Here is a 72,089-nt window from a genome sequence, read left to right on the forward strand (position 1 = left end):
ATTGGTCACATACATATGTTCTCTTTTGAAGAACATATCAAGACTGTTTCAAGGACAGCTTTTTCCATCTACGTAACATTGCAAAAATCAGAAACTTTCTGTCCAAAAATGACGCAGAAAAATTAATCCATGCTTTTTGTTACTTCTAGGCTGGACTACTGCAATGCTCTACTTTCCGGCTACCCGGATAAAGCACTAAACAAACTTCAGTTAGTGCTAAATACGGCTGCTAGAATCCTGACTAGAACCCAAAAAAATGTATCATATTACTCCAGTGCTAGCCTCCCTACACTGGCTTCCTGTTAAGGCAAGGGCTGATTTCAAGGTTTTACTGCTAACCTACAAAGCATTACATGGGCTTGCTCCTACCTATCTTTCCGATTTGGTCCTGCCGTACATACCTACACGTACGCTACGGTCACAAGACGCAGGCCTCCTAATTGTCCCTAGAATTTCTAAGCAAACGGCTGGAGGTAGGGCTTTCTCCTATAGAGCTCCATTTTTATGGAATGGTCTGCCTACCAATGTGAGAGACGCAGACTCAGTCTCAACCTTTAAGTCTTTACTGAAGACTTATCTCTTCAGTAGGTCCTATGATTAAGTATAGTCTGGCCCAGGAGTGTGAAGGTGAACGGAAAGGCTGGAGCAACGAACTGCCCTTGCTGTCTCTGCCTTGCCGGTTCCCCTCTTTCCACTGGGATTCTCTGCCTCTAACCCTTTTACAGGGGCTGAGTCACTGGCTTACTGGTGTTCTTCCATGCCGTCCATGGGAGGGGTGCGTCACTTGAGTGGGTTGAGTCACTGATGTGGTCTTCCTGTCTGGGCTGGCGCCCCCCTTCGGGTTATGCCATGGCGGAGATCGTTGTGGGCTATACTCGGCCTTGTCTTAGGACGGTAAGTTGGTGGTTGGAGACATCCCTCTAGTGGTGTGGGGGGCTGTGCTTTGGCAAAGTGGGTGGGGTTATATCCTGCCTGTTTGGCCCTGTCCGGGGGTATCATCGGATGGGGCCACGGTGTCTTCTGATCCCTCCTGTCTCAGCCTCCAGTATTTATGCTGCAGTAGTTTATGTGTCGGGGGGCTGGGGTCAGTCTGTTACATCTGGAGTATTTCTCTTGTCTTATCCGGTGTCCTGTGTGAATTTAAATATGCTCTCTCTAATTCTCTCTTTCTCTCTTTCTGTCTTTCTCTCGGAGGACCTGAGCCCTAGGACCATGCCTCAGGACTACCTGGTACGATGACTCCTTGCTGTCCCCAGTCCACCTGGCCGTGCTGCTGCTCCAGTTTCAACTGTTCTGCCTGCGGCTATGGAACCCTGACCTGTTCACCGGACGTGCTTGTTGCACCCTCGACAACTACTATGATTATTATTATTTGACCATGCTGGTCATTTATGAACATTTTAACATCTTGACCATGTTCTGTTATAATATCCACCCTGAACAGCCAGAAGAGGACTGGCCACCCCTCATAGCCTGGTTCCTCTCTAGGTTTCTTCCTAGGTTTTGGGCCTTTCTAGGGAGTTTTTCCTAGGAGTTTTCCTAGCCACCGTGCTTCTTTCACATGCATTGCTTGCTGTTTGGGGTTTTAGGCTGGATTTCTGTACAGCACTTTGAGATATCAGCTGATGTACGAAGGGCTATATAAATAAATTTGATTTGATTTGATTTGATTTAGCAAATGTTATTGCGGGTGTAGCGAAATGCTTGTCGCAAAGTTTCCTAAGAACTAGGAGCGCGGCAGCCCTCTCGGTCGGGAGCCATTTTCATAATGTCAGAGCACTGTCTTAGCAGAGAAATGTTTTTAAAACAGACATTTCATTATATTTGAGGCTTGTTTTATTGAGATTTCACCTGAAATTGCAGTAACAACCTGTTAAATTCTGAAATTGTCACAATACCTTTAAGAAAACGGTGTCTTTCCCTCCTTGGCTGCTCTGAGCCACCGTCCAGGCAAGAAGCATGCAGCAAGAAGCTGATCAACTAACCAGGGGAATTATCTACATTTAAAGTCTCAATTTTGTGTTCACCTCATATAATGACTTCCATGTTGTTGGTCAAATGAATGTTAATGTTTGATAGGCTAGATTACTAGCTAGCTAGCTACAGTATGTTATTGTCTTGCAAGCTACATTTAGCTAATGTGTGTAAGAATGAGAAAATAAATCCTTTAATAGTCTGCACATCATTGTGAATTGTTGCATTATTAGGTAACAGTGTAATATGGTTTGGTTGAATTATTCAAGAATGTAGCTAATATGTTTAAGAGGAAAAGTTGCTTGCAATCATTGAATAGTTTGCAAGTTTACTGACTAGTCAGTGGCTACTGTGATACTGATAGGCCTATTTACGGTAGATTTGGATCTGCAGAGCAAGAATGCCATGTTGCCAGCCACAACAAAAGGTAAGGCAAGACTGTCATGTTGCCTAGCGACAACAAAAGGTAAGGCAAGACTGTCATGTTGCCAGCGACAACAAAAGGTAAGGCAAGACTGTCATGTTGCCAGCCCAACGAAAGGTAAGGCAAGACTGTCATGTTGCCAGCTGCAATGAAAGGAAGGCAAGACTGTCATGTTGCCAGCCACAACGAAAGGTAAGGCAAGACTGTCATGTTGCCAGCTACAATGAAAGGAAGGCAAGACTGTCATGTTGCCTGACACAACGAAAGGTAAGGCATGAATATCATGTTGCCAGCCACCACGAAAGGTAAGGCAAGAATGTTATGTAAATTGAAAAGTGTATGTACATATTATGTCAATGTACAAATTATGTAAATTCAAACCTCATTGCACTACCTCTCTTTAAATGTTTGTCAATGAGAATAGCCTCTGAGTTATTATGTGTCAGGTCATGAGGCAGACGGGAACTATTGTTTAAAGTTCTGGCTAGTCCAATGGTTAGTCCAATGGAATAGTAGGCAATAAGCTATTAGAACATTGAAGCTGGAGTTTTAATATGTTGTAGATTGTGAACTGTCAATTTGACCAGCTTCCAAGTCAAGCTGAAATAATGATACAACAATGTCAATGTTAACAAACCATCTGTCAATTCAAGTGAAAATGTTCCCAACTAAGCCACATTGTACGACAAACAATGAATACCAACTCTATGCAGCACCCATGGGATTCCTCCTACCCTTAAATCTATTACTGCAGACACAAGAGGAAGTGAGGCAGAGAGGGAGCGAGAGGTATGGAAAATAAGGGATTACACTCCCTCGCCTCTCTCTCACTCCTTCCTTCCATCCCTCTCCTCCCTCCCATCCCTCTGTTCCCTCCGGGATAGCCTTGCGTTTCCTTTAGGATAGCCTTGCCTTGGAATTTACAGTCCAACAGAACTCATAATAAAACACCTGTGGACATGAAGATGAATGGGAGGGAGGAAGGAGACAGGGAGGGAGAGACAGCCCCTGAGAAAACAGTCTCTTCTCTCTCTTCTCTCTCTAGTCTCTCTAGTCTCTACCCCAACAGCACATACATCAAAAGACCCCTAATGTTTCTTTTCCATTAATTAGTGATCCCTTAACATGCCATTCCCAATAGCGGGATAGATTTGACAACATCCGGTGAAATTGCAGAGCGCCAAATTTAAACTACAGAAATACCGATATTCAACATTCACGAAAATATAAGTGTAATACATCAAAATAAAGCTTAACTTGTTGTTAATCCAGCCGCTGTGTCAGATTTCAAAAAGGCTTTACGGCGAAAGCACACCATGCGATTATCTGAGGACAGCGCCCGCATGCAAACACATGAAAATAATTTTTCAACCAGGCAGGTGCGACACAAAAGTCAGAAATAACGATATAATAAATGCCTTACCTTTGAAGATCTTCTTCTTTTGCAATCCCAAATGTCTCAGTGACACAATGAATGGTCATTTTGTTCGATAAATTCTTTCTTTATATCCCCAAAATGTCTATTTATTTGGCGCATTTGATTCAGAAATACACCGGTTCCAACTCGCCCAACATGACTACAAAGTATCTAATAAATTACCTGTAAACTTGGTCCAAACATTTCAAACAACGTTCCTAATCCAACCTCAGGTATCCTAAAATGTAAATAATCAATCAAATTTAAGATGGGATAATCTGTTTCCAATACTAAAGAAAAATAACACGGAGTTCGCTCCTTTTCACGCGCACCAAAATACTAGAGACTTCAGAGTGACACGTACAAAGAACAGCCCTACTTTTTCATTTCTCAAAAGAAAAACATCGACCAATTTCTAAAGACTGTTGACATCTAGTGGAAGCCATAGGAACTGCAATCTGGGCCCTAATAAATCAGGGTTTCCCCATAAAAATGCATTGGAAAACACAATGACCTCAAAAAAGATTTTCCCTGGATGGATTGTGCTCGGGGTTTTGCCTGCCAAATCAGTTATGTTATACTCACAGACCTTATTCTAACAGTTTTAGAAACTTCAGAGTGTTTTCTATCCAAATCCACTAATTATATGCATATTCTAGGTTCTGGGCCTGAGTAACAGGCAGTTTACTTTGGGCACGCTTTTCATCCGGAAGTGAAAATACTGCCCCCTATCCCTAAAACGTTTTAAAAACCATAGAAAAGACCGTCATCTTGCAAGCTGATATTGTTGTTGGAATACTTTAGAAGCATGCTCTTGGGCAGGGTTTCCCAAACTGTGTCCTGGGGTTTCCACCCCAGGTGCAAGTTTTGTTTTTGTCCGAGCACTACACAGCTGATTCAAATAATCAAAGATTGATGATGAGTTGGTTATTAACTCCAACCCTGTTCCTGGAGAGCTACCGTGCTGTGGTTTTAACTCCAACCCTGTTCCTGGAGAACTACCGTGCTGTAGGTTTTAACTCCAACCCCTGTTCCTGGAGAGCTACCATGCTGTGGTTTTAACTCCAACCCTGTTCCTAAGCTACCGTGCTGTAGGTTTTAACTCCAACCCTGTTCCTGGAGAGCTACCATGCTGTGGTTTTCACTCCAACCTTGTTCCTGGAGAGCTACTGTCCTGTAGGTTTTCCTCCAACCCTGTTCCTGGAGAGATACCCTCCTGTAGGTTTTCACTCCAACACTAATCTAGCGCACCTGATTCTAATAATTAGCTGGTTGATAAGCTCTCCAGGAACAGAGTTTGAGTTAAAACATACAGCAGGGATGCTCTCCAGGAACAGAGTTGGAGTTAAAACATACACCTGGGATGATCACCAGGAACAGGGTTGGAGTTAAAACATACAGCAGGGATGATCTCCAGGAACAGAGTTGGAGTTAAAACATACAGCAGGGATGATCTCCAGGAACAGGGTTGGAGTTAAAACATACAGCAGGGATGATCTCCAGGAACAGGGTTGGAGTTAAAACATACAGCAGGGATGATCTCCAGGAACAGGGTTGGAGTTAAAACATACAGCAGGGATGATCTCCAGGAACAGGGTTGGAGTTAAAACATACAGCAGGGATGATCTCCAGGAACAGGGTTGGAGTTAAAACATACAGCAGGGATGATCTCCAGGAACAGGGGTTGGAGTTAAAACATACAGCAGGGATGCTCTCCAGGAACAGGGTTGGAGTTAAAACATACAGCAGGGATGCTCTCCAGGAACAGAGTTGGAGTTAAAACATACAGCAGGGATGCTCTCCAGGAACAGGTTTGGAGTTAAAACATACAGCAGGGATGCTCTCCAGGAACAGGGTTGGAGAGAACTGGTGTAGACTGTAATATAATCTATATAGGCCAAAGTTGATTTGGACCAAGTGTGTGGTTTGTGCGCTTTTAGCTTTGGCATGCTATTACATTTACATTACATTTAAGTCATTTAGCAGACGCTCTTATCCAGAGCGACTTACAAAATGGTGCATTCACCTTATGATATCCAGTGGAACAACCACTTTACAATAGTGCATCTAAATCTTTTAAGGGGGGGTTAGAAGGATTACTTTATCCTATCCTAGGTATTCCTTAAAGAGGTGGGGTTTCAGGTGTCTCCGGAAGGTGGTGATTGACTCCGCTGTCCTGGCGTCGTGAGGGAGCTTGTTCCACCATTGGGGTGCCAGAGCAGCGAACAGTTTTGACTGGGCTGAGCGGGAACTGTGCTTCCTCAGAGGTAGGGGGCCAGCAGGCCAGTGGTGGATGAACGCAGTGCCCTTGTTTGGGTGTAGGGCCTGATCAGAGCCTGAAGGTATGGAGGTGCCGTTCCCTTCACAGCTCCGTAGGCAATCACCATGGTCTTGTAGCGGATGCGAGCTTCAACTGGAAGCCAGTGGAGAGAGCGGAGGGAGCGGGGTGACGTGAGAGAACTTGGGAAGGTTGAACACCAGACGGGCTGCGGCATTCTGGATGAGTTGTAGGGGTTTAATGGCACAGGCAGGGAGCCCAGCCAACAGCGAGTTGCAGTAATCCAGACGGGAGATGACAAGTGCCTGGATTAGGACCTGTGCCGCTTCCTGTGTGAGGCAGGGTCGTACTCTGCGAATGTTGTAGAGCATGAACCTACAGGATCGGGTCACCGCCTTGATGTTAGTGGAGAACGACAGGGTGTTGTCCAGGATCACGCCAAGGTTCTTAGCACTCTGGGAGGAGGACACAAGGGAATTGTCAACCGTGATGGCGAGATCATGGAACGGGCAGTCCTTCCCGGGAGGAAGAGCAGCTCCGTCTTGCCGAGGTTCAGCTTGAGCTGGTGATCCGTCATCCACACTGATATGTCTGACAGACATGCAGAGATGCAATTCGCCGCCTGGTTATCAGAAGGGGAAAGGAGAAGATTAATTGTGTGTCGTCTGCATAGCAATGATAGGAGAGACCATGTGAGGATATGACAGAGCCAAGTGACTTGGTGTATAGCGAGAATAGGAGAGGGCCTAGAACAGAGCCCTGGGGGACACCAGTGGTGAGAGCGCATGGTGCGGAGACAGATTCTCGCCACGCCACCTGGTAGGAGCGACCTGTCAGGTAGGACGCAATCCAAGCGTGGGCCGCGCCGGAGATGCCCAACTCGGAGAGGGTGGAGAGGAGGATCTGATGGTTCACAGTATCAAAGGCAGCAGATAGGTCTAGAAGGATGAGAGCAGAGGAGAGAGTTAGCTTTAGCAGTGCAGAGAGCCTCCGTGACACAGAGAAGAGCAGTCTCAGTTGAATGCCCAGTCTTGAAACCTGACTGATTAGGATCAAGAAGGTCATTCTGAGAGAGATAGCAGGAGAGCTGGCCAAGGGACGGCACGTTCAAGAGTTTTGGAGAGAAAAGAAAGAAGGGATACTGGTCTGTAGTTGTTGACATCGGAGGGATCGAGTGTAGGTTTTTTTCAGAAGGGGTGCAACTCTCGCTCTCTTGAAGACGGAAGGGACGTAGCCAGCGGTCAAGGATGAGTTGATGAGCGAGGTGAGGAAGGGAGAAGGTCTCCGGAAATGGTCTGGAGAAGAGAGGAGGGGATAGGGTCAAGTGGGCGGGTTGTTGGGCGGCCGGCCGTCACAAGACGCGAGATTTCATCTGGAGAGAGAGGGGAGAAAGAGGTCAAAGCACAGGGTAGGGCAGTGTGAGCAGGACCAGCGGTGTCGTTTGACTTAGCAAACGAGGATCGGGATATCGTCAACCTTCTTTTCAAAATGGTTGGCGAAGTCATCCGCAGAGAGGGAGGGGGGGGGAGGGGAGGAGGATTCAGGAGGGGAGGAGAAGGTGGCAAAGAGCTTCCTAGGGTTAGAGGCAGATGCTTGGAATTTAGAGTGGTAGAAAGTGGCTTTAGCAGCAGAGACAGAAGAGGAGAATGTAGAGAGGAGTGAGTGAAAGGATGCCAGGTCCGCAGGGAGGCGAGTTTTCCTCCATTTCCGCTCGGCTGCCCGGAGCCTTGTTCTGTGAGCTCGTAGTGAGTCGTCGAGCCACGGAGCAGGAGGGGAGGACCGAGCCGGCCTGGAGGATAGGGGACAGAGAAAATCAAAGGATGCGGAAAGGGAGGAGAGGAGGGTTGAGGAGGCAGAATCAGGAGATAGGTTGGAGAAGGTTTGAGCAGAGGGAAGAGATGATAGGATGGAAGAGGAGAGAGTAGCGGGAGAGAGAGAGCGAAGGTTGGGACGGCGCAATACCATCCGAGTAGGGGCAGAGTGAGAAGTGTTGGCTGAGAGCAAGAGGGAAAAGGATACAAGGTAGTGGTCGGAGATTTGGAGGGGAGTTGCAATGAGATTAGTGGAAGAACAGCATCTAGTAAAGATGAGGTCAAGCGTATTGCCTGCCTTGTGAGTAGGGGGGGAAGGTGAGAGGGTGAGGTCAAAAGAGGAGAGGAGTGGAAAGAAGGAGGCAGAGAGGAATGAGTCAAAGGTAGGCGTGGGGAGGTTAAAGTCACCCCAGAACTGTGAGAGGTGAGCCATCCTCAGGAAAGGAACTTATCAAGGCGTCAAGCTCATTGATGAACTCTCCAAGGGAACCTGGAGGGCGATAAATGATAAGGATGTTAAGCTTGAAAGGGCTGGTAACTGTGACAGCATGGAATTCAAATGAGGAGATAGACAGATGGGTCAGGGGAGAAAGAGAGAATGTCCACTTGGGGAGATGAGGATTCCAGTGCCACCACCCCGCTGGCTCGATGCTCTAGGGGTATGAGAGAACACATGGGCAGACGAAAGAGAGCAGTAGGAGTAGCAGTGTTATCTGTGGTAATCCATGTTTCCGTCAGCGCCAGGAAGTCTAGGGACTGGAGGGTAGCATAGGCTGAGATGAACTCAGCCTTGTTGGCTGCAGACCGGCAGTTCCAGAGGCTGCCGGAGACCTGGAACTCCACGTGGGTCGTGCGCGCTGGGACCACCAGGTTGGAGTGGCAGCGGCCACGCGGTGTGAAGCGTTTGTATGGCCTGTGCAGAGAGGAGAGAACAGGGATAGACAGACACATAGTTGACAAGCTACAGAAGTGTTGTTTCTTGTATTATTGTCTCCTGTGTCTTTAGAGAACTGTTTCACTTTGATATCCTTTTTCTTCTGTCCTGATTTTCTCTTTCTTTTCTTCTGTTAAATAGATATTCTTTGTTGTTCTTCGTTAGCTAGCTAGCTTCTTCCAAAAGAGTCCCTAGCAACTGCTTAGCAACTGGTAAACAATTCAGCTAGCTAAGATAACTACAATTTTATGAAAAATAGTTATTTTTCAAAAGCCTATCTTCTTTGTTTGTTGCTTGTTTTTTCTCCTTTTTTCTCAGTCTTGCAGTTTTCTATGCTATAAAAGACGCTGTTGGTAATTCTGTACTGTCAAGTTGAAAACTATCTCAGAGTCCAATAATATTTTTCTTTATAGTGAATCGTGACTGGCTTCAATGTTGAAGAGAGGCTAAAATAAACCGTTTTTAGGGCATGGTTTAGAAAGTAGAGATTTCATGATTTTATCTCATGAGCTTTATCATCAACACTAACAATAGACTCAACATGGAACAGTCTTTAATGTGTCTATTGACTCAGCATGGAACAGTATTTAGTCTGTCTATTGACTCAGCATGGAGCAGTCTTTAATGTGTCCATTGACTCAGCATGGAACAGTATTTAGTCTGTCTATCGACTCAGCATGGAACAGTCTTTAATGTGTCTATTGACTCAGCATGGAACAGTCTTTAATGTGTCTATTGGCTCAGCATGGAACAGTCTTTAATGTGTCTATTGGCTCAGCATGGAACAGTCTTTAATGTGTCTTATTGACTCAGCATGGAACAGTCTTTAGTCTGTCCATTGACTCAGCATGGAACAGTCTTTAATGTGTCTATTGACTCAGCATGGAACAGTCTTTAATGTGTCTTTTGACTCAGAATGGAACAGTCTTTAATGTGTCTATTGACTCAGAATGGAACAGTCTTTAATGTGTCTATTGACTCAGCATGGAAAAATCTTTAATATCTCTATTGTATTAACACAGAGATAGCCTCACCCCAAAACAGATGTTGGTGAAATAAAAGGCTTTGTTCAGAGGAGTGACATTCTATATCATCCAACATTTTCAGAGCGGCTCGTTCAGGGATTACACTACAAATGGCCGACACATGTCCCTGATATCCATCTAGAGAGCATGAACCCAAACACTAACACCACACACACACACACACACACACACACACACACACACACACACACACACACACACGGTATGTCCTTAAGTCCAACCCAGCTTCTCCTTATTCTTTGAGACATATTATCTCCTTCTTCTGTTCTCTGTTGCAGACCAAACTAACAGCAAGCCAAACAGGCCAAAGGGACACATGCATGTTGTTGTGCAGCTTTGGCAGCAAGTCCACTCCTCATCATTATCATGGTCAGAAGAGAACACAAAGAGAAAAGCAAGCTCCTCATCATTATCATGGTCAGAAGAGAACACAAAGAGAAAAGCAAGCACCTCATCATTATCATGGTCAGAAGAGAACACAGAGAGAAAAGCAAGCTCCTCATCATTATCATGGTCAGAAGAGAACACAGAGAGAAAAGCAAGCTCCTCATCATTATCATGGTCAGAAGAGAACACAGAGAGAAAAGCAAGCTCCTCATCATTATCATGGTCAGAAGAGAACACAGAGAGAAAAGCAAGCTCCTCATCATTATCATGGCCAGAAGAGAACACAGAGAGAAAAGCAAGCTCCTCATCATTATCATGGTCAGAAGAGAACACAAAGAGAAAAGCAAGCTCCTCATCATTATCATGGTCAGAAGAGAACACAAAGAGAAAAGCAAGCTCCTCATCATTATCATGGTCAGAAGAGAACACAAAGAGAAAAGCAAGCTCCTCATCATTATCATGGTCAGAAGAGAACACAGAGAGAAAAGCAAGCTCCTCATCATTATCATGGTCAGAAGAGAACACAGAGAGAAAAGCAAGCTCCTCATCATTATCATGGTCAGAAGAGAACACAGAGAGAAAAGCAAGCTCCTCATCATTATCATGGTCAGAAGAGAACACAGAGAGAAAAGCAAGCTCCTCATCATTATCATGGTCAGAAGAGAACACAGAGAGAAAAGCAAGCTCCTCATCATTATCATGGTCAGAAGAGAACACAGAGAGAAAAGCAAGCTCCTCATCATTATCATGGTCAGAAGAGAACACAAAGAGAAAAGCAAGCTCCTCATCATTATCATGGTCAGAAGAGAACACAGAGAGAAAAGCAAGCTCCTCATCATTATCATGGTCAGAAGAGAACACAGAGAGAAAAGCAAGCTCCTCATCATTATCATGGTCAGAAGAGAACACAGAGAGAAAAGCAAGCTCCTCATCATTATCATGGTCAGAAGAGAACACAGAGAGAAAAGCAAGCTCCTCATCATTATCATGGTCAGAAGAGAACACAGAGAGAAAAGCAAGCTCCTCATCATTATCATGGTCAGAAGAGAACACAGAGAGAAAAGCAAGCTGGTCTTTTATTTAGTTTCTGTCTTTTTGCTTTTCTTCTTTTGTCTGTTTGACTTGATGTGATTCATTGTCCAGCTGTCGCTATATATGTCTGCAGGTCTGGCAGAACTGTGAGGGGGATTATCTCCTGCAATTAAATATTTACTACTCACGGGAGGCACAGAGCGTGCGTGTGCATTCTTGTGTGTGCTAGTGCATGAGATGTGTGTGTGTGTGTGTGTGTGTGTTAACGTTTTGGTCTGTGTGTGTGTGTTTGTGTTAACGTTTTGGTCTGTGTGTGTGTGTTTGTGTTAACGTTTTGGTCTGTGTGTGTGTAAAACCAGGTCTGAATAGAGGCTCTCTCTACAAAGTCCTGGGGTCCTCACAGTGTTTGTGAGGCTAAGTGGTTCTGAGCATAGAGTCTCCTAGCCTCTTAGTCAACAGAGACAGTCTGCTGCCACGGCTAATGCTGATACCATGGACAGTCTGCTGCCACGGCTAATGCTGATATCATGGACAGTCTGCTGCCACGGCTAATGCTGATACCATGGACAGTCTGCTGCCACGGCTAATGCTGATACCATGGACAGTCTGCTGCCACGGCTAATGCTGATACCATGGACAGTCTGCTGCCACGGCTAATGCTTATACCCTGGACAGTCTGCTGCCACGGCTAATGCTTATACCTTGGACAGTCTGCTGCCACGGCTAATGCTTATACCTTGGACAGTCTGCTGCCACGGCTAATGCTGATACCCTGGACAGTCTGCTGCCACGGCTAATGCTTATAACTTGGATAGTCTGCTGCCAGGGCTAATACTGATACCTTGGACAGTCTGCTGCCACGGCTTAATCCTGATACCCTGGACAGTCTGCTGCCACGGCTTAAACCTGATACCCTGGACAGTCTGCTGCCACGGCTAATGCTGATACCATGGACAGTCTGCTGCCACGGCTAATGCTGATACCCTGGACAGTCTGCTGCCACGGCTAATGCTTATACCTTGGACAGTCTGCTGCCACGGCTAATACTGATACCCTGGACAGTCTGCTGCCACGGCTAATGTTGATACCATGGACAGTCTGCTGCCACGGCTAATGCTGATACCACGGACAGTCTGCTGCCATGGCTAATGCTTATACCTTGGACAGTCTGCTGCCACGGCTAATGCTGATATCATGGACAGTCTGCTGCCACGGCTAATGCTGATACCATGGACAGTCTTCTGCCACGGCTAATACTGATACCTTGGACAGTCTGCTGCCACGGCTAATACTGATACCCTGGACAGTCTTCTGCCACGGCTAATGTTGATACCATGGACAGTCTGCTGCCACGGCTAATGCTGATACCACGGACAGTCTGCTGCCACGGCTAATGCTTATACCTTGGACAGTCTGCTGCCACGGCTAATGCTTATACCTTGGACAGTCTGCTGCCACGGCTAATGCTGATACCCTGGACAGTCTTCTGCCACGGCTAATGCTGATACCTTGGACAGTCTTCTGCCACGGCTAATGCTGATACCTTGGACAGTCTGCTGCCACGGCTTGTGCTTATACCTTGGACGGTCTGCTGCCATGGCTAATACTGATACCTTGGACAGTCTCCTGCCACGGCTAATACTGATACCTTGGACAGTCTGCTTCCACGGCTAATGCTTATACCTTGGACGGTCTTCTGCCACGGCTTAATCCTGATACCCTGGACGGTCTGCTGCCAAGGCTAACGCTGATACCATGGACAGTCTGCTGCCACGGCTAATGCTTATACCTTGTACAGTCTTCTGCCACGGCTAATACTGATACCTTGGACAGTCTGCTGCCACGGCTTGTGCTTATACCTTGGACAGTCTGCTGCCAAGGCTAATGCTGATACCTTGGACAGTCTGCTGCCACGGCTAATGCTGATACCATGGACAGTCTGTTGCCACGGCTAATGCTGATACCATGGACAGTCTGCTGCCACGGCTAATGCTGATACCATGGACAGTCTGCTGCCACGGCTAATGCTGATACCATGGACAGTCTGCTGCCACGGCTAATGCTGATACCATGGACAGTCTGCTGCCACGGCTAATGCTGATTCCCTGGACAGTCTGCTGCCACGGCTAATTTGATACTTTGGAGAATCAGTGAGGATTACGATGTATCAACCCTCTGGTCCCTTTAAAGAGAGTTCATCCCAAAGGCAAGTACGCTCTTAGAAAATAAGGTGCTATTTAGAACCTAAAAGGGCTCTTCGGCTGTCACCATAGGAGAACCATTTGAAGAACCCCTTTAGATTCCATGTAGAGCCCTTTCTACAGATAGTTTTACATGGAACCCAAAAAGGTTCTACTTGGAACCAAAAAGGGTTCTCCTGTGCGGACAGCAGCAGAACCCTTTTGAACCCTTTTTTTATAAGAGTGTAGGTCATCTGCCCTGGTCTTGGTGGGGTGTTGGACCTCAGCAGTGGATGAGAGGATGAGGAGTTGAGAGGATGAGGGGATGAAGGGATGAGAGGATGAAGGGATGAGAGGAAGAGAGAATGAGGATGAAGGAATCTATGGATGGATAAGACCTGTGAGATCTCTTTATGGAGATTAGCCCTTACTAAACACTGAAGCCTTAGTGAGCTATATACTGTACCCAAGCACATATACAGCAGTAGAAAGCACAAGGTCACATTCCTCACATTCTACAGAGTTGGTGGGATGGGAAAGGGGTGGGAGGCATGCTTTCTTCGGGAGGAGAGTTATCTTTGTATGCATTTATTTGATTGTTTCTGTACCTGTAACCCCTCTCTGAAAAGAAAAATGACAAACTGAATAAAAAGTTGGTCACCAAATAAAAGTCAATATATGCATACAATGATTCACTTGCATTCAGTCTTCAGTGAGCTATATCCAGCTCCTGTGTTCTACAGTGAGCTATATCCAGTTCCTGTGTTCTACAGTGAGCTATATCCAGTTCATGTGTTATTCAGTGAGCTATATCCAGCTCCTGTGTTCTACAGTGAGCTATATCCAGCTCCTGTGTTCTACAGTGAGCTATATCCAGTTCCTGTGTTCTACAGTGAGCTATATCCAGTTCATGTGTTATTCAGTGAGCTATATCCAGCTCCTGTGTTCTACAGTGACCTATATCCAGCTCCTGTGTTCTTCAGTGAGCTATATCCAGCTCCTGTGTTCTACAGTGAGCTATATCCAGTTCATGTGTTATTCAGTGAGCTATATCCAGCTCCTGTGTTATTCAGTGAGCTATATCCAGCTCCTGTGTTCTACAGTGAGCTATATCCAGTTCATGTGTTATTCAGTGAGCTATATCCAGCTCCTGTGTTCTACAGTGAGCTATATCCAGCTCCTGTGTTCTACAGTGAGCTATATCCAGCTCCTGTGTTCTACAGTGAGCTATATCCAGCTCCTGTGTTCTACAGTGAGCAATATCCAGCTCCTGTGTACTTCAGTGAGCTATATCCAGCTCTTGTGTTCTACAGTGAGCTATATCCAGCTCCTGTGTTCTACAGTGAGCTATATCCAGCTCCTGTGTTCTACAGTGAGCTATATCCAGCTCCTGTGTTCTTCAGTGAGCTATTTACAGCTCCTGTGTTATTCAGTGAGCTATATCCAGCTCCTGTGTTCTTCAGTGAGCTATATCCAGCTCCTGTGTTCTACAGTGAGCTATATCCAGCTCCTGTGTTCTACAGTGAGCTATATCCAGCTCCTGTGTTCTACAGTGAGCTATATCCAGCTCCTGTGTTCTACAGTGAGCTATACCCAGCTCCTGTGTTCTTCAGTGAGCTATATTCAGCTCCTGTGTTCTATAGTGAACTATATCCAGCTCCTGTGTTCTACAGTGAGCTATATCCAGCTCCTGTATTCTTCAGTGAGCTATATCCAGCTCCTGTGTTCTACAGTGAGCTATATCCAGCTCCTGTATTCTTCAGTGAGCAATATCCAGCTCCTGTGTTCTACAGTGAGCTATATCCAGCTCCTGTGTTCTACAGTGAGCTATATCCAGCTCCTGTGTTCTACAGTGAGCTATATCCAGCTCCTGTGTTCTTCAGTGAGCTATTTACAGCTCCTGTGTTCTACAGTGAGCTATATCCAGCTCCTGTGTTCTACAGTGAGCTATATCCAGCTCCTGTGTTCTTCAGTGAGCTATTTACAGCTCCTGTGTTATTCAGTGAGCTATATCCAGCTCCTGTGTTCTTCAGTGAGCTATATCCAGCTCCTGTGTTCTACAGTGAGCTATATCCAGCTCCTGTGTTCTACAGTGAGCTATATCCAGCTCCTGTGTTCTACAGTGAGCTATATCCAGCTCCTGTGTTCTACAGTGAGCTATACCCAGCTCCTGTGTTCTTCAGTGAGCTATATTCAGCTCCTGTGTTCTATAGTGAACTATATCCAGCTCCTGTGTTCTACAGTGAGCTATATCCAGCTCCTGTATTCTTCAGTGAGCTATATCCAGCTCCTGTGTTCTACAGTGAGCTATATCCAGCTCCTGTATTCTTCAGTGAGCAATATCCAGCTCCTGTGTTCTACAGTGAGCTATATCCAGCTCCTGTATTCTTCAGTGAGCTATATCCAGCTCCTGTGTTCTACAGTGAGCTATATCCAGCTCCTGTATTCTTCAGTGAGCTATATCCAGCTCCTGTATTCTACAGTGAGCTATATCCAGCTCCTGTGTTCTTCAGTGTTGACATTGACATTGATGTTGATCTGATGACCGGACTTGTCAGTTATGACAGTAACAGGGGTGCTGATGTCCCGTCCCCATCCATTCACCCTCAGGCCCAGCTCCTGTCTGTTAGCTAGCCAGACAGCGTCAGTCTTAGTAATCCTCCTAATGAAGACAGACAGACAGACAGACAGACAGACAGACAGACAGACAGACAGACAGACAGACAGACAGACAGACAGACAGACAGACAGACAGACAGACAGACAGACAGACAGACAGACAGACAGACAGACAGACAGACAGACAGACAGACAGACAGACAGACAGACAGACAGACAGACAGACAGACAGACAGACAGACAGACAGACATGATGCCTAATGACCCAGAGCATCTGGTTCACTATCATGACCACAGCTCTTTAACCTAATGTTATGTCCCCCTCCCCCTCCCTCAACCCCACATATACACCACATATGATGACCTCAAGTCCTCCTTAACCACAGATATACCATCAGATAACTCTATGCCTCCAAATGGCCCAGCCTTAACCTCACGCGACAGGGGATGAGAGGTACCCAGCCCTAACCACTGTAAAGGGGGAGGGGTTAAGGGGTTACATTAAAGCCATGACTGGATGCACAGTGTGGTCCGTCATCTTGTCCTATTTCTGTCACTCTGTGTCCTCTTTCCCATGATCCCCTGATGGCACAGTGACGATAGCAGGGCTGTTCATGATCCCCTGACGGCACAGTGACGATAGCAGGGCTGTTCATGATCCCCTGATGGCACAGTGACGATAGCAGGGCTGTTCATGATCCCCTGACGGCACAGTGACGATAGCAGGGCTGTTCATGATCCCCTGATGGCACAGTGGCGATAGCAGGTCTGTTTATGATCCCCTGATGGCACAGTGACGATAGCAGGGCTGTTCATGATCCCCTGATGGCACAGTGACGATAGCAGGGCTGTTCATGATCCCCTGACGGCACAGTGACGATAGCAGGGCTGTTCATGATCCCCTGATGGCACAGTGACGATAGCAGGGCTGTTCACGATCCCCTGATGGCACAGTGACGATAGCAGGGCTGTTCATGATCCCCTGATGGCACAGTGACCATAGCAGGGCTGCTCATGATCCCCTGATGGCACAGTGACCATAGCAGGGCTGTTCATGCATGACTGATCCCATGCTATGACCATGGAACATGATCAGTCATGACATAAGATGGAACATGTGAAAGGATCGGTCATGACCTAAAAGTAATGACCTAAGACTGAATGCCTGGCGAATGGACCTAGTTATGCCAGACACGTGATGAGGAGGATGATGTCATTGTTACTATCAGATGATCAGGAGGGAATAGGTCTCATCCTTGGAAGACTGTAGTGGTGTACTAATCAAGGACTATTCCTACTGGGTTTCTACCCAGCTAGCACAGATCGTTCCTCTAACGTTCCCTAAAGATCCTCCTTCGGTTCTTAGAAAAATTACTTTCACAGAACATTCTGGGAACGTTATGGGAAAGGTATTTTTGTAAGAACCAAAGGAGAACCTTTAGGGAATGTTCCTATTTTGGTAAGGTAGAAACACATTGTTCTGAGAACGTTCCCGCTACCTTCATACAACAAAAGAGAACGTTCTAAGAACGTTAAAAGAAAACCATCCATTTGAACCTTCAGGGAATTGGTGCAACGTTCAGGGAACAATCCGACAACCTTCAGGTAACGTTCCCAGAACAAAAATGTGTTATCTGGGTAGTGGCTTAAGACGGGTCTGTGACTGTAAACTTTTTTAACAATAGGGCTACAAACATTTAAATTTAAAGTCAGTCGAGCCTGGAAAAAATATTTATTTTTGTTTGAATGAACGGTGACTTAATGGTGTGTTAAACCATTACCCTCTCCTGTCCTGTCCTCTATGTGAACATTACCCTCTTCTTGTTTGTCCTGTCCTCTATGTGAACATTACCCTCTTCCTGTCTGTCCTGTCCTTTATGTGAACATTACCCTCTTCCTGTCTGTCCTGTCCTCTATGTGAACATTACCCTCTTCCTGTCTGTCCTGTCCTCTATGTGAACATTACCCTCTTCCTGTCTGTCCTCTATGTGAACATTACTCTCTTCCTGTCTGTCCTGTCCTCTATGTGAACATTACCCTCTTCCTGTCTGTCATGTCCTCTATGTGAACATTACCCTCTTCCTGTCTGTCCTCTATGTGAACATTACCCTCTTCCTGTCTGTCCTCTATGTGAACATTACCCTCTTCCTGTCTGTCCTCTATCTGAACATTACCCTCTTCCTGTCTGTCCTCTATGTGAACATTACCCTCTTCCTGTCTGTCCTCTATCTGAACATACTCACCATACTCAGCAGATATGACTGGATCATACATCATGTGAAAATACATGGTGAAAAAGGAATGTATACAAATCATATCCCTGTGTAACATTCACATAGAGATGGAGATATACCACACCAGTCCTCCCGACGGTAAATATTTTACTGGTAAGAGCTGGAGAGACGGCTGGAGGGCCGGCCGGAGGGACGGCTGGAGGGAACTGAAGTGAAGTAAAGTGATAAAATAGAACACTGATTAAGTTTGGTTTGACAGTCGTTGGGGTAGGAGTGGCTGTTGTAGATTACTTTGACAGTCGTTGGAGACAGGAGTGACTGTTGCCTGCAGCAAACAGGTAGAGAGGAGTCACAGAGAGTTCATAGACAAGTGCTACCTGCCTGTCTGTCTGTCAGTCAGTCAGTCAACTCATAGACAAGTGCTACCTGCCTGTCTGTCAGTCAGTCAGTCAACTCATAGACAAGTGCTACCTGCCTGCCTGCCTGCCTGCCTGTCTGTCTGTCTGTCTGTCTGTCCGTCAGTCAGTCAACTCATGCACGGCTAGAAAAGACAAGAACACCTTTATGCTTCAGTGGAGAAAACTGGTCATGTGATATCTTCTTTTTTTTAAGAACTCAGTCGGGCTTTCAACTTACTCTTGAAAGTTGTAATAGTAGAATGCACAAGGTGACATTTAGAAATTGGGTAGTGCATCATCAGTTCCTCTTGCCATGTTAGTCATTACATATCTTAGAGAGCTATTTATAACTGGTCAGAAACATCCAGATCAACTAGCCCATGTTAGCTGATGTATTTTAGCTAGGTTTTACTAGCTAGGTTTTTTTGTTGTAATATTTGAGTCACTCAAATATGACATGAATACACATTAGACATGGCAAAATGTGTAGAATTGCAGGAAATAAGCTTTAAACCCACAAAATGTTCTATCTGTGAGCAGTTTGTGTCATGAACAGTGCTTGTTCCCATAGAAATAGACGTGGCGGGCGGCGGGATGTTCCCCAATGCTGGAAGGGGGGCCTGAGTGAAAAGGTTTAGGAACCCCAGATCTAATGCATGAGCTGAGTGGGTAGCCACTGTTCCCAGCAGGACAATGATAACTGGGCGTGGTGGATGGGGGTGGTCTCTTGTGTTTGTTCACTACAGTGGACAGTAATCTACCCAAGAAGAGTTGGAGCTGCAGATCCAGACTATGTATACACACTAATTAGTTATTCTGCTTGGCAGCTGCCCAGGGCCCTGTCCATGTCTCTGTCAAACAGTGAGAGGCTGTGTCCCTGCTTCCCTGTATGTCTGTCCATGTCTCTGTCAAACAGTGAGAGGCTGTGTCCCTGCTTCCCTGTATGTCTGTCCATGTCTCTGTCAAACAGTGAGAGGCTGTGTCCCTGCTTCCCTGTATGTCTGTCCATGTCTCTGTCAAACAGTGAGAGGCTGTGTCCCTGCTTCCCTGTATGTCTGTCCATGTCTCTGTCAAACAGTGAGAGGCTGTGTCCCTGCTTCCCTGTATGTCTGTCCATGTCTCTGTCAAACAGTGAGAGGCTGTGTCCCTGCTTCCCTGTATGTCTGTCCATGTCTCTGTCAAACAGTGAGAGGCTGTCTCCCTGCTTCCCTGTATGTCTGTCCATGTCTCTGTCAAACAGTGAGAGACTGTCTCCCTGCTTCCCTGTATGTCTGTCCATGTCTCTGTCAAACAGTGAGAGGCTGTGTCCCTGCTTCCCTGTATGTCTGTCCATGTCTCTGTCAAACAGTGAGAGACTGTCTCCCTGCTTCCCTGTATGTCTGTCCATGTCTCTGTCAAACAGTGAGAGGCTGTCTCCCTGCTTCCCTGTATGTCTGTCCATGTCTCTGTCAAACAGTGAGAGGCTGTGTCCCTGCTTCCCAGTATGTCTGTCCATGTCTCTGTCAAACAGTGAGAGACTGTCTCCCTGCTTCCCTGTATGTCTGTCCATGTCTCTGTCAAACAGTGAGAGGCTGTGTCCCTGCTTCCCTGTATGTCTGTCCATGTCTCTGTCAAACAGTGAGAGGCTGTGTCCCTGCTTCCCTGTATGTCTGTCCATGTCTCTGTCAAACAGTGAGAGACTGTCTCCCTGCTTCCCTGTATGTCTGTCCATGTCTCTGTCAAACAGTGAGAGACTGTCTCCCTGCTTCCCTGTATGTCTGTCCATGTCTCTGTCAAACAGTGAGAGGCTGTCTCCCTGCTTCCCTGTATGTCTGTCCATGTCTCTGTCAAACAGTGAGAGACTGTCTCCCTGCTTCCCTGTATGTCTGTCCATGTCTCTGTCAAACAGTGAGAGGCTGTCTCCCTGCTTCCCTGTATGTCTGTCCATGTCTCTGTCAAACAGTGAGAGACTGTCTCCCTGCTTCCCTGTATGTCTGTCCATGTCTCTGTCAAACAGTGAGAGGCTGTCTCCCTGCTTCCCTGTATGTCTGTCCATGTCTCTGTCAAACAGTGAGAGGCTGTCTCCCTGCTTCCCTGTATGTCTGTCTGTTTGTTATGGGGCCTTCACCTGCACCGCTCCAAAGGTGAAGGACAAGTGTAGATAGCCATCAAAAGGGACATCAAATTTGACATACCAATTAGGATCTGGCTAAAAATACTTGAATCAGTTCTAGAACCCATTTCCCTTTATGGTTGTGAGGTCTGGGGTCCGCTCACCAACCAAGAATTCAAAAATGGGACAAACACCAAAATATCCTCTGTGTACAACGTAAAACACCAAATAATGCATGCAGAACAGAATTAGGCCGATACCCGCTAATTATCAAAAACCAGAAAAGAGATGTTAAATTCTACAACCACCTAAAAGGAAGCGATTCCCAAACCTTCCATAACAAAGCCATCACCTACAGAGAGATTAATCTGGAGAAGACTCCCCTAAGCAAGCTGGTCCTGGGGCTCTGTTCACAAACACAAACAGACCCCACAGAGCCCCAGGACAGCAACACAATTAGACCCAACCAAGTCATGAGAAAACAAAAGATAATTACTTGACACATTGGAAAGAATTTACCAAAAAAACAGAGCAAACTAGAATGCTACTTGGCCCTAAACAGAGAGTACACAGTGGCAGAATACCTGACCACTGTGACTGACACAAACTTAAGGAAAGATTTGACTATGTACAGACTCAGTGAGCATAGCCTTGCTATTGAGAAAGGTCGCTGTAGGCAGACCTGGCTCTCAAGAGAAGACAGGCTATGTGCACACTGCCCACAAAATGAGGTGGAAACTGAGCTGCACTTCCTAACCTCCTGCCAAATGTATGACCATATTAGAGACACATATTCCCCTCAGATTACACAGATCCACAAAGAATTTTAAAACAAACCCAATTTTGAAACTCTCATATCTACTGGATGAAATACCACAGTGTGACATCACAGCAGCAAGATTTGTGACCTGTTGCCACAAGGAAAAGGGGCAACCAGTGAAGAACAAACACCATTGTAAATACAACCCAAATGTATGTTTATTTATTTTCCCTTTTGTACTTTCACTATTTGCACATCGTTACAACACTGTATATATACCGTTGAAGTCGGAAGTTTACATACACCTTAGCCAAAGGTTAAACTCAGTTTTTCACAATTCCTGACAAATTCCCTGTCTTAGGTCAGTTAGGATCACCACTTTATTTTAAGAATGTGAAATATCAGAATAATAGTAGAGAGAATGATTTATTTCAGCTTTTATTTCTTTCATCACATTCCCAGTGGGTCAGAAGTTTACATACACTCAATTAGTATTTGGTAGCATTGCCTTTAAATTGTTTAACTTGGGTCAAACGTTTCGGGTAGCCTTCCACAAGCTTCCCACAATAAGTTGGCTTGATTTTGGCTCATTCCTCCTGACAGAGCTGGTGTAACTGAGTCAGGTTTGTAGGCCTCCTTGCTCGCACACGCTTTTTCAGTTCTGCCCATACATTTTCTATAGGATTGAGGTCAGGGCTTTGTGATAGCCACTCCAAAACCTTGACTTTGTTGTTCTTAAGCCGTTTTTCCACAACTTTGGAAGTATGCTTGGGGTCATTGTCCATTTGGAAGACCCATTTGTGACCAAGCTTTAACTTCCTGACTGATGTCTTGAGATGTCTTTATTATTTTGGAACTTCTGTGAGTGTAATGTTTACTGTTAATTTGTATTGTTTATTTCACTTTTGTTTATGATCTACTTCACTTGCTTTGGCAATGTTAACATATGTTTCCCATGCCAATAAAGCACATTAATTGAATTGAATTGAGAGGAGAAAGAAAGAGAGAATGGGAGAGAGAAAGCGAAAGAGACATATAGAGAGAGAGAGTTTTATGCCAGCTAGATGGTCCAACACCTGTCTAGAAGGAACAACACCTGTCTAGATGGAGCAACACCTGTCTAGATAGAACAACACCTGTCTAGATAGAACAACACCTGTCTAGAAGGAACAACACCTGTCTAGATGGAGCAACACCTGTCTAGAAGGAACAACACCTGTCTAGAAGGAACAACACCTGTCTAGAAGGAACGCCACCTGTCTAGAAGGAACACCACCTGTCTAGATGGAGCAACACCTGTCTAGAAGGAACAACACCTGTCTAGAAGGAACACCACCTGTCTAGATGGAGCAACACCTGTCTAGATAGAACAACACCTGTCTAGATGGAGCAACACCTGTCTAGATAGAACAACACCTGTCTAGATAGAACAACACCTGTCTAGAAGGAACAACACCTGTCTAGATGGAGCAACACCTGTCTAGATAGAACAACACCTGTCTAGATAGAACAACACCTGTCTAGAAGGAACGCCACCTGTCTAGAAGGATCAACACCTGTCTAGAAGGATCAACACCTGTCTAGAAAGAACAACACCTGTCTAGAAGGAACACCACCTGTCTAGAAAGAACAACACCTGTCTAGAAGGAACAACACCTGTCTAGAAGGAACAACACCTGTCTAGAAGGAACACCACCTGTCTAGAAAGAACAACACCTATCTAGAAGGAACAACACCTGTCTAGAAGGAACAACACCTGTGTAGAAGGGACACCACCTGTCTAGAAGGAACACCACCTGTCTAGAAAGAACAACACCTGTCTAGAAAGAACAACACCTATCTAGAAGGAACAACACCTGTCTAGAAAGAACAACACCTGTCTAGAAGGAACAACACCTGTCTAGAAGGAACAACACCTGTCTAGAAGGAACAACACCTATCTAGAAGGAACAACACCTGTCTAGAAGGATCAACACCTGTCTAGAAGGAACAACACCTGTCTAGAAGGAACACCACCTGTCTAGAAGGAACAACACCTGTCTAGAAGGATCAACACCTGTCTAGAAAGAACAACACCTGTCTAGAAGGAACACCACCTGTCTAGAAAGAACAACACCTGTCTAGAAGGAACAACACCTGTCTAGAAGGAACAACACCTGTCTAGAAGGAACACCACCTGTCTAGAAGGAACAACACCTGTCTAGAAGGAACAACGCCTGTCTAGAAGGAACAACACCTGTCTAGAAGGAACAACACCTGTCTAGAAGGAACACCACCTGTCTAGAAAGAACAACGCCTGTCTAGAAAGAACAACACCTATCTAGAAGGAACAACGCCTGTCTAGAAGGAACAACGCCTGTCTAGAAGGAACAACACCTGTCTAGAAGGAACACCACCTGTCTAGAAAGAACAACACCTATCTAGAAGGAACAACACCTGTCTAGAAGGAACAACGCCTGTCTAGAAGGAACAACACCTGTCTAGAAGGAACAACACCTGTCTAGAAGGAACACCACCTGTCTAGAAAGAACAACACCTATCTAGAAGGAACAACGCCTGTGTCATGACGTTGGCCTCTTTTGGTACAGGAAGGACAGTTGACCCCCTCCCAATTGCACCCCCCCTACCTTCCCCCCAATCCACCCTGTGTGTAAAGGGTCGTAAAAACTCTAAAATTCCAGGAGAGTCTCTGGCCACATGGCCCATAGAGAGACACAGGATATTCTTCCAACTCATAGAATTGGAGAGCCAAGCGACATTTTGTGTTCTGGAGAAGGTATGGAAGATTGGTGAAGAATCCAGCTACGAACTGATCCGCTTGGTACAATTTTGTGATACTCAGAAGAGACAATATAGCCATATTACCATAAAACTGTTTATATAATAGCATCATAATGGTTGTATAGAATGTATTAATAAGGATAAAGCTTTTGTAAGACATTGAGATGCTATGTACTGATGTAATGTGATAGAATTGTATTTCTGTAACCAAATCTAACTCAGTCATAGGCACGCCCCCAGGGACCCATACAGGACCAGGCGTCATTTGACAAGCTGTTCTATGGGCACTATAAAACACCCCCTGATTTACATTTCTCCAGACCAGGCCCCCACTCCATTGCGAGAAGTGGGCCAATAGGTTGACCATCCAAGTATTCTACTGAAAGTGAACCATACCACGTGGTTAACTTTTAGACTATTGATACCGACAGAATAAGAACAAGTCTTTGATATTAATTATTAGTCTGCAGCTAAGTAAATTATATCATCGAACGCGAAGACCAACGAAACAACCATTCGATGACGACATTAATGAATGTCGCTCTGAAAGATCCATTCTAACCGAGAGAGAGAGAGAGAGAGAGAGAGAACGCGGACAAAACTCCCCACAGAACAGAACTCTCGAACAAGGATCACGACGACACATGAGCGTAAATATATATTGATTGCAATTGTTCCCGAATGAGTGAGCCTTCAATTGTCAATTGTTAATATTAATGAACCCTGTGTAACTTCTCAGCCGACCTTTTATGATCCATTGTTCAACAGGCCGACCTGCCTGTTTAGCCCACAAGGGCACATTCCTATACCAATCCTTTGTGACGATAATTACTGTTTGTATGTTTTTCTGTTAATTACTTAGTGTAGTAAATAAATGATTTTAAGACAATTGATGTATGGATGATTTTAGTAAAGACTGGGTTCGTGCAGATACAACAATTTACGACGTTTGGAATGAGACTGGACTAGAGGTAAAATACACCATTTAAACTAGAAGATAATCGGCCTATACTATAATAGAATATAATATTATAGTACAGGAAAGTTATATTAGGAAAATTATAGCTTTGTAATCTGAATATTCTCCTTGGTGCCCCGATCTCCTAGTTAATTACAATTAAACGATTAATCAGTTTAATCGGCGTGATAATAATTACAGGGAGCTAATTGATAAACATATCTTCAGTTTAATGGTACCCCCAAAGACACGACACCTGTCTAGAAGGAACAACGCCTGTCTAGAAGGAACAACACCTGTCTAGAAGGAACAACACCTGTCTAGAAAGAACAACACCTGTCTAGAAGGAACAACGCCAGTCTAGAAGGAACAACACCTGTCTAGAAAGAACAACACCTGTCTAGAAAGAACAACACCTGTCTAGAAGGAACAACACCTGTCTAGAAAGAACAACACCTGTCTAGAAAGAACAACACCTGTCTAGAAAGAACAACACCTGTCTAGAAGGAACAACACCTGTCTAGAAAGAACAACGCCTGTCTAGAAAGAACAACACCAGTCTAGAAGGAACAACACCTGTCTAGAAGGAACAACACCTGTCTAGAAAGAACAACACCTGTCTAGAAAGAACAACACCTGTCTAGAAAGAACAACATTTGTCAAACAGCTGTCATAAGAGGACTGATCTTCATGTCAGAGAGTCTTTTTACTGTATGCTTGTTTGGTGTGTGTGTGTGTGTGTGTGTGTGTGTGTGTGTGTGTGTGTGTGTGTGTGTGTGTGTGTGTGTGTGTGTGTGTGTGTGTGTGTGTGTGTGTGTGTGTTGTGTTCTGTAAGTATTACTATGTTGTTGTCACTCTCTTCTTACCAGTAATGAGTTGATTGATTGTTCCATTGTCTATTAGTCTGTAAACAAAGGGATGCTTTCCCCCTGGGGCCTTCACCTACACCGCTCCGCTCCAAGGGTGAAGGACAAGTGTACAGTAGATAGTGTCATTGCAGAGAGAGGGGGAAGATTCAGAGAGAGAGAGAGAGAGAGACAAAGAGAAGAGACAAAGAGAGAATGAGAGAGAGAGAGAGAGAGACAAAGAGGAGAGACAAAGAGAGAATGAGAGAGATAGAGAAAGTGAGCGACAGAGAGAGAGAGAGAGTTTTATGTCAGGTAGATTGTCCATCACCTGTCTAGAAGGAACAACACCTGTGTGGTGTGTGTGTGCCGTGTATGTGTGTGTTTCTGTGTGTGTGTTGTGTCGTGTAAGTATTACTATGTTGTTGTCACTCTCTTCTTACCAGTAATGAGTTGATTGATTGTTCCATTGTCTATTAGTCTGTAAACAAAGGGATGATTCCTACTGGACACAGACGTCAATTCAACGTCTATTCCACGTTGGTTCCACGTAATTACATTGAAATGACGTGGAAACAACGTTGATTCAACCAGTGTGCGCCCAGTGGGATATGAGGACAGCATATTGGACTCATCTGACATGGGAAAACACAGACAGTACTCTTCAATGATTGATGCACATTGGCTTAAGCCTATTGTTTTATAGTGTAACACTAGCATTCAATATGGAAAATCTACTGTAGCCTAAGAATGACAAGAACTGGGACAATATTATGACAATAAAACTGTAATTAAACAGCATCCCACTTAATTTGTAAGCAGAATAACAGAGACAATGATGTCAGCTAGCTTAATCCCTGTGCGCTACAGAATAGATTACAGTATGTAGGTTATATAAATTACATCCCAAATGGCACCCTATTCTCTATATAGTTCACTATGGGCCCTGGTCGAAAGTATCACACTACATAGGGAATAGGGAGCAATTTGAGATGCAGTCAGTGTAAATAAAGAGTAAGACATACTGTATGTTAAGTCCCTGCATGGCCTGTTGTTTACATTACATCCCTGTCGGTTCTCTCACGGGGGCCAAGCTAGCCGCTGTATATCTTTACTGACCTAGCCCCAGCAGCGGGCTCAGCATAGAAATAGAATCCCTAGAACATATACAACTTTCCCCAAATTCTCAAGTTTTCAGAAATCCTATTTGTAACATTCCTGCAATCAGAAGGCGAAAAGCCGTACATTCGGGAATTCTCCAAGCGGGATTTCTGAAAAACCTGGGCCAATTTCGAGACAGTTACCCACTGATTTGATCTGAACCGCTGATTTGAATTGGAATGTCCATTCCAGTCATTATATTTCTATGGTGCGGACAACAGTAAATCCATTAGCTCTGCGCTATGCTCATCATGGTCAATCAAGCAAGCGAGGTTAATCGAGCCTCACAGTCCCAAATCACAGTGTTGTTTGTGTAGTCTGTAGTCCTCTCTAATTACTGTTGTGTAGCACCCCCCCCCCCCCCAAAAAAAAGGGCGAGAACAGGGTGGGTATGCTGTGACATACAGTTCCCTAACTGTCACCCCTCAGGGCGAGCAGAGGGTGGGTCTGCTGTGACATACAGTTCCCTAACTGTCACCCCTCAGGGCGAGCAGAGGGTGGGTATGCTGTGACATACCGGGACACTTGGTCCACATCGGGTTACATTGTGAGTCAATGGGGTGTGAGTGATGGGTGCTGGGGGGTGCTGGGGCGCTGTGCAGTCAGAGGCAGAGCTTAGATAATCTAACACAAACAAAGGCCTAGAGGGTGTCCCCTCAAACTGTGCTGCTACTGGGAAGTACACAGTAACATGGTAAGAGCACCGTACAGTAGAGAGAGGATAGATCACTTTGAAAGCACTTGCAGAGTGCAGTGAAAGCAGGAGAGAGATGAAGTGTACGGTGCTGTTACAGAATGTTCATGGTGTCTATTTTTACAATCTAACTGTATCCATTTGTTTATTGTTTGAATATTTATTTTTCATTTTCAACAGAATGTCAATTTTTTTAAATAAGCATTTTTTAAATAAGCAAATAGCCCACAAAATGTCCTCAGTGTGCATATTAGGACTAAGCCAAGGTAGTGAGGAGGTTGTGAAGGGGTTTATTAAATCAGCAAATGTTTTCATGATTTTTTCCCAACTCGGCGCTCAGGGAGTGTGTGTGCGTGTGTGTGTGTGTGTGAATAGAACCTTTATCCAAAGCTTTACTCACAGCAATAATCTACAGTGTGTGGTAATATCTATCACACCTCCTACTCAACCCTTAACTAACCATACCGTATGTGAAAAATGCATTACCACTAAAGAAATGAGGTTCCTACTAAAACCTTGTCTTTTACCAAATGAGATTAGCCACTTTTTAAGTAAAGGGTATATTTTTAAGTGGATTTTAACATTGTAAGTAGCCGTCTTGAAAACAGGATTTTAGTGGACTAATACATTTGAAGCCTTGGAATTTGATTACAGAGTGACTCAGTAATGAGACTTTTAAAGCTATAGACTTGTGAGCCTTGTTTCTTAGTAGCAATTGGTTTGAGGTCTTATAATGAGTTGTCATTATTCCAGGTCACAGTCTAACCGGGAGATAATTATACATGATGTATGGCTTACTGTCAAACTGAGAGTTGATTGGCCGGATATGCCCATCCATCAAACCAACAGCCTATCCATTTAGCTCTTGACGTGACACTTTAAGGAGTGTTTAATCCAATTGGTTGACACCAAAGGACAAGTTAAAATGGGCCGACTGTTTCAAGGTTAAAGTGCTGTTACTTCTTTGTGATGTTCTTGCCTTTAGAGGCAAATTGGAGGGAATCAGTTCATGGTAAATCACCTATTATTCATGTCTGTTTGTGTTCAGATAGCCTTTCAAAACAATGACAGTCAGCAATATCTTTGTAAATCATTTTTGTCACACAAAGTCATACATGTTTTGTATCCTCAGGCATAAGGAGGCAAATTATTCTTTCCAGCTGGTAAATATGGCTCTGGGTAGAAGTTACCCCTAGGCACTGGTCTAGAAACAGCTTACTCTCCCAAAGTCTTAACCTTTACTATTAGGGGTGTTATGAAGACAGACCTTAGGTCAGTGTCTTATTCTCTGGGATATTGTGGTTTAGTATTGAGGACCAGACAGTCTATTCACTTTCCGCTGGCTTTATGAAAAGAGCTCTGAAGGGCTTCACAGACCCCTCCATTGGTTACACATTGTCTTGCCATTAGTTGCCTTTTCACCAAACCCTAATTGCCCTTTTGAAACATTCATTGTCCGATCTAGCCTCAGGACTTTCCAGTTGCCACTTAATTCACTGGAATCTGGATACAATGGAGAGATGGGGAGGCAGCATTATTGTAGAAGTCTATAGTAGTCCAGAGCTGTATCATAAGCCAGATGGCCCACTAGGGTCACAGAGAATTATCCACCAGTCCACTTTCCTTTTTATTACAGACTTTTACGTTCCCTCTCTAATTGATGGAGTCGTTGTTCATTAGGGGGGCTTCACGCCCCCGTCTGCCCAACACACACACACACACACACACACACACACACACACACACACACACACACACACACACACACACACACACACACACACCCCCTGTCTGCCCAGCTCCTGGGGTGTCGCCACTGCACCCCCTGGGAACGATGACCCCTGACCTCTAACCCCTGTAGGCCAGCAGGTCGTTTCTGTGGTGAACCCTGTGGCTGCAGGGTTATGGTCTCACTGAGTAGAAGGCCGCAGGGGTAGAACCCCAAGGTCAAACACACACACAATACAACCTTTCCCACCAAATCAGCCACCAAAGTCCGCCATGCTATCCACCCATTCAGCAGTTATATGAACCCTAAAAAATAAGATATTGTCTATTTCTTGTTTCCTGTTTTGCTTCTTTTGCCACAGTGCTTTAGATGATTTACCCCAGTCTATTTCTGTTTCAGTGGAAAAGCCACTCATCTCCAGCCAGGTCACCCGTGATACAAGTCTGTATTGGACGTCCATCCATGTCTGATGTCGGGAGATGACGTGGAAACCGGCCTGTAGGGGTAGTGAGCGCTGTTACCTTCAAGTAGGTTTCAGTTTTGATAGGGTGTTGTCTCAGCATCTGCCTCCGATTCCAAAGGTTGCAAGTTCAAATCCGGCGATAGAAAGTTGTTTTTGATAATTTTGTTTGAAACCTATCCAAAACCTTAACCATTCAGAGTTAATGTCTAACTTGAACAAATCAGAGTTCATGCCTAAACTTAATCTTAAACACTTAGAAATGTGACATTTTGTCACGTCCTGGCCAGTATAAGGTTAATTGTTTTTGTAGTTTGGTCAGGACGTGGCAGAGGGTATTTGTTTTATGTGGTTCGGGGTGGTGTGTTTGTGTAAAGGGTGTTTGATTTAGTATTTCTGGGTTTTTGGTTGATGATCTATGTGGTTGTATTCTATGGTTAGTCTGGTGTGTGTGTTTCTATGTTTGGTTAATTGGGGTTGGGACTCTCAGTTGAAGGCAGGTGTTGTCTATCTGCCTTTGATTGAGAGTCCCATATATTAGGGTGTGTTTGTGTGTGTGATTTGTGGGTGATTGTTCTGTGTTTCGCCTTGTGCCTTACCAGACTGTTTTTGTTGATCGTTCGTGTTTTGTTATTTTGTACGTTCATTTTGAAGATAATTAAAAATCAAGATGAGCATTCACGTACCTGCTGCGTTTTGGTCCTCATTCACCGACAACAACCGTGACACATTTGGAACAACTTAGAAATGTAACGTTTGAGAAACATGGATGAACGTCTAATTCTGACGTGAGACTGTGAGAGCTGGTTGCTCATCCCTCCTCCAGGTGAATCACTATGAAACATGAGGCAGCGTAGCCTTCACTTTTGATATGGAACTCCAGCACTTGAATGAGTCAGCAAAAACATTACTCTGATAATCAAGTTTGACTTTAAAGTTTTGTTGAGGTCGCTATTAAGCCGTACCCAGAGTCAAGAAGTCTGGCAAAACATTATTAATTACACCAATGAGTAACATGTGATTTATAGTGTCAGTCTTTGGTGTCGGGTTGAGAGCAGTGAAAATAGGTATTATTAGTCTGGGTCTGCTCTTAAGTAGTGGCCATATAAACATAATGAGCTCTTTCATTAAGAACCTGGATGGAAGAGGTAGGCTGGAGGTAGGCTACGCACACACATGCATGCAGAGACACACACACACATGCATGCATGGACACATGCATGCAAACACACACGCTCTTTCTCTTCACAACACACACACACACACACACACACACACACACACACACACACACACACACACACACACACACACACACACACACACACACACACACACACACACCTCATCCCAGGCAGACTCCATTGTGTTGATTCTTAAACCATCTCATTCACTCTTCATCTGAGCTGCTTTTCTTGGCATTAAATAATGTGGGCTATCAACCCTGTGCCTGTTTTCTCTCTCAAAACCATCCCCCTTTTTCCATTTCTCCCTCTCTCCCACTCTCTCTCTTCCTCCCTCCCTCTGCATCCTTCTCCATTGGCATTTGCATCAGTGTGCAGATCCCTCCTTTCTCCCCTCTCTCGCTCCCCCCCTTTCCCTCTGTCCCTCTTTCATTTCTCCTCCTCTCACCCCCTCCCTCCCTCTCTTCCTCCCTCCCTCTCTCCCTCTGTGTTTACATCGGTGTGTAGCAAGTCAAGTAAAATCAACAGTGTGTTGTAATAGCAGCGTGAGTGTACATCCCACAGCATTATGCATAATATGGACATGTACCGCCGTTTGGGTGTTTGCGTATCAAAAAAGATGGACGTCAAATACTGCACATTACGTAATAATTCAGCACGTTCATTCCTTTTTTATGTAGTTATTACACATTGATTACACTATCACTCGTATTGCATATGTCACAACAATTCACCGATACCTATGCTATGATGCTGGTAAAGTTATGTCTCGTGCACCTGTCCTTCCCCAAGCTCTGGACAGTGCTGGTCATAAAAAAGCTAGCTAGCTGATGGATGCAAACAATGTTCTTCCCAAAAAACACAGCACAATGACATAATCTGTTTCAGTAGTGATAGTTAGCTAGCTAACTATCTAGCTAGGTGTCATCATCTAAAATAACCCTAATTTCTAAGACAATTCTTATTTGATTAATGGTGATTAATGGTGAAGGCAAAATGCAAATTCCACTATTGTGGCTAGTCCTTATTGTGGCTAGCTTCACAACACAGAACCCGGTCACAGAACCACAACACAGAACCCCCATACTAGCCAGATGAAGCTAGCAGGCTGCTTATAATGTTAGTTTTGGGCAACAGGGTTAAGTAGCTGGCTAGCTAGTTGTTTCAATGGGAAAACAACAAGTGGCTACCTAGCTAATACTCACTTGGATTCCTAAATCATTGCTAAGAATATTGAAAATGACTGCAGTCTCTAATGGTCATTGTTTTCAGGCTGGTTGCATTGGTGCTAGCTAGGTACCAAGCTAAAGCTAGCTAGATACCCTGTATCAAAGATACCCTGTATCAAAGATACATCTGTATCAAACATACATCTGTATCAAAGATATTTGCAAAACTGTTTGATCCTGCTCTTTTGATCCTGATCTAATTTCCAATGTTCACAGAGGTTTTCCCATTCGGTCAAACAGATAATGCCTTATTACCAACGCAGTATTGTACAGCTTTGACAGTGATCGTAATGGTAGCACTTGGCTTGCACGTGCAAATTTAGCACACACATTCTATAATAGAATTGTGTTATTTTACGTGTATCTTTTTTGACACATAAAGACACAAACTGTGTTCCATACAGCATGGCCTTTCTGTCCCTTCCAAAGTCAGCCAGTACATTCTGTCCCAAATGGCACCCTATTCCCTTTATAGTGCACTACTTTTAAATCAGGGCCCATAGGGCTCTGGTAAAAAGCAGTTAACTTTATAGGGAACATAATACCATTTGGGATATATTTCATATTTGTTCTGCTCCAGCAACCTTAATTGATGGCTTGTGTTTATTTCAGATGGTATGTATTACTACTGCCTATGATGCAATACATGAATACAATGCAAGGGAATATTCTAGATTCTTCTAGAGTGTTGTTTTTTGGAATGTGTACTTGTGTTACTTAGAACGTTAAGTGAAACTATGCTGAGCGAAGTCTGTGGTCACTGTCAGTATAAACAACTGATTCTCCTAAACGTGAAAAACATGGCCTATTTCCTCTAACAGATAAGACAATGTTTGGCAATATCCAGCCAATGAAGAGAAGACAGATTTCATTTCAATAAACACTATATCCATGGAAAACATGTGTTTGATGTATTTGAAACAATTCCACTCCAGCCATTACCACGAGCCTGTCCTCCCCAATACAGGTGCCACCAACCTCCTGTGCTATGTGTATTGAGTGAAGCAGCAGAACAGGACATATATCTATCCAGGACATATAGTGGATGATGTAGCAGACAGTCCCCAGGACATATAGTGGATGATGTAGCAGACAGTCCCCAGGACATATAGTGGATGATGTAGCAGACAGTCCCCAGGACATATAGTGGATGATGTAGCAGACAGTCCCCAGGACATATAGTGGATGAAGTAGCAGACAGTCCCCAGGACATATAGTGGATGATGTAGCAGGAAGTCCCCAGGACATATAGTGGATGATGTAGCAGACAGTCCCCAGGACATGTAGTGGACGATGTAGCAGGAAGTCCCCAGGACATATAGTGGATGATGTAGCAGGAAGTCCCCAGGACATATAGTGGATGATGTAGCAGACAGTCCCCAGGACATGTAGTGGACGATGTAGCAGGAAGTCCCCAGGACATATAGTGGATGAAGTAGCAGACAGTCCCCAGGACATATAGTGGATGATGTAGCAGGAAGTCCCCAGGACATATAGTGGATGATGTAGCAGACAGTCCCCAGGACATGTAGTGGACGATGTAGCAGGAAGTCCCCAGGACATATAGTGGATGAAGTAGCAGACAGTCCCCAGGACATATAGTGGATGATGTAGCAGGAAGTCCCCAGGACATATAGTGGATGATGTAGCAGACAGTCCCCAGGACATATAGTGGATGATGTAGCAGACAGTCCCCAGGACATATAGTGGATGAAGTAGCAGACAGTCCCCAGGACATATAGTGGATGATGTAGCAGGAAGTCCCCAGGACATATAGTGGATGATGTAGCAGACAGTCCCCAGGACATGTAGTGGACGATGTAGCAGGAAGTCCCCAGGACATGTAGTGGACGATGTAGCAGGAAGTCCCCAGGACATGTAGCGGATGATGTAGCAGACAGTCCCCAGGACATATAGTGGATGATGTAGCAGGAAGTCCCCAGGACATGTAGTGGACGATGTAGCAGGGAAGTCCCCAGGACATATAGTCTCCTCTCCTCTCCTCTCCTCACCTCTTTTCTCCTTCCGACAGAAAGCAGGACGGAGGCGGTCTAATCTGAAGGACTGGACATGAGTAATGATGCTGCTCCCTTCACACACTGAGAACTCAGAAGGCCCCGTAAGGGCCAATCAATAAGGACTGTTGAAGCTCATGATTAACACTGTATGTCTGCTGAACAGGCGTGAGCGTCTGACGCCCACATCAAATCTGTCATAAAGTTGTCATTTGTGAAATTCCTCCTCATTTAACATTACATGGCTGGATTTGGTCTTGATTCCATGTAATTGTAGAGGAGCTCAACACAAACCTGTCTGGCATTGGAACATGAAGTGTGTGTGATGCCAACGGTCCTCGATGCCAACACTCGATGTGTGTGCCAACCCAACAGGGTGCTGCTGCTGGGATGGTGACTCATAGTTAACAGGGACACAGCAAGTTACCATGGCACCAAGTCGTGAGACTGTACCCACTAACCCCCAACCCCCGTTTGGATGTTCTGACATTCTACGGCTCCAACTAGAGATCCAGATGCAGACGCAGCACTTTAGTTTCAGTTTGAAGAAGGGAGTCAAAGTTAAAGTCAGTCTGTTACAAGTCAGTTCCCAAGGGTTTCTCTCTCTCTCTCTCTCTCTCTCTCTCTCTCTCTCGTTCGTTTTCTCTCTCTCTCTCGTTCATTCTGTCTCGTTTTTTTTCTCTCTCTCTCTCTCTCTCTCGTTCATTCTGTCTCGTTTTTTTTCTCTCTCTCTCTCTCTCTCTCGTTCATTCTGTCTCGTTTTTTTTCTCTCTCTCTCTCTCTCTCTCTCGTTCATTCTGTCTCGTTTTTTTTCTCTCTCTCTCTCTCTCTCGTTCATTCTGTCTCGTTTTTTTTCTCTCTCTCTCTCTCGTTCATTCTGTCTCGTTTTTTTCTCTCTCTCTCTCTCTCTCTCTCGTTCATTCTGTCTCGTTTTCTCTCTCTCTCTCTCTCTCTCTCTCTCGTTCATTCTGTCTCGTTTTTCTCTCTCTCTCTCTCTCTCGTTCATTCTGTCTCGTTTTTCTCTCTCTCTCTCTCTCTCTCTCTCTCTCTCTCTCTCTCTCTCTCTCTCTCTCTCTCTCTCTCTCTCTCTCTCTCTCTCTCTCTCTCTCTCTCTCTCTCTCTCTCTGTGCCAGTAAACAGTTTTTTATTTTCAACAGACAGTCCTAACTTTAACCGCAACTTGAAATGGCAGATCAGCAGATCAGCAGTGCCAGATGCTTGGCCTTAGAAAATGGAAAGGTTAGGGGTTTGGCGTTTCACAAACCAACTCAACCTGACGCAGAATACATCATAACACCATGGCTGGCAACAAGATGGGCTGTGTCCCAAATGGAACTCTATTCCCTACATAGTGCATTACTTTTGAGTACATAGGAAGTAGGGTCCCATTTGGGACGGATCCATGGAGGCTGAAGTTGTGTTTATTTACTCACATAATAACTTCACAGGCCATTCTATTGGGCCCTGTTCACACTCAGGCTGTACAACTGATGTACAACGCATTTGACACAATGGTTGTGGTACAATGGATATTGATGTAATACAACGGAGAGTTATTCTGCACAAACATGTTTACACAACCGTTATGGGGCGACGCCGCAATGCTTGTGTAATCATTTGCCAAATGTATGCCAAATGCAGTTGTACAACGTACAATGTATACGTATGCCAAATGCAGTTGTACAACGTGAGTGTGAACAGGTCCTTGGGGTGCTAGGATGATTGTCAGAGCAGAGTGTAGGAGTGAGGATAGATTACATCTTGCACTAGACGTTTGTCTGTTTCTGCTGGCAATCATCACTGTTTACATACTTGGGGAGATGGTGAGAGATGTGGAAATCTGAAGCCATAGTGGAAAACTCAGTTATTCCAGTGGCCCTAGGGCTGAGGGTGACAAGGTAGCCCGCTGGCCCGCATTGGTTCCCCTCTCTCTGCCAAAATGCATAATGATGGACGAGGTCAAAACTAACTCTGGGAATGAACCGGCTGCATTGGTCTGTCTCTCCCAAATGTTTCTTTAAAGGCCCACTTTTTTATTTGAAAAACAACAAGACGGCAGATTCCCAGATCCCAGATTGTAGTTTGTAGTTTTCATTCTCCAGTAACCACCCATGTGTGTTCCTAATTTGATTCTTGTCAGATTTATATAATCCGTGGTTAGAACCCAAACATGATGTCATCTGAGTGTGCTTAGTCTGCTTTTGACCTTATAAGACAGATAACCAACTATTTTCTAAGATAAATACTGTAGCCAATATTCTATAAGAAAGATACTGTCATATGGGTGAGGCATAGAGTTTGGTCAGAGGCCAGTTTAGACCTATAGGGTATGTTGAAGGCTGTTTTATTGTTTTGGGGATGAAGCTTTAGAAAGAAGAGAGATCGATAACCCATCTGTCAGGGCTTCAGAGGGGAGAGAGAGGGAGAAAAGAGTGAGAGAACAAGTAGGTGGAAAATAGATAGGGGAGAGGGAGAGGGAAAGAGAGAATGTGAGAGAAAGGGAGACGTGTAAGGGAGATACAGTATACTGTAGTTCTGAGAGAAAGAGAGAAGTGAAAGGGAGATACAGTATACTGTAGTTCTGAGAGAAAGAGAGAAGTGTAAGGGAGATACAGTATACTGTAGTTCTGAGAGAAAGAGAGAAGTGAAAGGGAGATACAGTATACTGTAGTTCTGAGAGAAAGAGAGAAGTGAAAGGGAGATACAGTATACTGTAGTTCTGAGAGAAAGAGAGAAGTGTAAGGGAGATACAGTATACTGTAGTTCTGAGAGAAAGAGAGAAGTGAAAGGGAGATACAGTATACTGTAGTTCTGAGAGAAAGAGAGAAGTGAAAGGGAGATACAGTATACTGTAGTTCTGAGAGAAAGAGAGAAGTGAAAGGGAGATACAGTATACTGTAGTTCTGAGAGAAAGAGAGAAGTGAAAGGGAGATACAGTATACTGTAGTTCTGAGAGAAAGAGAGAAGTGTAAGGGAGATACAGTATACTGTAGTTCTGAGAGAAAGAGAGAAGTGAAAGGGAGATACAGTATACTGTAGTTCTGAGAGAAAGAGAGAAGTGTAAGGGAGATACAGTATACTGTAGTTCTGAGAGAAAGGGAGAAGTGTAAGGGAGATACAGTATACTGTAGTTCTGAGACAAAGAAAGAAGTGAAAGGGAGATACAGTATACTGTAGTTCTGAGAGAAAGAAAGAAGTGAAAGGGAGATACAGTATACTGTAGTTCTGAGAGAAAGAGAGAAATATAAGTTGAAAAAGAGAGAGAGAGAGAGTGCACATGTGCGAGAGAGAAAAAGACAGAGAGAGGCAGATACAGAGGGAGGGAGGGAGGGAGGGAGGGAGGGAGGAGGAGGGAGGGAGGGAGGGAGGGAGGGAGGGAGGGAGAGAGAGAGAGAGGGAGAAAGAGAGAGAGAGAGAGAGAGAGAGAGAGAGAGAGAGAGAGAGAGAGAGAGAGAGAGAGAGAGAGAGAGAGAGAGAGAGAGAGAGAGAGAGAGAGAGGGAGAAAGAGAGAGAATGAAAGACAGGTTCCTCTGCGATTGATCAGAAAGGTCCTGAAGTCGATGACAGGACGACAGGTGCAGTCTGGGAAAAGATGGGCTCCAGCCCTGAGGGATCGACAGACTAGCTAACCACTAATACAGATGTAGGTTCTTAATTTAAGCCAGTTTGCTAAAGCAGGAAAATCAACCTGCAGCAACAGGAAATATACATTTTTGTAAGGGTTTATACATTTTTCAGAAAGGAAAATCATTTCAAAGTGGAAATTACAAACTTCAGAAGCCATTTTAAACCTCAAATACACTACACATTTTACATTTCCTGCAGCGCAGAAAGTGCTGCAACAGGGTGATCAAATTAGGATCCTACATCTGTACTAGCACTGATCAGAGGACATGTGTTCAAGGCCAACCAATAAGTTAAAGAAAACGTGAACACACAGGCGCGCTCTCTTTCTCTCATGTGGTTCCATCAACCCTCATCACTGTCTTATCACGTCATCTTTCTGCTGAGTCATATAGAGAAACAGATGGAGACAGACCTGAGCAGAGATCCACTTCTCTCACTCCCTGTCTGTCTGTCTGTCTGTCTGTCTGTCACCCACTAACTCCTAGTCCTGGACCAGTCCCTGTGGGTGGAGCTTCATGCCTGTGGTTAGTTAGTTCCCAGCTGTGATGAGCAAGCATATACTGTACACACACACACACACACACACACACACACACACACACACACACACACACACACACACACACACACACACACACACACACACACACACACACACACACACACACACACACACACATACCTACAGCTGTAGAGAGGGCTATGACAGGATGGTTCCCCTCTCTCCAGGGACAGCCACCCACTGCTTTCAGCTCAGTCTCACTGTTCATCACAGCACAGCTCAATGGAAGTGAACACAGCTGGTCGTTAGTTACCACGCTCAGCTGGCTAGATGGTGTCCGCACCGCACGTCATTTAAATCGGATGTTCTGTGTTTAAAAACAGTCAGAGAGAGAGAGAGGTGGTGCAGGAGGTGCAGGTGCAGGAGGTGCAGTATCTCTGCTGTGTTCAACTAGTGCTAGCTGACATTGTTAGCTGACACAGAGTTGTTTACCTGGTCAGGTCCCATGAGCAGGACAAACTCCTGGCCCCAGCTATACCACATCAATATAAGAGGACAAACTCCTGGCCCCAGCTATACCACATCAATATAAGAGGACAAACTCCTGGCCCCAGCTATACCACATCAATATAAGAGGACAAACTCCTGGCCCCAGCTATACCACATCAATATAAGAGGACAAACTCCTGGCTCCAGCTATACCACATCAATATAAGAGGACAAACTCCTGGCCCCAGCTACACCACATCAATATAAGAGGACAAACTCCTGGCCCCAGCTATACCACATCAATATAAGAGGACAAACTCCTGGCCCCAGCTATACCACATCAATATAAGAGGACAAACTTCTGGCCCCAGCTATACCACATCAATATAAGAGGACAAACTCCTGGCCCCAGCTATACCACATCAATATAAGAGGACAAACTCCTGGCCCCAGCTATACCACATCAATACAAGTGGGACAAACTCCTGGCCACAGCTACACCACATCAATATAAGTGGGACAAACTCCTGGCCCCAGCTATACCACATTAATATAAGAGGACAAACTCCTGGCCCCAGCTATACCACATCAATATAAGTGGGACAAACTCCTGGCCCCAGCTATACCACATTAATATAAGAGGACAAACTCCTGGCCCCAGCTACACCACATCAATATAAGTGGGACAAACTCCTGGCCCCAGCTATACCACATTGATATAAGAGGACAAACTCCTGGCCCCAGCTACACCACATCAATATAAGTGGGACAAACTCCTGGCCCCAGCTACACCACATCAATATAAGAGGACAAACTCCTGGCCCCAGCTACACCACATCAATATAAGTGGGATAACTCCTGATATTGATGTGGAATATAACATATCACACTCTTAGACATTTTTTTTCCAAAAGGGTTCTTCGGCTGGCCTCTTAGGATAACTCTTTTGGGGTTCTACATGGAACCCAAAAGCTTTCTACCAAAAAAGGGTTCTCCAAAGGGTTATCGTATGGAGACAGCCGAACAACGATGTTCTAGATAGAACCTTTTTAACTAAGAGTGTAAGAGAAAGTGGTGTCAGTTTTAAAATGCATTTTTTTATCAGCCAAACAACTACAAGGGGCCAAGTGGTGCCATATTAACTAAACAACTACAAGTGGCCAAGTGGTGCCATATTAACTAAACAATTAGAGGGGAAAATGGTGCCATTTTAACTAAACAACTACAAGGAGCCAAGTGGTGCCATGTTACCTAAACAATTAGAGGGGAAAATGGTGCCATTTTAACTAAACAACTACAAGGAGCCAAGTGGTGCCATGTTAACTAAACAACTACAAGGAGCCAAGTGGTGCCATGTTACCTAAACAACTACAAGGGGCCAAGTGGTGCCATGTTAACTAAACAACTACAAGGGGCCAAGTGGTGCCATATTAACTAAACAACTACAAGGAGCAAAGTGGTGCCATATTAACTAAACAACTACAAGGGGCCAAGTGGTGCCATATTAACTAAACAACTACAAGGAGCCAAGTGGTGCCATGTTAACTAAACAACTACAAGGGGCCAAGTGGTGCCATATTAACTAAACAACTACAAGGGGCCAAGTGGTGCCATATTAACTAAACAACTACAAGGAGCCAAGTGGTGCCATGTTAACTAAACAACTACAAGGGAGCCAAGTGGTGCCATATTAACTAAACAACTACAAGGGAGCCAAGTGGTGCCATGTTAACTAAACAACTACAAGGAGCCAAGTGGTGCCATGTTAACTAAACAACTACAAGGGGCCAAGTGGTGCCATATTAACTAAACAACTACAAGGGGCCAAGTGGTGCCATATTAACTAAACAACTACAAGGAGCCAAGTGGTGCCATATTAACTAAACAACTACAAGGAGCCAAGTGGTGCCATATTAACTAAACAACTACAAGGAGCCAAGTGGTGCCATGTTAACTAAACAACTACAAGGAGCCAAGTGGTGCCATATTAACTAAACAACTACAAGGAGCCAAGTGGTGCCATATTAACTAAACAACTACAAGGAGCCAAGTGGTGCCATATTAACTAAACAACTACAAGGGAGCCAAGTGGTGCCATATTAACTAAACAACTACAAGGGGCCAAGTGGTGCCATGTTAACTAAACAACTACAAGGAGCCAAGTGGTGCCATGTTAACTAAACAACTACAAAGGGCCAAGTGGTGCCATGTTAACTAAACAACTACAAGGAGCCAAGTGGTGCCATGTTAACTAAACAACTACAAGGGGCCAAGTGGTGCCATGTTAACTAAACAACTACAAGGAGCCAAGTGGTGCCATATTAACTAAACAACTACAAGGAGCCAAGTGGTGCCATATTAACTAAACAACTACAAGGAGCCAAGTGGTGCCATATTAACTAAACAACTACAAGGGGCCAAGTGGTGCCATATTAACTAAACAACTACAAGTGGCCAAGTGGTGCCATATTAACTAAACAATTAGAGGGGAAAATGGTGCCATTTTAACTAAACAACTACAAGGAGCCAAGTGGTGCCATGTTACCTAAACAATTAGAGGGGAAAATGGTGCCATTTTAACTAAACAACTACAAGGAGCCAAGTGGTGCCATGTTAACTAAACAACTACAAGTGGCCAAGTGGTGCCATTTTAACTAAACAACTACAAGGAGCCAAGTGGTGCCATGTTAACTAAACAACTACAAGGGGCCAAGTGGTGCCATGTTAACTAAACAACTACAAGGGGCCAAGTGGTGCCATATTAACTAAACAACTACAAGGGGCAAAGTGGTGCCATATTAACTAAACAACTACAAGGGGCCATGTGGTGCCATATTAACTAAACAACTACAAGGAGCCAAGTGGTGCCATATTAACTAAACAACTACAAGGGGCCAAGTGGTGCCATATTAACTAAACAACTACAAGGGGCCAAGTGGTGCCATATTAACTAAACAACTACAAAGGGGCAAAGTGGTGCCATGTTAACTAAACAACTACAAGGGAGCCAAGTGGTGCCATATTAACTAAACAACTACAGAGGGGCCAAGTGGTGCCATGTTAACTAAACAACTACAAGGAGCCAAGTGGTGCCATATTAACTAAACAACTACAAGGAGCCAAGTGGTGCCATATTAACTAAACAACTACAAGGAGCCAAGTGGTGCCATATTAACTAAACAACTAGACGGGGAAAGTGGTGCCATATTAACTAAACAACTACAAGGGGCCAAGTGGTGCCATATTAACTAAACAACTACAAGGAGCCAAGTGGTGCCATGTTAACTAAACAACTACAAGGAGCCAAGTGTTGCCATGTTAACTAAACAACTAGAGGGGGAAAGTGGTGCCATATTAACTAAACAACTACAAGGAGCCAAGTGGTGCCATGTTAACTAAACAACTAGAGGGGGAAAGTGGTGCCATATTAACTAAACAACTACAAGTGGCCAAGTGGTGCCATGTTAACTAAACAACTAGAGGGGGAAAGTGGTGCCATATTAACTAAACAACTACAAGGAGCCAAGTGGTGCCATGTTAACTAAACAACTACAGAGGAGCCAAGTGGTGCCATGTTAACTAAACAACTACGAGGGGGGAAAGTGGTTGCCATGTTAACTAAACAACTACAAGGAGCCAAGTGGTGCCATGTTAACTAAACAACTACAAGGGGCCAAGTGGTGCCATATTAACTAAACAACTACAAGGAGCCAAGTGGTTGCCATGTTAACTAAACAACTACAAGTGGCCAAGTGGTGCCATATTAACTAAACAACTAGACGGGGAAAGTGGTGCCATGTTAACTAAACAACTACAAGGGGCCAAGTGGTGCCATATTAACTAAACAACTACAAGGAGCCAAGTGGTGCCATGTTAACTAAACAACTAGAGGGGGAAAGTGGTGCCATATTAACTAAACAACTAGAGGGGGAAAGTGGTGCCATATTAACTAAACAACTAGAGGGGGAAAGTGGTGCCATATTAACTAAAGAACTAGAGGGGGAAAGTGGTGCCATATTAACTAAAGAACTAGAGGGGGAAAGTGGTGCCGTTTTAACTAAACAACTAGAGGGGGAAAGTGGTGCCATATTAACTAAACAACTAGAGGGGGAAAGTGGTGCCATATTAACTAAAGAACTAGAGGGGGAAAGTGGTGCCATGTTAACTAAACAACTAGAGGGGGGAAAGTGGTGCCATATTAACTAAACAACTAGAGGGGGAAAGTGGTGCCATATTAACTAAACAACTAGAGGGGGGAAAGTGGTGCCATATTAACTAAACAACTAGAGGGGGAAAGTGGTGCCGTATTAACTAAACAACTAGAGGGGGAAAGTGGTGCCGTTTTAACTAAACAACTAGAGGGGGGAGAGTGGTGCCATATTAACTAAACAACTAGAGGGGGAAGTGGTGCGTATGCATCCCAATTAGCCCCTTATTCCCTATATAGTGCACTACTTTTGACCAGGGCCCATAGGGAATAGGGTGCCGATTGAAACGCAGTCCAGGTGTCAGACTTCCAGCATCCACCCCCTGTGGAGGTCTGTCAGTAGTCTACTCCACACCACGCACCACACCGCCCAAGAACTTACACAGTGTTACTCCACACCATGCCTACATCCCAAATAGCACCCTGTACCCTGTATAGTGCACCATAGTGCACTACATAGGGAATAGGGTGTATGTCAGTGTGTGTTACATCGTTCGTTACACCAGTGACACTTTTCATTAGTTCCACACCAGTAGAGAACAGCACAGGTGTCTCTCTCTCTCTCTCTCTCTCTCTCTCTCTGTCAGATTAGGTTGACACAGATCTAACAGCAGATCTCATCTGATACTCATAGGGTTTAATGTGACACCAATGTACACATTGATATCAACCTTGCACAGGGTCACAGAGGGCTGCAGTAAGAGAACAATTAGTCTTATGTTGCAGAGGAATGAAAAGTGAGATATAAATGTGATTAGCTAGGCAGTATGGAGGAGAAGATGAGAAGGATAGAGGAGGAGATAGAAGATAGATTGGGAGGTAGAGCACGTCTGAACACAACAGAACACAACAGAGCCTGACTTGGGGATTGCTGATAAAGATCCACTTAAAGTGTGTGGGCTTTAGTGGAATATGAGAAAGCAGGAGAATGTGGACCTGGGCTTTCAATGCCTGAGAGAGATGGATGAGGAGAGGAATAAGAGAGAGAGTGAGAGAGAGGGTGAGAGAGAGAGAGAGAGAGAGAGAGAGAGAGAGAGAGAGAAAGAAAGAGGGAGAAAGGGGACCGCAACACAATTAGACCCAACACATTGGAAAGAATTAACAAAAAAACAGAGCAAACTAGAATGCTACTTGGCCCTAAACAAAGAGTACACAGTGGCAGAATACCTGACCACTGTGACTGACACAAACTTAAGGAAAACTTTGACTATGTACAGTAGAGGTCGACCGATTAATCGGAATGGCCGATTAATTAGGGCCGATTTCACGTTTTCATAACAATCGGTAATCGGTATTTTTGGCCACCGATTTGCCGATTTTATTTATTTTTATTATTATTATTATTTATTAAGAACACGGGTACAAGCACCCCGCTCGTACAGGGCTACTAGTTCCATCCAGCCAGGACGGGTTGTGCAGGAGGTAAGATCAAGACCGACTGTGCGCCTCCATAGCCCTAGGTTTCCGGCTCCTGTCTCTCGTGCGGACCCGGAAGTACGTCAGCCCAGTCTGACTCGTCCTGTTCCCGCTCCCCGCGCTAGCCTGGAGGTGCGTGTTCCCAGTCTGGTACGCCCAGTACCAGCACCACGCACAAGGCATCTAGTGCGTAAACCCAGCCTCGCCAGTCTAAAGTCGCCAGAGCTGCCCGCCAGTCAACAGTCACCAGAGCTGCCTGCCAGTCAACAATCGCCAGAACTGCCCGTCAGTCAAGAGTCGCCAGAACTGCCCGTCAGTCAAGAGTCGCCAGAACTGCCCGTCAGTCAAGAGTCGCCAGAACTGCCCGTCAGTCAAGAGTCGCCAGAACTGCCCGTCAGTCAAGAGTCGCCAGAACTGCCCGTCAGTCAAGAGTCGCCAGAGCCGCCCGTCAGTGAGGAATCGCCAGAGTCGCCCGTCAGTGAAGAGTCGCCAGAGCCACCCACTAGTCAGGAGCTGCCAGAGTGGCCAAACTGCCCGGAGCTGCCAGAGTGGCCAGACTGCCCGGAGTTGCCAGAGTGGCCAGACTGCCCGGAGTTGCCAGAGTGGCCAGACTGCCCCGAGCTGCCAGAGTGGCCAGACTGCACCGAGCTGCCAGAGTGGCCAGACTGCCCCGAGCTGCCAGAGTGGCCAGACTGCCCCGAGCTGCCAGAGTGGCCAGACTGCCCCGAGCTGCCAGAGTGGCCAGACTGCCCCGAGCTGCCAGAGTGGCCAGACTGCCCCGAGCTGCCAGAGCTGCCAGACTGCCCCGAGCTGCCAGACTGCCCCGAGCTGCCAGACTGGCCAGACTGCCCCGAGCTGCCAGACTGCCCCGAGCTGCCAGAGCTGCCAGACTGCCCCGAGCTGCCAGACTGCCCCGAGCTGCCAGACTGCCCCGACTGCCCCCCGGCGATGCCAGAGTGGCCCGACTGCCCCCCGGCGATGCCAGAGTGGCCCGACTGCCTGGAACGGCCAGAACCGGAGCCACCTCCAGATATAGGTGGGTTGGGGAGGGGGGGTGTAGCACATTGCCGTCGTTGACGGCAGCCACCCTCCCTTCCCTCCCTTTAGTAGGGGGGAATTTTTGTTTTGTTGTTGTTTGGGGCTGTTTTTTTTTAAGGTGCTTCCGAGGTTAGCACCTTTAAGGGGGGTACTGTCACGTCCTGGCCAGTATAAGGGTTAATTGTCATTTTAGTTTGGTCAGGACGTGGCAGAGGGTATTTGTTTTATGTGGTTCAGGGTGGTGTGTTAGTTAGGAGGGCGTTTGGTTTATTATTTCCGGGTTTTGAGTTATGGTCTATGTTGATGTATTTCTATGTGTAGTCTGGTTGATCTGTTTCTATGTTGAGTTAATTGGGGTGGACTTCCAATTGAAGGCAGCTGTGTGGTGTTGCCTTTGATTGGAAGTCCTATATTAGTTGGGTGTGTTTGTCTGTGTATTTGTGGGAGATTGTTCCGTGTTTAGTGTGTGTAAACCTAACAGGACTGTCAGTGTATCGTGCGTTTGTTTTTGTTATTTTGTATGTTCGTTTTGGAATTTATTAAACGTTCAAAATGAACCATCTCAACTCTGCTGCATATTGGTCCTCATTTTCCGATGATGATTTCGCCACATCGTCCTCCGACGAAGAAATCCCTGACAGCTGTTTATGACTTCAACCTGGGTGGGTATAATTTGTGGAACGTTCCAACAGGAATCTATTCCAAAAACTTCGTAAATAACAAGGTTTCCAAAAAACAACGCATACAAAGTTGTATAGCGGCAGAATAAGATACCGGGTAGGGAGTGGTCTATTTCATTGCGTTTTCACTCATCACGTTTATTCCGAAAAATGTCTGTCCTCACATGTCTGTTTGCCTATGGACAAACATTAAGAATAAGCTACGGGGTGAGTTGATGCCTATTCGGCAGCTAGTTAGCTAGGTTTGTATGCGTTGCTACTTTGTATGCATTGTTGGTTGGCAACCTTTTACTTTATGTTTTTTGGAACAGATTCCTGTTGGAACGTTCCACCCCTTCAAGCCTATCAACTCCCAAGATTAGGCTGGTGTAACCGATGTGAGATGGCTAGTTAGTTAGCCGGGTGCACGCGAATAAGCGTTTCAAACGTCACTCGCTCTGAGACTTGGAGTAGTTGTTTCCCTTCCTCTGCATGGGTAACGCTGCTTCGAGGGTGGCTGTTGTCGATGTGTTCCTGGTTTGAGCCCAGGTAGGAGCGAGGAGAGGGACGGAAGCTATACTGTTACACTGGCAATACTAAAGTGCTTATAAGAACATCCAAAAGTCAAAGGTATATGAAATACAAATCATATAGAGAGAAATAGTCCTATAATTCCTATAATAACTACAACCTAAAACTTCTTACCTGGGAATATTAAAGACTCGTTAAAAGGAACCACTAGCTTTCATATGTTCCCATGTTCTGAGCAAGGAACTTAAACTTTAGCTTTCTTACATGGCACATATTGCACTTTTACTTTCTTCTCCAACACATTGTTTTTGCATTATTTAAACCAAATTGAACATGTTTCATTATTTATTTGAGGCTAAATTGATTTTATTGATGTATTAAGTTAAAATAAGTGTTCATTCAGTATTGTTGTAATTGTTGTTATTACAAAAAATAAAAAAATAAAAAAATAAATAGTCTGATTAATCGGTAGCGGATTTTTGGCCCTCCAATAATCGGTAGCGGTATCGGCGTTGAGAAAGCATAATCGGTCGACCTCTGATGTACAGACTCAGTGAGCATAGCCTTGCTATTGAGAAAGGCCGCCATAGGCAGACCTGGCTCTCAAGAGAAGACAGGCTATGTGCACACTGCCCACAAAATGAGGTGGAAACTGAGCTGCACTTCCTAACCTCCTGCAAAATGTATGACCATTTTAGAGATAAATATTTCCCTCAGATTACACAGATCCACAAAGAATTTCGAAAACAAATCCAATTTTGATAAACTCTCATATCTACTGGATGAAATACCACAGTGCGCCATCACAGCAGCAAGATTGGTGATCTGTTGCCACAAGAAACGGGCAATCAGTGAAGAACAAACATTATAAATACAGCCCATGTTTATTTATTTTCCCTTTTGTACTTTAACTATTTGCACATCGTTACAACACTGTAGATACACATAATATGACATTTGAAATGTCTTTATTTATTTACTGTTCACTTTCTATTGTTTATTTCATTTTTGTTTATTATCCATTTCACTTGCTTTGGCAATGTAAACATATGTTTCCCATGCCAATAAACCCCCTTGAATTGAATTGAAATTGAGAGAGAGCAAGGGAGGGAGAGAGAGAGCGAGAGAGAGAGAGCGAGAGGGAGAGAGCGAGAGAGAGAACAAGGGAGAGAGAGAGAGAGAGAGAGAGAGAGAGAGTCCTTATAAGCCTGGACCATGGGTCCATCTGCTGAACACGTGCCAGGGGAGCTTTGACGGCACCTCTTGAGGACAGGAAGGGGGGAAGGAGAGAAGGAGAAAAGGGGGAGGGAGTGGAAAATATCTATCTTTCTATCTTTCTATTTAACTATCTATCTATCCCTCTCTCTGTATTTATCCCTGTTTTTACTGGCTCAGGACACAAGCAATACAGCAAAGAAAATGTCTTAACATATTTTCTCTCTTTTTCTCTCTCTCTCTCTCTTTCTCTCTCTCGTAGAAATGTTAAAATAATGTAGGAGAGTATAACACAATAGATATGGTAGGAGAAAATCCAAAGAAAAACCAACCAGAATGTTATTTTTTTTGAGAGACCATGCCCTTACAATGGCATGTATAAGGGTATACTGAAAATTAGCTCCCAAGATGCAATTCCTATGGCTTCCACATGGTGTCAACAGTCTATGATCAAGTTTTCAGGCTTGTAACTTCCAAAACAAATTAGAAATATCAGTTTTAGTACAGGGACAGAGTCTTGGAAATTTGTGTTTGCGCGTGACATGAAGACAGGACGCACCTGCTAAAATTGGTTTCCTATTGAACATACTTTATAGTTTGATTACATTTTAGGGTATCTGAGGAGTAAATAGAAATGTATTTTGACTTGTTGAAACAAAATTTAGGGGTAGATTTTCGGATGCCTTTCTCTGCATGTTGAACGAGTGGATTACTTAAATCGATGGCACCAACTAAACAGACTTTTTGGGATATAAAGAAGGATTTTTTTCTAACAAAACGACACTACATGTTATAGCTGGGACCCTGTGGATGACAAATCAGAGGAAGATTTTCAAAAAGTAAGTGAATATTTAATTGCTATTGTGAATTTATGAAAATGTATGACATTTTTGATGTGGGGCGCATGGCATGCTTTCATTGTAATAGCTACAGTAAATCGGACAGTGCAATTTAGATTAACAAGAATTTAAGCTTTCAACCGATATATGTACCTAAATATTTAATATCCGTAAGTTTTCTGATTATTTATTTGAATTGCGCGCCTCCAGTTTCACCGGAAGTTGTCCCACTAGCGGGGCTCCTAGCCCTAAAAGGATCTAAATCAAAATGAGTTGCCGCAGGACTGTGTAACTAGCTAGAATTATGTTGCTTCTCCTGAAGTAAAGTTATGACTGCATTATCAAAGCTGGAATGAGAATATAGACTTCAAATCCATGGGAGCAAAAGTTATTCCTTGGGAGTAGGACTTTAGATGAGTTGTGGGCTTTGTGTTTATGATATATTTTGACATACTTTATATAAAAACGTAGCATTGCATCATCTGTATATGGATGATAATAATTGTGATATGTCATAAGAGCAGGACCACTGATTAAGCCCTAGACAGCCATAGAGGGATGAGTCATTGGTAACCTCCAAACTTGAACCTTATTCCCTATATAGTGCACTACTTTTGACCAAAGTCACTATATAAGTAATAGGGTTCCATTTGGGACGTAACCAGGGGAGTTCAGAATGTCAGTTCAGTTTTGCACGTGTTCTTTTTCATGTGGTTCTCATTGGTTTTCATTGGGTTGAGCCTGTCCATTGGGTTTGTCACCTCCCCAACCCTTAAGGTTTACATGGGAATGGACATGATGGAGAAGTACTCAGGCTTTAGTGGGTTTTAAGAGGTTAATAACTTTTAATAAGTAAAACATTTGAAAATAGATGACCGCACTGTCCATCTGTTTTTTTTATACTGTTTTCATTTCATCAACTAATTTAAGAGAGAGAGATGGAGAGAGGGAAGGTGAGTTAATGAGAGAGAGAGAGAGAGAGAGAGAGAGAGAGAGAGAGGGAGAGAGAGAGGTGGGGTAGAGAGAGAGAGAGATGGAGAAAGGGAAGGTGAGTTAATGAGAGAGAAAGAGAGAGAGAGAGAGAGAGAGAGAGAGAGAGAGAGAGAGAGGGAAGGTGAGTTAATGAGAGAGCGAGAGAGGGGGGGGGGAGAGAGAGAGAGAGGTGGGGTAGAGAGAGTGGTGGGGGAGAGGGACATTTTCACTGGGTAAGGGACTTGTTAGGATGGTGGTCCTATAAGGCTCTTGTTTAACCCTAAACCTGGGTGGTTAGGGGAGGACAGGATGGGGGATGATGGGTTGACACTGGAGCTGGTATTCAGAGGGGCTAGCAGCCATTTCCTGACTACCCACTGTGACTCAGAAACACAACGGCTGAATCCCAAATCACTCCCTTCCCCTTCCCCTCTCCCCTCGGTCCTCCATGCACAAGTGCCCCTGTCACGAGCGGAATGAACAGTTTAAGGAGTGAGTCAAACGCAGGAGACTGAGGTCCGTTGGAACAATCTTAATTTAATAAATCCACGGGTAAGTTTCACATATGGCTGGGAGCATAACAGTCAGAAAAATGGACAAAAAGAAGCTCCGTTCAAAAGGCAGACGGGGCACAGCCCGGCAACCCTACTGCCTAGATAATAAAAGTAACACCACACGTAACAACGAACAATCCCGCACAAAATCCTAGCTAAACACAGACAGACTAAATAACCCCCCCACTAATGACAAAACACAAAACAGGTGCAAACAAAAACCAGACATAACTAATAGACACTGAAACACAGATCGGTGGCAGCTAGTAGGCCGGCGACGACGACCGCCGAGCGCCGCTCGACCGAGGAGAGGCGCCCCCTTCTGTGGATGTTGTGACAGCCCCAAAGCTGAGGGAGTGAAAATCATAGAAGATGTAGGGGCTAATTATTACACCCTCCAATAGCCACTTCGGCCAAGCCAGCAAAGCTGCAGGCTTTAGAGCCAACTGCTATCCCGACATGCACCACGATATTTTTTGAGTTTTCACAATTTAATACAAAAGAATGGAGAGGCGTGCTTAATTGTATGCTACCTGCATTTGTTTATGTCTGATTTCGAGACTTGACACATGTAAAATATGAAACACCTCCCAAATTAAATGTTTAACTGTTACTGAAGTTTATATCTTGTAAAACGACAGGTGGAATTGGTTAAGTTGATGGGTTTATTGATCCCCACACCACTCTCTGGAAGTCACCCTCTGAGTTTCGTCAGTAACACATGACAACGGAGGGCCCTCCGAGCGAGTTGGTAGGGGCGAGGGTGTGGTTTGGGATTCACCGAACTCCTCACAACACCTTCCCCCTGACTGTAGCTTCCTGTGTGAGCAGGGTTACAGAAAGGTCAGAGTGCAGTTTGGCTGGTCTGTCTGACTGGGAATCAACAGGCGGAGATAGAAATTGAAGTTGCAGTTAACAACAGATCTAGGATCAGTTTAACCTCTGATCCTAACCATAACAATTAGGGGTTGAATAATATCTGAACTTGGATCAGTGGTTGGAGGGTCAGTGGGTAACTTCTTCCTACTCCTGGGAGTAGAGACTAAGAGGGTGAAACTGGAGACCATTGAGGGTGAAGGAGGTAAATGATGGCAACCCCAGTCAAGAGCCAGTCAGACAGATAAACCAGGCTTATCTCTGCAATGTGAGAGCTACTGAGCGTTCGGAGTATTTAACTCAGGGTATTCTCGTTAGCCATAAACAAATCTGCAGGGATTCACAAAGTGGAGCATGGAGCCCTACCAAGGTGAAGGGGGTAAATGAGGGCAGCCCCAGTCAATACCCACCCAGACAGGGTCACCAAGGCTCTTCCAGGCCAGGCTTATCTGTGTCATGTGAGACCCGTTTCGAGTATTTAGCTCAGGGTATTCTCACGAGCCATTACTGAATCTCCAGCCAAATCTCAGCCCTCAAATCGTACCCCTTTCTTGTAGTCAAATGACCAATTCACCGTCTAGTGGCCTCATGGGTGGAATGTTCTTAATATTTTTCATAATTTCATAATTAATGAACATTATTTAAAAACTATTTAGAAAATATGGTGTTCCTACGTCAAACGGTTCTGCTATATTTCAGTCTTCTGTGATGTACATAAAGTGTAATATTGGGACGCAAACTCAAAATGTAATACATTTCAACTCTATATCTGACATGATACAGGTGTCTTCTTTTGTTTAAGCCCATAACCATGTGTGTGAGGTGTATACTTTTGTTTCAAAGTAGATTTGTTTAAAGAACACCCAGAATGACTCTGTGCGACCCTGATTTAGCCCACTGCAGTAAAATGTTAATTGAATATATAGACCAGTCCTCCTGAGGAGACTCCCAGTGAGATCTCAAATAAAATATTTGTGTAGACTGCTCCCCTACTTCTTCACATAAGGTTAGAGACTAGAGGGAGGGAGGGAGGGAGGGAGGGAGGAGGAGGGAGGGAGGGAGGGAGGGAGGGAGGGAGGAGATACATTTGGCTGCAGTTGTTTAAGAGTTGTCAGGAAAATTTATTTCTGGTGACTGTCAAAACGATTTGTTCTCAGCCCTCCCAGAGCGAAAGAGAGAGAGAGCATCACAGACCTTGCTGCTTCCTTTTTTCCTACTCTCTTTCTGTTTCCCCTTTCCCCTCACATCATCTTTCTCTCTCTCTCTCTCGTTTTCTACCCTCTCCGCTCACTCCTCCCCCTCTGTCCCCCCCTCCTTCCCTCCTCCCCTTGTCTTGCCCTTGGCTTAGTTAGCCCTTGGGTGTCTGTGGCATTCCACAGAGTGACCCAGGAGCTACGTGCTGTCAGACACTTCCTCCCAGCAGCCAGTGCAGTCAGTCCCCTACCGAGAGAGGTGAGTCTCCCCTTCCCTCCTTCCAGCCTCTCACCCACCCAGAGAGGTGAGTCTCCCCTTCCCTCCTTCCAGCCACTCCCCACCCAGAGAGGTGAGTCTGCCCTTCCCTCCTTCCAGCCACTCACCCACCCAGAGAGGTGAGTCTCCCCTTCCCTCCTTCCAGCCACTCACCCACCCAGAGAGGTGAGTCTCCCCTTCCCTCCTTCCAGCCACTCACCCACCCAGAGAGGGGAAATCACTCCCCCTTCCCTCTTTAAAATACTATTTCATTCCAGTCCCCTGCTAAGAGAGGTGAGCTTCTTCCCTCCTTCCCCTGAGAGAAGAAGACTACCGTCGGTCACTCCCATGGTAACCGTGGCTCAGGTTGTGTTCCGGCCCTGAGGACTGAGAATGGGACGAGGAGGATGGGAGGATGGGAGCGTTCTAACATCTGCTATTAAGGTTATAATCCTAAAATGACTAATTCAGCAATCTCATATTTGGCAAAGGTTTACAGAATATCAAACAAAAATGTCTAAGGAGTAGGGAGACTTGGACGAATGAACAAGAAGTGAAATCTTGTTCTGTTACTAATACAGGTACAGCTGGTGCGGTACACAGTCTTTGGACAGTTCATTGGTCCTATGATGAATTTGGAGAGAAGCCAGACTACCAGGAAGCAGATCTGGGTTCAAATAGTATGTGTTTTCTCTCAAACACTTTAAGTGTTTTGTTTGAGCCTGTCTAGAGTGACTGACAGGTGAGGTTTGCACTTTTGGATCTGTTCCATTGGTTTATTTGGGCCAGGCAAGCTCAATTAAGAACAGCTAAAGTATTTAAGAAAACAAATACTTCTTGAACACAGGTCCACCAGGAAGGACAAACTACTACTGAGGCCTGTTCCCTGTATTTGTGTTTTCTCTAAATGCCTTTGTTTGTCCTTCAGATTCCCCTCAGAGGGTCCCCCTCCTTTTCCCTCCCTCACTCACTCTACTCCACTCAAACTAATGCAAGGTGGAGTCCTCCAAGAAAAACCATGAATGAATTACTAAAACACTCACACACAACATTTAGATTTTACTTTACTACCTCACTTCAAATCCCTCAAATTTCTCTGCCTAATTCAACTTTACTGACTGTGGGGTTCATGTATCCCAAGCATCCAACCAACCGTCATTCAATTTCATTTACGCTTTTAGGGAAATGCCAAAACACCCACACACAGCTCTTTAGGTTAGCATTGGGCTTAAAGATTACAAACTATGATGAAAAGGGTAAGTTAGTGGTTTAACATTAACCAATAGGGCTGAGGTCAACGTTACAGTAACAGGAAGTGGGTGTCACAAAGCGATAAGCTGCTAGGGGAGAAAGAGGACATCTTCCTTAAACACTGATCCAAGATCAATTTTGTCATTCCGACCCAATTGGTTGCCCTAAGGTTTGGCGAAAGGGAAAGCTGTTCCTAGATCAGCCCTAAGAGGTCAATTCTACCCAGAGTTTCCAGTTACACATTGCAGAGAGGCACAACGCCCCAAGGCTCTCTTGCTAGCGCTCTGTAGGCCTAAAGAAAGACGCCTGGAATGAAGGAGATGAAAACATGCGTGACCATGGGCTACAGAGCTTCACCACATCATAAAATAACATTCCCACACTGGTGCGTGTGCGTGTGAATGTGCGTGTGCGTGTGCGTGTGTGTGTGTGTGTGTGTGTGTGTGTGTGTGTGTTATTCCATTAGGTATGGAGTGCTGTTCCATTTCAACTGTACTACACTGTGACTGTGTAGAACAAACAGCACTTGAATCAGGCCTGTATCTACACACTGGGTTTGAATCAGGCCTGTATCTACACATTGGGTTTGAATCAGGCCTGTATCCACACATTGGGTTTGAATCGGGCCTGTATCTACACATTGGGTTTGAATCAGGCCTGTATCTACACATTGGGTTTGAATCGGGCCTGTATCTACACATCGGGTTTGAATCAGGCCTGTATCTACACATTGGGTTTGAATCGGGCCTGTATCTACACATTGGGTTTGAATCAGGCCTGTATCTACACATTGGGTTTGAATCGGGCCTGTATCTACACATTGGGTTTGAATCAGGCCTGTATCTACACATTGGGTTTGAATCGGGCCTGTATCTACACATTGGGTTTGAATCAGGCCTGTATCTACACATTGGGTTTGAATCGGGCCTGTATCTACACATTGGTTTGAATCAGGCCTGTATCTACACATTGGGTTTGAATCAGGCCTGTATCTACACATTGGGTTTGAATCAGGCCTGTATCTACACATTGGGTTTGAATCAGGCCTGTATCTACACATTGGGTTTGAATCAGGCCTGTATCTACACATTGGGTTTGAATCAGGCCTGTATCTACACATTGGGTTTGAATCAGGCCTGTATCTACACATTGGGTTTGAATCAGGCCTGTATCTACACATTGGGTTTGAATCAGGCCTGTATCTACACATTGGGTTTGAATCAGGCCTGTATCTACACATTGGGTTTGAATCAGGCCTGTATTTACACATTGGGTTTGAATCAGGCCTGTATCTACACATTGGGTTTGATAGTGTTTTAATAGTTAGACTCAGAACATTCCATTCCTATATCTTGATAAGGGGCAGTTCATGACCTCCATATGATGGTTAAGATTATCTTTTTCTAGAGACGGTCCAATGAGATACTACCTTTTAGTACTACCTACAATACAGTACAGGTACATGTCCCACCTGTTAACATGCATGGTTTGAGAATAGGACACAAATATGTTATTTTCAAGCATTTAAAAGTGGTCCAAAAGCCATTTCCTTAAACGTCTTGTTTCTTGTTAATGATCAGAATAGGTATCAGTACATTGAAACCCATTTCAATAAAACAACGTAGCAGTATATAGAATGTGTCATGTGTAGCTCATTAATATTCTCTGTGGGTTTTCTGACATGTAAAGGGAGACCACCATAAAGTTGTTGTCCAGGTCTGTGAGAAGTAACAGAAGTGAAGGTGTATTGTCCAGGTCTGTGAGAAGTAACAGAAGTGAAGGTGTATTGTCCAGGTCTGTGAGAAGTAACAGAAGTGAAGGTGTATTGTCCAGGTCTGTGAGAAGTAACAGAAGTGAAGGTGTATTGTCCAGGTCTGTGAGAAGTAACAGAAGTGAAGGTGTATTATTCAGGTCTGTGAGAAGTAACAGAAGTGAAGGTGTATTATTCAGGTCTGTGAGTGACATGGCGTGCTATTGTCTTCTGTCAGGGGAGTGACAGCCAATCCTAGCAATCAATCCCAGCCGGACCTCAGCCACAGGGACAACAGCCATGGAATCAGAAGGATTCTAATTCCAATTCTATAGTAACAGCATGAGACTTCCGTCCACTCAATTAGAACTCCCTAAAGCTCCTAGAGTTCAGCTAATAGGGCCAAAGAACTGGAAAGACAAGCAGCGTGTGTAGAGCAGTGGTTCAAGTGGTGTACAAAGTCCTCAGGTATGTGTGCAATGTAATGGGTCCGGTCCTGTTGAAGGTAGGAGGTAAGGATGTGTGTGTGTTCCGGATGCAGTGTGTCTCAGTCTAATTACTCCATGTTTGCTTGAGAGCTGACTCAGTGGGGGGCCTTGAGAATCCAATCTCCCTAGAAGGATTAACATTTAACCAGAGCACTCACTCCTGTCAGAAACCTGTGGGGGGGTGTGTGTGTGTGTGTGTGTGTGTGTGTGTGTGTGTGTGTGTGTGTGTGTGTGTGTGTGTGTGTGTGTGTGTGTGTGTGTGTGTGTGTGTGTGTGTGTGTGTGTGTGTGTGTGTGCGTGCGTGCGTGCGGTGCGTGCGTGTGTGTGACAGTAGGGGGGTAAGTATCCACTGTCTGGAATTCCAGAAATGAGGAAACATTGTATTATAGTCCAATCATGATGTTTCTCTTTCCTCTCATAAACACCTGAAGTAGCTGACCCTGAACCAGTCATCACAAATGACTGTTTGACGGTCAAGTCCCCGCATCATGCCTGTGACATGAGAGCATTTCTAACAGCTTCTCAAACGTCAAATGGCCAGAAAATGTCCACATGTGTCAGTATGGATGTTCAGGTCGGTTTATTCCAACTGGGTGTGTTGCAATACAGTACAGGGAAGCTACAACACCGGGGGCAGACTGGACACAGGGGATTTTGGGCAAATGCCACACGGGCTGGTCCATTTGAATTTCGAATTTTTGCACAAAATGCTAAATGTCTGTCTAATAATGGGGGCCACGAGGGACCAAAATGGGCTGATGTGTTAGAAAGATGGCAGGGGTGATTTCTGATCCCAGTCCGCCCCTCTATAACACTAGATATACAGTACCTGCCCTGCATAGGTAAGCACTGTTATCAGAACACAATGGACAACAGCACTTCAACAGAGTAGAGTCTTGAACAATGGATAAACTTCCTCCTGCCAACATAAAGAGACGCTGTCTTATGAAATACCTGTGGTTGTCTGGTCCTGAGGATGGTCCATTTGACATCTGGTTAGAGGCTGCTGCCCTATATACATAGACTAGAAATCACTGGCCACTTTAATAACGGAACACTAGTCACTTTAATAATGTTTACATATCTTGCATTACTCATCTCATATGTATATACTGTATTCTATTCTACTGTATCTTAGTCTATGCCGCTGTAAGAATATTTTGAAGATAAATACACAACGCAGAGGACGAGAGTCAATAGAGTACTAACGATCAGTGGAAATAGTGCCTTTTCTGTAATAGGGAATTATTGATCAATGGGTCAGAGACATGGGAGGAATTGGTCTATGCAGAGAGCCTGAAATAGGATACTTGTTATTTGGCCATTGGCCCAGTTTTATTGCAAGGAATTCTAATTGGTCAACCACAGGCTAAGGGCAGCAGGTAGCCTAGTGTGTTGGACTAGTAACTGAAAGGTTGCTGGATCGACTCCCTGAGCTGACAAGGTAAAAATCTGTTGTTCTGCCCCTGAACAAGGCAGTTAACCCACTAGACCATCATTGAAAATAAGAATTTGTTCTTAACTGACCTGCCTAGTTAAATAAAGGTAAAATAAAAAAAGGCTAGGGCTGAGTTATGAACTACATCCTGTTCACTTGAAAGAATCACTGCGAGGGAATCGCTGAGGACAGGGAAGGAATGACCATCTATAACATCTACGATTTATTCTCTTTGAATAAACCTATTTTCCTCCCCCTGATTTGCTTTGGGGTCAGTGTTATTAAAGAATAACATCAACTGTAAACACTACTCTGACATTGCTCGTCCACATATTTATATATTCTTAATTCCATTTCTCTACTTTAGATTTGTGTCTATTGTTGTGAAATTGTTAGATATTACTTACACAAGAATTTCGCTACACCCGCAATAACATCTGCAATACATGTGTATGTGACCAATAACATCTGCAATACTTGTGTATGTGACCAATAACATCTGCAATACATGTGTATGTGACCAATAACATCTGCAATACTTGTGTATGTGACCAATAACATCTGCAATACTTGTGTATGTGACCAATAACATCTGCAATACATGTGTATGTGACCAATAACATCTGCAATACATGTGTATGTGACCAATAACATCTGCAATACATGTGTATGTGACCAATAACATCTGCAATACATGTGTATGTGACCAATAACATCTGCAATACATGTGTATGTGACCAATAAAATGTGGTTTGATTGTATTGAAACTAAAGCGTGCAGTTGGAGAGCCTCAGATGCTTGGGTGAAACTCTGATGACAAGTGTCACTGAATTTTTCTCTCTCTCTCTCTCTCTCTCTCTCTCTCTCTCTCTCTCTCTCTCTCTCTCTCTCTCCCCCTCTCCGACTTCTGATAAAAACTGATGGCACAATAAGAAAAAGAGATGACATGAGAAAATTCACAAGAACTCTTTGGAATTATTATAGATAACAACCATGACCGGGCCTGCTATCCAAATCCAATCTGGTGTTTATGAAATCCCTATGATTCTCGGTATGTGTTTCCACTGAAGACCACAAGGAGCTTCGGAACACCAGAATCTCAGAATCTCCGAACATGATGGACAGCTTTGGTTTTGGTGTGCCGGCCAAACCTGGATCCACATACCATGGCTTTCACGTGGAGGAGAAAAGAGAGGGTGAATCTTTGTTAGTGGGTCACGACCTGGGTCAATTTCGAGTCAGACAACCAACGTCAGGTTGAGGTTAAGGTTCAGAGGTTAAGTATCCAACAAACCCCAGTAATGCATTAGTCACATTTATGATGCGTGTTGACTTAATGAAGTGAACAGATCCTGTTGCACACAGAGAGAAGTGGGTACAAAATCAGACGCCACGTTCCTCTCCCTCTCTCTCGCCACCTTTATCTCTCTCCCTCTACCTCTACCTCTCACTATCCTTGTCTCTCTCGCTCGCTCTCCCTCTCCCTGACTCTTCCACTCCCTGTTCCTCCACCTCTCCCTTTCCCTTTACTAGAGGCTGACTGATCAGATATCCACAGGTTGACTTTTCCTCGTGGCTTCCTGCCTTTCATAAATGATGTTCCCAAACCACAATCACAAAACAAACAATTCCACATCAATGTAGCTGGCCAGGGAAATGTGGGTGTGGGTGCGTGTGTGTGAGTGTGTGTGGGTATGTGTGTGTGACAATTGGGGAAAGTTCCCTGAACCAGAGGACTATTGTGCTGCTATCCCCACATTGTGGATCCTTGCTTCCTCTATGGTTGCATGTATAGGAGTACCTATGGGCTAGGTGGGACGCTTGCGTAACAGCCACTTGCAGCCTGTGGCGCGATTTTCAAAACCTTAAAATCCTATTACTTCAATTTCTCAAACATATGACTATTTTACAGCTATTTAAAGACAAGACTCTCGTTAATCTAACCACACTGTCCGATTTCAAAAAGGCTTTACAACGAAAACAAAACATTAGATTATGTCAGCAGAGTACCAAGCCAGAAATAATCAGACACCCATTTTTCAAGCCAGCATATAATGTCACCAAAACCCAGAAGACAGCTAAATGCAGCACTCACCTTTGATGATCTTCATCAGATGACAACCCTAGGACATTATGTTATACAATACATGCATGTTTTGTTCAATCAAGTTCATATTTATATCAAAAACCAGCTTTTACATTAGCATGTGACGTTCAGAACTAGCATACCCCCCGCAAACTTCCGGGGAATTCGCTAACATTTTACTAAATTACTCACGATAAACGTTCACAAAAAGCATAACAATTATTTTAAGAATTATAGATACAGACCTCCTCTATGCACTCGATATGTCCGATTTTAAAATAGCTTTTGGTGAAAGCACATTTTGCAATATTCTAAGTACATAGCCCAGGCATCACGGGCTCGCTTATTTAGACACCCGGCAAGTTTAGCACTCACCATAATCATATTTACTATTATAAAAGTTTGATTACCTTTTGTTGTCTTCGTCAGAATGCACACCCAGGACTGCTACTTCAATAACAAATGTTGGTTTGGTCCAAAATAATCCATCGTTATATCCGAATAGCGGCGTTTTGTTCGTATGCGTCCAGACACTATCCGAAATGGTAAAGAAGTGTCGCGCGCATGGCGCAAATCGTGACAATAAAATTCTAAATATTCCATTACCGTACTTCGAAGCATGTCAACCGCTGTTTAAAATAAATTTTTACGCCATTTTTCTCGTAGAGAAAGCGATAATATTCCGACAGGGAATCTCCTTTTCGGCAAACAGAGGAAAAAATCACAAAGGCGGGGGCGGTCGGGTCATGGCGCATAAGCCCAGAGTCCCTTGATCCGCCACTTGAGAAAGGTGATAATGTGTTTCAGCCTGGGGCTGGGATGACGACATTCTGTTTTTCCCGGGCTCTGAGCGCCTATGGACGACGTAGGAAGTGTCACGTTAGAGCAGAGATCCTTAGTAAAAGATAGAGATGGAAAAGAAGTTCAAGAAATGGTCAGACAGGCCACTTCCTGTAAAGGAATCTCTCAGGTTTTGCCCTGCCATTTGAGTTCTGTTATACTCACAGACACCATTCAAACAGTTTTAGAAACTTTTGGTGTTTTCTATACATATGTAATAAGTATATGCATATTCTAGTTACTGGGTAGGAGTGGTAACCAGATTAAATCGGGTGTGTTTTTTATCCAGCCGTGTCAATACTGCCCCCTAGCCCTAACAGGTTTAATATACTCTCATCTATAGGAGTACCTGTAATATTCTCTAATCTATATGAGTACCTTTAATATAATATACTCTATAGGAGTACCTTTAATATACTCTAATCTATAGGCGTACCTTTAATATACTCTAATCTATAGGCGTACCTTTAATATACTCTAATCTATAGGCGTACCTTTAATATACTCTAATCTATAGGAGTACCTTTAATATACTCTAATTTATAGGAGCACCTTTAATATACTCTAACCTATAGGAGTACCTTTAATATACTCTAATCTATAGGCGTACCTTTAATATACTCTAATCTATAGGAGTACCTTTAATATACTCTAATCTATAGGCGTACCTTTAATATACTCTAATCTATAGGAGTACCTTTAATATACTCTAATCTATAGGCATACCTTTAATATACTCTAATCTATAGGAGTACCTTTAATATGCTCTCCTCTCAGTAAATGGGATTACTGTTTCAGATGTCTGTGACACTCCACACCACAAAGACCTGTTAACACAGCACAGTGCAGGGGCCTATTCTGCTGTGCATCCCAAATTGACCCTATTCACTAAATAGGTTCCCTGTGAGCCCTGGTTAAAAGTAGTGCACTACATAAGGAATAGGGGTGTAATTTGGGATGCAAACTCTGTGTGGGCGCAGAACAGGGAACAGGCCCACAGAACAGGTGGAAATAAAGAGTGCGACCGGGACACTAAAGCTGATCAAGTTCCCGTGGCCGGCTCGGGGGGCTCTTGGTTTCCGAGGGCGAGGCGGGGATGGGGATTGTGGCGGGGGCCGCAGCAGGTGAGTGAATAGAAAGATTAGCGTCTCAGATTAAAGAGAGAGGTTTCACTTCTCACTGCTAACACAATGACAAAGGAGCCCGGTGTGGAACAGTTTATATGGGAGCCCTGGCAGAGAGATAGACAGCAGGCCAGGCAACCCCTGTGAATTAGGTCAGGGGCCCCTCAGCTGTGTGTGTGTGTGTGTGTGTGTGTGTGTGTGTGTGTGTGTGTGTGTGTGTGTGTGAGGAGGACTATGATGTGAAACCTGATCTGGCAGAGTGTCACAATGTCAGGAAGACACAAACAGGGTTGTCAATGCACACGCACACACACACACACACACACACACACACACACACACACACACACACACACACACACACACACACACACACACACACACACACACACACACACACACACAGCACACAGCACACACAGACACACAGACACTCAGACACACAGACACACACACACGTGTATGAGTTAGACACAGACAGGGTTGTCATGCGTGGCCTTGTAGACAGATCCTTCCACACATCACCACCACCAAGAGGGGTTAAAGTTCCCCAAGGCACTCTGAGGTTTACATGGAAGTTATGTCTACATATCTTGTCTCTGAGTAAGGTCCTTTATCTGCAATCATTTGATTGTGTACATTGTCAAATATGAGTCTATTCAGTGTCTATCTCAAATCATGAAGAGTCTTTCTATATGTAGTGAAGATAAACAGTGTCAAAACGACACCATAAACACGTGGAGGGTTGAAAACCAAAGCATTCATTTATACCATAGACGCTTCCCCATATGTTGCCAACATGGATCATGTAATAACAATTTAAGCGCCAAACGCCCAAATGCTATTTACGCATATAAAGGTATTCAACGTGCTTGTGTGTGTGCAATGTACTGGGTCTTTCTGTAAAGTGAGAGGGAGAAACCAGCCGTGTTTTCCAGACTGCCAAGAATGTCAGCCTTTAGAGGGATTGGTGGGGCTGCTTGTTTAAGCCAATAGGCAGAGAGTACAGCGTTAATGTCATCTCGCTGCCCGTGAGTCTCTCTGCGCTTTAACTTGTGGTGCTGTACCAACACCAGAACGCGAGCTGAGCTGTTGAGTCAACGCCGCTGCTGGTCTGTGTGGTGAAACTCTAACGGCGTTTCCCTCATATGATGCTCTGAAAAGGCTTTGCATTCTATTCATTCGAACTTCGAATAGTTCACGGTGAGACGGAAGAACATAATACTGTATGTGCAGCACTGCTATTTAAAGTGGCGCCGATGACAACAATCGTGAATATTGTTCTACTCAGTTAACGGAATATCCTTTCCCCTTCCCATAACTCCGCGCAATCAGTCTTTCTGGTGAGTAGCTATCACTTTCGGACCTGTCTGTCTGTCGGTGAGTGGAATAGCTTGCCATTTAAATCTTTACCATACTTTGCAATACTTGGAAATTGTGCTGCTACTGCATGAAATTGCAATTTCAACTCCAGGTATACGTTGCAACATGTTTGAAACTGTGCCAATATGTAAGTGTTATAATTATGAGTTGAGAATCTAGTCTAGCCCACGAGCCAGTATACTTTTACTGATTAATGTTATTTTACCTTCACATTTCATGAAATGTGTTTGAATATACAGCTGTCTTCCCGACCTGTTTAGTATAGAAATGTGGAAGTCAGATCTGGCCCACATGTAATTCCCCCCTGACGTGAAAATGGTGTTTCTGTCACTCGTGCTTCTTTTCTATGAATGGATGACAGTCTATGAATGTGTTCTGACAATCTCTACAAGTTGTTGATGTAAACTACTACATATTGCTTATTCCTAGTAAGTAAAACATTACAGAAACTTAAACTGTGAAACTTTAAGCCAGAAAAGAGACATTAGCTCGTTAAAACGTGCGCGTAAAGACGCACCCCATTGTGGGTGTCATTTGGTGTGCCGCGCGACTCCTGGGGTTCCAGATGTGTGGATTCAGCTGTTGCTTGTCACTCAGGTGACGACACCACTCTCTCTCTCCAGCTCTTTCTCCTTACACGCGGTGGCTTTAGCGAACATAACGAATAATATCATGCTATTTGGCGCGTGAAGCCGTCCTGCTGTTAACCATCTTGACTTTTCGCAATAAATCTCTCAGCGAAACCTCTCACAATACACTTCACCTCCTTCCAATAGTAGTTTTTTACCATTTCTCACACGGACCAACGTGGTCCAGACCAGAGAGGATCTATCAAAACAGAGAAGGGGTGTATGAGACAGTGTCGCTTGACTGACACTTCCCACCTGGCACTTGTCCTGTGGAGGGTTTCATCTTTACGTCAAATGCTTCAACTGACTGACAGACTAAATAGTTTAGGAACCAATAGAAAACTGAAGTGATGTTTCACCTAGAGCAGTAGAGTGGAGGACCATGTGTAGCTACTGTAATGAAGGTAGTGGGGTCCCCTAGTGGCAGTTTAGATGTGTTATGGACATGTTCCTATAAGAGCATCGAGCTGTGGTGTACTACAGTAAAATAACGTTGCATGCAATTCAGATGTATATTGTAAGGCGCTACAACATTTTCATCTCTCAGTTTTATACATTCATCATATTTTCCCAGATAACACTTTTAGATGAGTTGTTCTCCCAAGTGGCGCAGCAGTCTAAGGCTCTGCATCGCAGTGCTTGAGGCTTCACTACAGACCCAGGTTTGATCCCGGGCTGTATCACAACTGGCTGTGATTGGGAGTCCCATAGGGCGGCGCACAATTGGCCGAGCGTCATCCGGGTTAGGGAGAAGGTTATGGCCAGGGGGGCTATACAAGTAGGCCGTCATTGTAAATAAGAATTCTTAACTGACTTGCCTAGTTAAATAAAGGTTAAATAAAAAATCATATGAAGTGTAACAACATTTCAGCTGAAGGCCTATGTCAAACTGGGTCCCAGGTATACAGCTCAGCCCCTCCCCTCTCCTCTCAGCCCCTCCCCTCTCCTCTCAGCCCCTCCCCTCTCCTCTCAGCCCCTCTCCTCTCAGCCCCTCCCCTCTCCTCTCAGCCCCTCTCCTCTCAGCCCCTCCCCTCTCCTCTCAGCCCCTCTCCTCTCAGCCCCTCTCCTCTCAGCCCCTCCCCTCTCCTCTCAGCCCATCCCTCTCCTCTCAGCCCATCCCCTCTCCTCTCAGCCCCTCTCCTCCCCTCTCAGCCCCTCTCCTCTCAGTCCCTCCCCTCTCCTCTCAGCCCCTTCCCCTCTCCTCTCAGCCCCTCCCCTCTCTGCCCCTCTCCTCTCAGCCCCTCCCCTCTCCTCTCAGCCCCTCTCCTCTCAGCCCCTCTCCTCTCAGCCCCTCTCCTCTCAGCCCCTCCCCTCTCCTCTCAGCCCCTCTCCTCTCAGCCCCTCTCCTCTCAGCCCCCCTCTCCTCTCAGCCCCTCACCTCTCCTCTCCTGGAGGGTTGTGAATAACAAACTGGTAAAGCAGACCCAGGGGGGTATCATGTGACCAGCGGAGTGTCTTCATCATGGAGCCACATGGCAGCAAGCCAACCAGAGAGGAGGGTCTGCGTCCCAAGTGGCATCCTATTCCTTATACAGTGAGTGCACTTCTTTTGAACAGGGTTCTGGTGCGCTATATAGATAACATGGTGCCATTTGGGACGCAGGCAGGGGCTGAAGGAGCGGTGGGGCTGAGGGGGTAGCTATGGACCTGAGTGTGATGCCAAGCCTCTCTGTCTTCCTCTGGTAATACATCAGCCATTAAGACCACATGGAAGGTTCTAGTGTAGCTCAGGTGATTGGAATGTTCCAGCTAGACTACATGCATGTGTGGAGCGCTGTCGCTCTCTCTTGCACCCGTTCTTTCTCTCTGGCAACGACGATGAGCATAAGCAATACTTGTGCTCTTGTCAACTAAACATTATTTATCACTGTGTCAGAGTAGCACCGTTCCCGTTTAGTACATTGTGTAAATATGATGGAATGACCATCTCACATGCACATTTAGCTGAACTGGCATTTTGTTAGTAAGTGTAATTCAAACAGGATTTCTATACTGCCCCTTCATTGAGTTATGAGTTGTCACAAACAGTCTGCTCTGAGAAGTCCAACATCTTCCTGGAAACATGTTTTGTGTGTCAGCGCCTTGTGAAGCAACACCAGTCTGATGTAATGTTTAGATTGTGTTGTGAGATTAAAGCCTACAAGGCTTCAATTCAATGTACTAAAATGTCTATGTATTTAACCTTCACAATGTGCTGCTGAACGAACCCAAGAGAGAAAATCCAACCTGGAGTTTGTTTTGATGCTCTTGGCCTTACTCCTGGAAAACCTTTTACTCAGTGACTCCCTGGTCTGGACTGCTCTGGTCCTGAGCCATGCTCTGCAGATAGAACCAGAACTCTGCTTGGGTCCCCTGTTAAAACTGCTGCTTTTACAGTTACAACTCTGTGAGGTCTTGGCAGTGGTACAGTATTACTTTCAGAGCCCTTTGTTAATTGTTACAATATCTGTGGTATATCTCACTTAAACATATAGGCCTAGGTATTCCTTTATAAATATATAGCCCTAGGTATTCCTTTATAAACATATAGGCCTAGGTATTCCTTTATAAATATATAGGCCTAGGTATTCCTTTATAAAATATATAGGCCTAGGTATTCCTTTATAAACATATAGGCCTAGGTATTCCTTTATAAATATATAGCCCTAGGTATTCCTTTATAAAACATATAGGCCTAGGTATTCCTTTATAAAACATATAGGCCTATGTATTCCTTTATAAATATATAGCCCTAGGTATTCCTTTATAAACATATAGGCCTAGGTATTCCTTTATAAATATATAGGCCTAGGTATTCCTTTATAAACATATAGGCCTAGGTATTCCTTTATAAATATATAGCCCTAGGTATTCCTTTATAAATATATAGGCCTAGGTATTCCTTTATAAATATATAGCCCTAGGTATTCCTTTATAAATATATAGGCCTAGGTATTCCTTTATAAATATATAGGCCTAGGTATTCCTTTATAAATATATAGGCCTAGGTATTCCTTTATAAAATATATAGGCCTAGGTATTCCTTTATAAACATATATAGGCCTAGGTATTCCTTTATAAACATATAGGCCTAGGTATTCCTTTATAAAATATATAGGCCTAGGTATTCCTTTATAAACATATAGGCCTAGGTATTCCTTTATAAAATATATAGGCCTAGGTATTCCTTTATAAAATATATAGCCCTAGGTATTCCTTTATAAACATATAGGCCTAGGTATTCCTTTATAGAATATATAGGCCTAGGTATTCCTTTATAAATATATAGGCCTAGGTATTCCTTTATAAAATATATAGGCCTAGATATTCCTTTATAAAATATATAGGCCTAGGTATTCCTTTATAAAATATATAGGCCTAGGTATTCCTTTATAAACATATAGGCCTAGGTATTCCTTTTATAAAATATATAGGCCTAGGTATTCCTTTATAAAATATATAGCCCTAGGTATTCCTTTATAAACATATAGGCCTAGGTATTCCTTTTATAAAATATATAGCCCTAGGTATTCCTTTATAAAATATATAGGCCTAGATATTCCTTTATAAAATATATAGCCCTAGGTATTCCTTTATAAAATATATAGGCCTAGATATTCCTTTATAAACATATAGGCCTAGGTATTCCTTTATAAATATATAGGCCTAGGTATTCCTTTATAAAATATATAGGCCTAGGTATTCCTTTATAAAATATATAGGCCTAGATATTCCTTTATAAACATATAGGCCTAGGTATTCCTTTATAAATATATAGGCCTAGGTATTCCTTTATAAAATATATAGGCCTAGATATTCCTTTATAAACATATAGGCCTAGATATTCCTTTATAAAATATATAGGCCTAGATATTCCTTTATAAACATATAGGCCTAGGTATTCCTTTATAAATATATAGGCCTAGATATTCCTTTGTAAAATATATAGCCCTAGGTATTCCTTTGGTCTTCTAATAAGACTTTCTGTTGTGGGGAGTTGTGCTGTATATCTCCATGGGCTGTGTGTGTGTGTGTGTGTGTTGGTCACCTCAGCTGGTTTGCACTAATATCTCAGACCAGGTAAGGTACACAGAGCCATGTTTGTTCCTGGAGGAATGAATCTGTACGCAGGGCCATGTAAATCACTGCTAACCTCAAAACACACCTGGCAAGTTTCTATTCCCTCAAGTTGTGTTCTCAGGCTGAGGCTGGGTAAAACATGGAATGGATGGGGGCAGGCAGACCAGCTCTGGGTTGTGGAGTTTTTGGAACAATGTTGTCACTTAGTATTTGATGAGAAGCGCAGTGAGAAACGTGCACGGCTACTCACAGAGCTGAGATAAATGGGGGCAGTACTAACAGCAGACCAGCTCTGGGTTGTGGAAATGTTGGAACAACGCTGTCAGTTGGGGTTTAACAGAGGGGCAGTGAGACGTGTGCACGACTAGTGAAGGAGAGTGTGTGTGTGTGTGTGTGTGTGTGTGTGTGTGTGTGTGTGTGTGTGTGTGTGTGTGTGTGTGTGTGTGTGTGTGTGTGTGTGTGTGTGTGTGTGTGTGTGTGTGTGTGTGTGTGTGAATTTCCCAAACTCGGTCCTGGTCCTAGCACTACACAGCTGATTTAAATAACTAACTCATCATCAATCTTTGATTATGTGAATCAGCTGTGTAGTGAAGAGGGGAAGAAAAACATGTGTAAGGTAGCGGCTCAGTGGCCTGTCCGTAACCATGGGTGATGAAAGGAAAGTCATCTACGAGCTGTGGCTTGTTCTAATCACCATGAACCAAGGCTCTGCTTGTCCGCGGTCACTAACCCAACCCAAGACGGCCGCATTGGCTCCCCAAGCCTCATATTATGGTCTGGCTGTGTCACAGAGAGGAGCAGGACTGGAGAACTAACTCCTATACATTCATATATCTTTGAAACAGTTTATTTGATGTATATGATCAAATCTGTGTCTAAACTTTCAGCAGTTCGTTGGTTTGCTGCCTGTCTGTAAGATAACAGCAGTTTGCTGCCTGTCTGTAAGATAACAGCAGTTTGCTGCCTGTCTGTAAGATAACAGCAGATTGCTGCCTGTCTGTAAGATAACAGCAGTTTGCTGCCTGTCTGTAAGATAACAGCAGTTTGCTGCCTGTCTGTAAGATAACAGTAGTTTGCTGCCTGTCTGTAAGATAACAGCAGTTTGCTGCCTGTCTGTAAGACAACAGCAGTTTGCTGCCTGTCTGTAAGATAACTGTCTGTAAGATAACAGCAGTTTGCTGCCTGTCTGTAAGATGCAGCAGTTTGCTGCCTGTCTGTAAAATAACAGCAGTTTGCTGCCTGTCTGTAAGATAACAGCAGTTTGCTGCCTGTCTGTAAGATAACAGCAGATTGCTGCCTGTCTGTAAGATAACAGCAGTTTGCTGCCTGTCTGTAAGATAACAGCAGTTTGCTGCCTGTCTGTAAGATAACAGCAGTTTGCTGCCTGTCTGTAAGATAACAGCAGTTTGCTGCCTGTCTGTAAGATAACAGCAGTTTGCTGCCTGTCTGTAAGATAACAGTAGTTTGCTACCTGTCTGTAAGATAACAGCAGTTTGCTGCCTGTCTGTAAGACAACAGCAGTTTGCTGCCTGTCTGTAAGACAACAGCAGTTTGCTGCCTGTCTGTAAGACAACAGCAGTTTGCTGCCTGTCTGTAAGATAACTGTCTGTAAGATAACAGCAGTTTGCTGCCTGTCTGTAAGATAACAGCAGTTTGCTGCCTGTTTGTAAGATAACAGCAGTTTGCTGCCTGTCTGTAAGATAACAGCAGTTTTGCTGCCTGTCTGTAAGATAACAGCAGTTTGCTGCCTGTCTGTAAGATGCAGCAGTTTGCTGCCTGTCTGTAAGATAACAGCAGTTTGCTGCCTGTCTGTAAGATAACAGCAGTTTGCTGCCTGTCTGTAAGATGCCAGCAGTTTGCTGCCTGTCTGTTAGATGCCAGCAGTTTGCTGCCTGTCTGTAAGATAACAGCAGTTTGCTGCCTGTCTGTAAGATAACAGCAGTTTGCTGCCTGTCTGTAAGATAACAGCAGTTTGCTGCCTGTCTGTAAGATGCCAGCAGTTTGCTGCCTGTCTGTAAGATGCCAGCAGTTTGCTGCTTTCTGTAAGATAACAGCAGTTTGCTACCTGTCTGTAAGATAACAGCAGTTTGCTGCCTGTCTGTAAGATGCCAGCAGTTTGCTGCCTGTCTGTAAGATGCCAGCAGTTTGCTGCCTGTCTGTAAGATGCCAGCAGTTTGCTGCCTGTCTGTAAGATGCCAGCAGTTTGCTGCCTGTCTGTAAGATGCCAGCAGTTTGCTGCCTGTCTGTAAGATGCCAGCAGTTTGCTGCCTGTCTGTAAGATGCAGCAGTTTGCTGCCTGTCTGTAAGATGCCAGCAGTTTGCTGCCTGTCTGTAAGATGCCAGCAGTTTGCTGCCTGTCTGTAAGATGCCAGCAGTTTGCTGCCTGTCTGTAAGATGCCAGCAGTTTGCTGCCTGTCTGTAAGATGCCAGCAGTTTGCTGCCTGTCTGTAAGATAACAGCAGTTTGCTGCCTGTCTGTAAGATGCCAGCAGTTTGCTGCCTGTCTGTAAGATGCAGCAGTTTGCTGCCTGTCTGTAAGATGCCAGCAGTTTGCTGCCTGTCTGTAAGATGCCAGCAGTTTGCTGCCTGTCTGTAAGATAACAGCAGTTTGCTGCCTGTCTGTAAGATGCCAGCAGTTTGCTACCTGTCTGTAAGATGCAGCAGTTTGCTGCCTGTCTGTAAGATAACAGCAGTTTGCTGCCTGTCTGTAAGATGCCAGCAGTTTGCTGCCTGTCTGTAAGATAACAGCAGTTTGCTGCCTGTCTGTAAGATGCCAGCAGTTTGCTGCCTGTCTGTAAGATGCCAGCAGTTTGCTGCCTGTCTGTAAGATGCCAGCAGTTTGCTGCCTGTCTGTAAGATAACAGCAGTTTGCTGCCTGTCTGTAAGATGCCAGCAGTTTGCTGCCTGTCTGTAAGATGCCAGCAGTTTGCTGCCTGTCTGTAAGATGCCAGCAGTTTGCTGCCTGTCTGTAAGATAACAGCAGTTTGCTGCCTGTCTGTAAGATAACAGCAGTTTGCTGCCTGTCTGTAAGATGCCAGCAGTTTGCTGCCTGTCTGTAAGATGCAGCAGTTTGCTGCCTGTCTGTAAGATGCCAGCAGTTTGCTGCCTGTCTGTAAGATGCCAGCAGTTTGCTGCCTGTCTGTAAGATAACAGCAGTTTGCTGCCTGTCTGTAAGATGCCAGCAGTTTGCTACCTGTCTGTAAGATGCGGCAGTTTGCTGCCTGTCTGTAAGATAACAGCAGTTTGCTGCCTGTCTGTAAGATGCCAGCAGTTTGCTGCCTGTCTGTAAGATGCCAGCAGTTTGCTGCCTGTCTGTAAGATAACAGCAGTTTGCTGCCTGTCTGTAAGATGCCAGCAGTTTGCTGCCTGTCTGTAAGATGCCAGCAGTTTGCTGCCTGTCTGTAAGATAACAGCAGTTTGCTGCCTGTCTGTAAGATGCCAGCAGTTTGCTACCTGTCTGTAAGATGCAGCAGTTTGCTGCCTGTCTGTAAGATGCCAGCAGTTTGCTGCCTGTCTGTAAGATAACAGCAGTTTGCTGCCTGTCTGTAAGATGCCAGCAGTTTACTGCCTGTCTGTAAGATAACAGCAGTTTGCTGCCTGTCTGTAAGATGCCAGCAGTTTGCTGCCTGTCTGTAAGATAACAGCAGTTTGCTGCCTGTCTGTAAGATGCCAGCAGTTTGCTGCCTGTCTGTAAGATGCCAGCAGTTTGCTGCCTGTCTGTAAGATGCCAGCAGTTTGCTGCCTGTCTGTAAGATAACAGCAGTTTGCTGCCTGTCTGTAAGATGCCAGCAGTTTGCTGCCTGTCTGTAAGATGCCAGCAGTTTGCTGCCTGTCTGTAAGATGCCAGCAGTTTGCTGCCTGTCTGTAAGATAACAGCAGTTTGCTGCCTGTCTGTAAGATGCCAGCAGTTTGCTACCTGTCTGTAAGATGCAGCAGTTTGCTGCCTGTCTGTAAGATGCCAGCAGTTTGCTGCCTGTCTGTAAGATAACAGCAGTTTGCTGCCTGTCTGTAAGATGCCAGCAGTTT

This window comes from Salmo salar, unplaced genomic scaffold, assembly GCF_905237065.1.
Source record: "Salmo salar unplaced genomic scaffold, Ssal_v3.1, whole genome shotgun sequence".
NCBI classification, from domain to species: Eukaryota; Metazoa; Chordata; class Actinopteri; order Salmoniformes; family Salmonidae; genus Salmo; species Salmo salar.